We start from the raw sequence: 56,006 nt of genomic DNA on the forward strand, positions 1-56,006 counted from the left end.
TCTATTTTGCCCAGAATCTGTTATCTAAACCATTTCATCAAAGTCACACACCATTTCTTTGAGCATAAACAACATTCCTCACTCACAGACAAGAACATGCTGATCAACTTCCTTGAATAGCTAGTTAAAGGAGAGATGATGAATTTGTTCCCCATTCTCTGTGGAGTGGCATTTTTTTACACACTGACATGCTGTGATGAGCACTTTATGATGCATAGCTGACTGGCTCTAATACCACTTGATCCTTTATAAATTAAGAGGCAAGAGACTGCAGCCTATCATGTAACTCCATTACTGGGATTTGGATTAAGAGTGTCTTCCACATGTTATTGTCTTTCTTTTAGCTGCTACATGTTCGGTGCTTTGAGAATAGCTCTTGGAAACCTTTTTTTCAAGTCATCCTTTTACTGCCCATCTGGGCTCTCTGAAAGGATCTATTTGCAAGTGAGCTGCATGGGCCCAAGTCTGGTGGAAAATCCAGCAATCAACAGAGAAAAAGAGTAAATTTAGAAAGAAATGTTTCCATTTGATTTCCATCTGCACTGCAATACCAGAGCCTGGCTACTAGAGTAAATGCTTTTATTTGCGTAATTATTTCTAGGTTCATCCTAATAAGATTTTACCTGTTATACTATGGCAGTGACTGTTTTCCCAAGAGATCTGTTATAGTAGGTATAACAGGGGGTACAATAGCAGTTAGGCCTTTTCCTTTCATCTTTGAGAGTTGGTGGGTTTTTAAAGTTTAAAGACAGCGTGCTTGCTCCTGAATTCTCCTGGGCTATGGAGCTTCCTACTGCAGCGCACCCCTCCTGCCCCGAGTCACACAGCCTCCGTACACCCAGCATATGGGCCACTTGGAATTTTATGGGAAGGAGTAAAATTAACAGGGAGGAGGGAAATGAGAGTTTAGACCCCCTCCTCCCCTCTGCCACAACAGAGCAGCCAGACTGATGCCATTATTCCAGCTATGGCCCAAGGGAAACAAGGCAGAGGGCCAGTGGGACTAGGCAGGGCTGTGCAGGGCCAGGACAAATCCTGTAGCATGATGGAGAGAAGATACATGTCAATCTTATTGTCATGAACAGGACCTTCTTCTTCCTAAAAGGCAGAACGTTTAAATCCAGCTGGGTTTCTTTGCACTTGTGGGCAGCCAGGCTTTGGTTTGTGCATCAAATAGCTCGGAGCTAAGAGGTGCAATTAGTAACTTTGTTAGTTGGACATTGTCTTTTGACGTCTCTTCCATGGTGATTGATGTCGTAACTGCTGCCAAGACAGCTTTTCTGTTTCATTAAGATTTTTTCCCCATCACTAGCTATGTGATGCTACTAGAATGTGTAACATTCACAAAATCAGACACATATTCTCATAGTCAAACTGTTACCACAGCCAGACAGAGGTTGGCTAAGCGTACCTATGCTCTGATCCACTTTGTACACTCATGATCCCTGGCCTTCTTAAATATCAAAGTTGCATCTTGAGATAAATCAGGGGAGTATCATAAGAAGTTTGCCCTGTCCTTATGCTTTTCTTAAACATCTGCTTTTGGCCACTGAATGGGACAGATACTGGGCTAGAGGGATCTTGGATATGACCTAGTACAACCATTCTTATAGTCTCTAATAAAAGAAGATTGCAGAGCAGCCAGGGATTCCAGGAGGCACTGCTGTTCGAAGGGAAGGCACTCACATGCTCCAGTGACGGGCAGCCATCCAAAACGCTAAGGTAGATGGATTGCAATAAACTCCAGAGATAAGCAGATGGCTCCCAAGCTACAGAACGAGTTCACAACAACAAACACTAATGGTCTTAAGACATTTTATGAACTTCTTGCAAAATGCCAGAGCCAGCTATTACATGTCTGAGCTTCTTAAACATCAAAGCTGTTTTCTTAAAGTTGATTTATACAAGCCAAAAGAAGTTATGTAATTTTCAGTTAAAACTTGCAGACCACAGAAATAGCATCTGAATTTTTTTCCTAATAATCCTTTCTGGTTAATGGATTTTTGGGCCAAGTTTCTGCCCTTCGTACTTTTATATAGTCCAGTTATAGTTCTGCAACTCTTTCAGTGCAGTTTGAGAATGGCAGCTGAAGTTAAATTGAATCTGGGCTGCTGTGGAGCCATGCACTGCCAGCCATGCTGTTCCATCCCTCTCTGTTGTCTTGCTGCTGGCATTTCTGCCAGCAGAAGATGAGTCTCTCCAGGAAACTAATTTGGCTGAAGACAAACCACTTCTTTCTTTTCCTGGGCTGGTTTTCAGTCAGATCAGCTCCTTCAAATTCTCCAGGTAGTGTGGAGATGAGGAGGTGGACACGCATGGTCAGGGACAGGAGAGAAGGGCACAATTTCCAGCCTCGCTTTAGCTGAGTATTAGCTGCTAAGGAGCCCTGCTGCTAGCAAAAGTATGAGACACCCTGGTTCTGCAGGTCATTGGGTGATGCAGTTTGCAGGTTTAGTTGACACCTTTAATTTGATCCATAAGCTCTCAGAAAAGGCCACCCTGGTACAAATGGATCAACCAGAAAACTGGGATGGTTTACATTCTTTCAGTGATTTGCCTGCTGTGAGAGGACATTAAAGAACTGACTGGCCCATATATTGGGGCACAGTGTTTCTCCTCCTTTTAAGTCCCAGTGATTTTCTTTCTATGGTTCCTGTACAAGACTCCGCTTTCATTCCTTGCCAGTTTTTAATAGAAGTGCACATTTATATCAAGTACGATTTCTCTCCCACACCTGCCTCTCCCCATGCTGATCATCAGCAATGATGCCTCTGAAGCAAAACACTCTTGACTCACAATTCACTGGCAATCATTGCCTCCTAATATTCTCAGCACAGGTAGAGACATCATGAATACAAGGTTGCTCCTGACATGAGAGAAGGGATGTTTTAACATTTCTTTCTCACCACCATATCAGTAAAAGGAGTTGTTATAGCCTCAGTCTAATGAGGGAGGGGAAAGGAAGGCTGTACAAAGCCACTGAACACAGGAGCTCCTACAGAGCAAATGGGACTTTAACATCTCCCTCTACACCAGTAAATCTACTCTTGTTTACAGATATCAGAAGTGGAAACAGAATAAAATATCTTCTAGCAAAAATTATTTATTTCTGTGATCTACTTCACTACATGTAGCATGGCTTAGATTATGCATAAAACAGGCATTCCTGTTTTTCGCTTGATAAATCAGTTGCTAAAACTCACAACTACTGGATGAAGAGTTTTAGTAAAAACATTTAAACCTAACAGGACCATCTAATTGTCAATCTTATGATTAAAAATTTATATCACAGGTAATTCAAAACTGGATTTTTAAAAATGTGGTAGAACAATTAAGAAATAAAATCCCCCTTGGAGATCCAACAGTGTCTTAAATGTAGCTGCTTTCCAGAGTAAAATGTTTTACTGTCACAACCAGCTGCAAAGGAAAAAAACTGAAGACCATTTTCCCCTTCAGAAGAGTCTACACGTAAAAGCTGCTATAACATTTACTGCTGCTGCCATAGGGGCTTAATCCTTCCTCTTTTAACACCAGTGGGTACTGGGTTGGTCCTTGAAAAGAAATGTTTCCACTGCCTTGTAAAGCACACTATTTCATTAAGAACTTCATTTAATAAGAGTTGCCATGGTTACCATCATAGGGGTGCTTTTGTGAATATGATGATCATTCACTGAGTATATGTGAAGGGCTCAGGATGCTCACCAGAAGCCAGAACTGTCTCACTGACCTCATAAAAGTGACACCAAGTCCATTGTCTGCTTTCCTGGTAAACTTTCACGCATGGGGCACCACATGACACTTGCTAGCACTCCTAAAGTGACAACTGAAACATTTCCACTGTGCTTTAATGGATGTGTGCCAATACACTATTAACACTTCCATCAAGGGAGAAATCAAGCAAACACTTGAGCATCACCTAATACCCACTGTCCTGGTTTCAGCTGGGATAGAGTTAATTTTCTTCTTGGTAGCCGGTATGGTGCTGTGTTTTGGGTTTAGGATGAGAAAAATGTCGATAACACACTGATGCTCTGGTTCTTGATAAGTAGTGCTAAGTTGTTGCTAAGTAGTGCTCACACTGGTCAAGGACTTTTCAGCTTCCCATGCTCTGCCACGTGCACAAGAAGCTGGGAGGGGGTACAGCCAGGACAGCTGACCCAAACTGGCCACAGGGACTATTCCATACCACATGATATCATGCTCAGTATATAAGCTGGGGGAGTTGGCTGGGGGGGAGCGATCTCTGCTTGGGGACGTGTTGGGCATTGATCAGCGGGTGGTGAGCAATTGTACCATTATCACTTGCTTTGTATTACTACTGTATTATTATTATCTGTTATTATTATTATTGTTATTATTACTATTACTACTGTTCTATTTTTATTTTACTTCAGTTATTAAACTGTTCTTATCTCAACCCATGAGTTTTCCCCTTTTACCCTTCCAATTCTCTCCCCCATCCCACCAAGGGGGGAGTGAGCGAGCGGCTGTGTGGTGCTTAGTTGCTGGCTGGGGTTAAACCACAACACGCACTCTGGCTCAAGCGTTGCCTCCCCAACTCAACAAGTCCACAGAAGACAACTACATTCTCCATCCATCAGCCAGCACAGATCAGAGTAGCCTCCAGCCAAGTGGGCTAAGAGTACCTGGAAATATGTGCAAAATTGCAGGTCTACATCCAGCCATTGAGTTCTTGAAAGCACCTCTCCAGTCCCAATGGAGTCCCAGGTGGCCTTGTTTGGATTGTGCTGGTGCACTCTCTCTTGCAGGGCACCAAAGGAGAGGTGTAACACCAGCAGCTGGTGACCAGCAAAAAGGGGAATTCACCTGCATGACGTCCACACCCCTTCACATACCTGTGGCACATAGCCCTTGTACACCAGGCTTCCCACATTCAGGGCTGTACAAACTGGTGCTAAGCTCTTCTAGGTTTCCTCACACCAGTGATGGCTGGGTCAAGATTTGGAGCAAAGGCTCACCTCTTATACTTTATCTGGGATGTCAGTACTGATGAGTCCACTCACAGAGCCTGGAGACTGATTCATTATTGCTTGGGACAGAGCCACTGCCCTAAAGTCCAAGCCTCGGTGCTGATCCTGGCACCTACGTGCAGCAAACCCACTGATTACATCCACTGAAAAGATCTGGCTGAATGGGATCATTTGCAATGTGAGGGCAACAGGAATTCCTTCAAGTCCCTGACACAGAGTCACCTTGACTTTATGTCCCCTGAGAAGGACTTTCCATCACCCAGCTTAGTCAAGCCTCCAACTAGATGGTTGTACAGAGATGGGGTGCAGCTCTGCTCCCCCTTGTACTCCCATTGAGGTCTGCGCTTCAGGATGATACAGAAAGGGACTCCAAATACTCAAGTTTTTATAGCAGCAGTTACTGAGTGCTAGAAGTTTTCAATAAAAAATTTAATATACTAGAATTCAAGTAAAAAAGAGCAATTTGCTTATAAAATACATATTTGCTGCACTGTACCATGAACTTTGGTAGGAGTGTGCATGCTAGGGTTTTCAAATGAAACTTAAAAGAGTGGGACCTGGGAACCAAACTCCCTAAAACTTCACTGAAAACCCTTGCCTCAGTGCTTTGAAGAAACAGCTCTTTATTGCATAGTTGTATTTTACTTCAAAATTGTAGAATTTTAGGAGGTTGGGTGTCTGGCTTGAGACCCACCACAAATGAAACTGACCTCATCATAACCCTTAAAAAACCCCAACAACCCAACAGTCTATGTGAGAAACTGCCACAAATATTTTGGCAACATTTACTAGTCTGAAAGTCAGCCTTTTAGGGCTGACCTAGCATGAAGACTGAACCACATGCCAAGCCGTAACTCCCCTCCTCCTTCCAAAACTGAAATTGTCTCAATTTTTTTTTTAATCCACAACCCAGTGTCTTAAGTCCAGTAGTGAATTTTAACAAAGTCTTGACCTTCAGAGTGCTAATTTCCTCCGGGACCACTAAAGGCGAAAACCTTTTCTATAAACACTAGATCCTGTAAACCAAGAAGTTCATCACTGAAACACCTAGAGTGGGATGAAAAGTGCCAGGAATGGAATCCAGAACCCCTTATTAGGGGTGAGATTCTGCCTCCAGAGTCAGGTAGCAGAGGATAGAGACAGCGTGATTATAGTCCATTTTGAAGAGTTTTAGTTGGGAACGAAAATTCCGATCCTTTAGCATCTTTGTCCTTCCTTCACCTACAGTCCTGAATCCTCTGCTAAGCTAGGTCCGTGTTCTGTCTCTCGAAAACTAGAAGGACTGTTTAATTCATAATATAGTGCCAGAAGGAACTGCAGTGGCATCTGTCCCCTTTTCTTTTGGAATTGCACAGAAAAAGGGAGAGATCCAAAATGCTGCATGAAAAGAACTGAATTGAGTACTTTTTTTCCCAGCAGCACAACTTTACCACCAGAATTTCAGTTACATGAAAAGGGACACATTTTTCTCCTCTCTCCCTACCCCACAGTGACGCTCTGCCACAGCATAGAAAGAAATATAGGGGAGAGGCTAGAAATATCCCGTAAGTGATACCAGAATCGGTAGGACCTTCACATGGGGCAATGATCAAAACAGCCACTTCTTTTCGCTCACACCTCTTTGGGCTGGAGAGCCAGACTCACACTCTTCTGCGTATACTCCATCCTCATGGCTGGTGCAGGAAAGATGATAGCCCAGCAGGCAGAACTCAGGGAGCAGAAAAGAGATTGACACTTGAATCCAGGTGTGGATTCATCAGTGAAATCGATGCTTTTGCTTCCTCTTCTGTTTTAGCACACATACGATCTGATGCGGTTCATCTTTCAGCTTTCCACTCTGCCTTTCTTCAGCTCGAGGCTGCAGCTATCACTCTCCTGCACCACGTTCTCGGTTACCAAGACCATTATGTGAGGGATGAGGAGGAGGTTCTGCTGCCTGCGTTTCCTTCTGCGAGGACAGAGGTTATAGAAGCTGGAGGCTGCAGTTAGGTGGTGCTTAACCTTGCTGATATGAGCTAAGACGGTTAACCTTGCACAATCTGGACACACAGCACCAGGCACATTTAAAGTTTCCTTTGGAAGGCAGACACCTCCTAATTAGCCGCTGTGTAGGACTTATCAGGCTAACAGGTTCGAACATAGTCATAAAAATTCATTTTATATCCTCTTTTCAGTACTTTAAGCCCTATTTTAGATCTGGCCCTAGGCAACTAGAAGCAAGAGAACTTTCTGCAGAAGTAGCATTAATTTCATGTCCTCAGTGTTAGTTTGGTTTTGACAACAGAGCAGTTTACTTGTTTGGCTTCTTTGAAGATGTCTCCTGATATTTTTGTGTCCGACAGTCTTTGTGACTGCTGCTATTAAATGCTATTTAATGAAAGGCTTGAAATTTGGGGAAGTTAAACCTAGGAATATTTTCACTCTATCCTTACCTTTAAACCAGTATCACAGACTCGTAAGTGTAAGAAAGTAATTAAAATTTAACTTCTCTTTTCAACAAATCCTACAGAGGAGCTAATGTGAAGCACAGGTAACAGAGAAAATCTAAGTAAAGGCTAGGACTTAACACTTCATTCATTAAAATCTCTGAAATGCTTGGAATTTAATGCAGAGAAGTCTCCTTTTCACCATAATTATGTGAAAGACCAGAATAAAATGGAGTTAAATGAGGCAAATATATAAATAAGAGAGCCTAGAGTTTGTGGTAGCTTTACTTACTATCTTAATTATATATTTCCTTCAAATGTTTCTTTTTTCCCTCCCTGGGACAGATGGAATAAATTAATCTTAAATGCAGCATAAAATCTATTCCAGATCCTCTCATATGCCAATGCTTAAACATAACTAACTAGAATAATAAAAGTCAGAGATGGAAAAGATCTATTAGCTGACCACCTAAAATTTTACATACAGAAATGTATCAATTTAACTAAACCTATTTCTAAATATTTAAGGAGGTTTGGTTACATCTTAAATCAGTTCAACAGTGGCTAGAGTCAATTTATTTCACTTTGAAATCACATTTAGAAGCAAATGACCTGCTTTTAAGCACAGTTGCACTAACGAAATAAATGCATGCGTGTAGACTAAGAATCAGAGAGGCAGCAAGGTCTGTCCAGTTCTGGGAACGCAGACTAGCGATACCTCCTTTGGGGGGCTCAGGGTCCTCCACTGCCAGTGCAGTTGATGGAGAATAAAGATTTACCCGCTCCCAAAACAGAGGCCCAAGCTGGGAATCAAGATATACTGAATTGATGTCTTGGTTTTGCCTCTCTCTGGCCTTGGACGAATCTCTGAACATCACATTATCTCTGAAAACACGTTAATGCCTCTTACCTGAATATGATGATGGAAATATGAGCAAGCTGAGAAACAGCTCATGCCACAGTTACTTTCATAGCCAGGCACAGCATTTTGGTCCCAGTCCTAAAAGAAATTGCATGCATTTAATTTTGTGAGTAAATTGGTTTAGATGGCAGTTTACCAGTCACAAAGGATAGAATGGTTTGTTTATGTATATTCTGAACTCCTACGTAGGTGCCTGTACAGGACTGTTCTGCACGAGCACTTTTTATAGCATTTTGTCCAAACTAGCTTTTAGCAACTCACTGGAGGAAAGACAGAAGAGGGGTTGTAATTAAAGGGGCTTATTCCATACCTAAAGCCTTATATGTATGGTAACGTTTATGTGAAATCCTCCACACAAACTGAAAAATCATTTATACTGCTTTCAAAATGTCATATATGCAAACCTAGCCAGATATTCGAAACAGATTAAATACCAGCTTTCCTATACAATGATTTTTCTCTTATTCTTGATGAATAGTAGAGGCTGAAAGTTTCTTCTAAAGGTCACTGGAGAACCATGATGGACTGACCTCCTGTGATGCCGAGAGGCCACAGGACTGCCCGTGAGCCCGACGTCTCTCCACAGCAGAGCAGTGGGAATTCACCAGTTTCGTAATAAGCATTTCTGGTTTTGGTGCCCAGTTGTTGTTCCTACACTATGCTAACGACACCTTGACAGCTCTTCCCAAGGTGTTCTCCTTTCCTTTGATTTTACAAGCATCCTACCCACATCCAGATTATTTTAGATAACCAGGGCCACACACTATTAGAGACAACAGTGGCATGAACTACACCCAGCATGAGCCTGTTAAACAATGTTAGATGTTACTATTAATTTGTGCTACTGTATGCCTATATACGGCTTAATGCACCACTGACAAGCATGAATGTATCTTGAAATGAAGGACGTCAATGTCATACCATGTAGACATAGCTAAAAAAGTACTGGTGGCAAACTAAACCAGTTTAGCACTGTTATGCCAATGTAAGATTGTCTTGTGCAGTATATTTTTACATTCTGGTCCATTTTGTGTCTCACATATAGAGATTTTCACTGTTTTTCTTCTTTCATGTAAGGCACAAATAATAAAGAGTAGAATAAAATAATTATTTTTAAAAAAACTTTTTTTTACTTGTGATCACTTTCTGCAAGTGGCCATCTCCTACAGTTGACAGTAATTTGCTAGTTGGAGAATTTTGAAGAGAAAATTTCAATTCATCAAACCTGATATTTTCCACAAAACATTAATGGAAAGGGTTCCCCAGTTCTGGGGTAGATTTATTTTTTTAATTGCCCCACAATATGTAGACTGTGGGGAACACAGAACACCACCCCCAAGTTCTGTGCTTGAACCTGAGCCAGAAGAGACACAAGTGCTGGTCTCCCAGCTTGGAGACACAAGCTAACAAATCAGTTGTGTCCCCTCCTCTTGTCATCTGTGACAGCCTGAATGGCCAAGTGGATTAAAGACTTAATTTTTTGTCTGAGTGAGAGATTGGTTCACACCTATGTGGGTGAATATTTGTGTTTACGTTAAGTGATGGAGAAACAGAGAGGTGTTCACCTCCAAATACAAAACAGACGGGCACGTGTGACATGCACAGAATACAGGAGCTCACCCACAACTGTTCACTGCACGCTCACATTATTGAATACGACTGCCCCGCTACCGGTAGGCTTTCTACATCAGCATTTCTTCACAGGCAGCATTCAAAATGCTCCTTTTGCATCACGTCATTTTTTGTCATCATTACAGAAATTCTCATGGGGTTGGAAAACCATCCCCTGTCCACTTCCATGCATAATTTCAAAATGATTATGTTCGATGGAATGAGCAAGCGCCAGGCAGCACTAAGGGAGACTGGAGAAAGCTCAGCACAGTGAAAGACTTCAAATAAAAGGCTGTAACAGCAGATACTCCAAAAACATATAGGTAGTGAGGATGTCCATCCAACAGGCTCTCTTAACTTTCACTGGATATGGAGTGCAGCACCTCTCAGCCCTTCTTCCAACCGGAAAAACAAAAGTGATGTAATGAAGGTGCTGAAGTAGTTTTATAAAATGCGGCCACCTAAACAGGGTGGCCTGTCGACAAGTGCGGATGAAAGGCTTTCTCTGCGGGACGGGGGTACTTTGAGGGAACCGGGCGAGGCGCGCCCCCTCCTTCCCCTCTGACCGGGCTCCCCCCGGCAGGCGGGCGGCGGGAGAGGGGAAGGGGGGCTCGGTGCCCGCCACGGGCGGGGAGGGGGAGGCCGGGCCGGAGGAGCGGCTCCGAGCCCCGGGCAGGCGGGCCGGGGCGGGCCGGGCGGCGGCAGCCGCGGCCTCTCCCAGTCGGCGCAGCGGCGGCGGCAGAGGCAGGTCGCGGCAGCCGCCGCTCCCCCGCGGGAGGGCGGGCGCGGAGCCCCGCCGCCGCTGCCGCCGCCGCCACCGCCACCGCCACCATGGAGGAGCAGCCCGGCGGCGAGGACGACTGCGTAGACTCGGGAGCCGAGACGGGCGGGTGAGTGGCGGGGGGCTCTTACCTTCCCCGCCGGGACGGGGCGGGCGGTGGCGGCGAAGCGCTGGGGAGCTCCCTCCCGGGCCGGAGCGCCCGCCCGGCGGCTGCACTTGTTGCCGGCGGGCGCCGCCGAGCCCGTCCCGGCAGCGGCGGGGCTGGGGTCGCGGGTGCGGCGGTGTCCCCCGGGCTAAGCCTCCCTTCGACAGCCGGGACTGCACCCCGGGCAGCACCCCGCTGGGCCCGATGGTTCCCCCGGGGGCTGGGGGTCCTGTGTGATTCCCTGGGGAGATGGGGAGAGCTCCTGCGCGGGGCATCACCCTGCTTGGAAAGCCCCGGGGAATTTACCTTCTGCTTCGGTTGAGTAGGGGAAAGCTCCCCATCGTGCTCCTTCTACACATGGGGAGGAAGATACTGAGAGATCGTGGCCATGGGCTTGAAGTTTGAGCTCCAGACCACGTTGTGCTGCCTCAGCGGCGGGGCCCAGCGCTGTGCTTTATGGGCTGTAGACGCATTGGTCAGGGCTTGGTGCCGCGCCATCCCTGTATCCCAGGATAACTTGTGTTGAGGTTAGTCTGGAAGCGTGCCCAGCTACCTTGTGGCAGTGACACCCGGACAACATCAGGCAGACAGAGCTGACTCCTTAGAAGGACCATCAGAGAGCCGCAAAAGCAGGTTAGGTTTGTAGGCACCCTGAAATTGGGTTGCTGTTGTCATGATGCTCATCGTACTGACCTATCAAGTGCTGTAAACTTGGCTGGTCGTTGTCCAACCTGTAAGTGTCATATAATGAGTCAAGGAGAATGACTTTTTTTCTGATTTCGTGACCCCACTGCCAGAGGTTGTGCTGCGCTTGTTAGTTGGATTACTTCTTTTAAGACCATGGAGCTGCAAGGATGATCCATGGGATTCCCCGTTCAGCTCCCACCTTCAGCCCATCTCTGTGGGAGAGAGAGGGAAGTGCTTTCCAGCCTGTCCTACATGCTGCTGCCGTGCCATCTGGTCGGGAGCGACAGTGAGCCTTTGCTCCTTCTCTGGCTCTAGAAGGACAAAAGGAGGTTGCCCTCTCCTGTTAACACTGTTCTCTCCTAGATGTTCATTCTCCTCCCTCCTTGCTTTCCCAACTGTATTTCTCCCCGCTCCTTGCCTAGTCTATCTCCTTTGGTCTCTACTCTATTGGATGGGCACAAGGGTGTATGCATAGACAAATACTTCCGTTTGCAACAAGGTCAGACAGCGTTCCTGTTCTTTCTTTGACTCTTTTCCTTCTTCCTATTGTTAACAGCACATGCTGAGATTCAGGGAAAAAGATGATACCCTAATCTCAGACCGATACTGGTGAATAATAGCACCTACTGTTGCATCAGGGCACCGCTCTGATGTACGAGACTGAGAGCATAACAAAACTGTAAAGACAATTCTTTTTTGTGAAGTGGTGTCAGGTGCACAGCACCAAAACTGAAGTAGCGATATTACAAATTTAAAAAAGAAGGTGGAAATGGAATATGGCAATCTTTTTCAGACATCCAGCTATTAATTCAAATATTTTTTTTTTTTTTTATCTCTTCTGTGGTCTGGGAAGTTAAGGACTTTTTCCATCACCTTAAATAGTTGCAGTATTGTGGACACACCTGATGGGGAGAGTTTTAAAATGTTTTACGTGACATGAGCTTAAAGGAAAAAATGCAAGCCTCTTTCCAGATGGTGGGATAACAGGGCTTTAGTTCATCTTCAGGGAATATAGGCAAAAGGAAGACAAAATAACCAGTGAATTCATGGCTGATTCAAAGCTCAAAAAATCCTTGATGGGTCAAGTCACTCTTATTTTGCTGTGTTTATCCAGAATAGAAAAACCTGGGTTTCCTTGGGAGGGGCGCTTGGAAGGATTTGAGCCAGCTGGTGATATTAGCCTTCAGACCTCAGTGGCCAGCATGACAGCTGCTTGTGTCTGGTGTTGATGAGGTGCTAAAGCTGATGATTTTATGAAGCATCCCTGTCCCAGGCTTGACACTGGAAGGTGCAGGTTAGCAGAAGAGTCTGTCTGAGGAATTTGAACAATGACATATGGCAATTAATAACTGCAGTGCTTTGCGCTGAAGTTTATTTTGAAAAGCAATGGGTCTCTGCGTTTCAATTATTATTTTTAGTTCTGTTTAGCAGCTATTTTAGTCTGATAAACATGTTGCGTATGTCTCTTTCACAATGTTTATATTTCAGCTTTCTCACCAAACCAACTGTTCGCAGCACTTGCTTTTCCCTCTTACCAGAAGATCTGCTTTTTGCTTTGTCTCAGTTCCATCATAGCTATTGATAAATCGAGCTGTTTTCCCTTTCCTCCAATTATTCAATAGTAAAAAAAAAAAAAAAAAAAAAAATTAACTATTTTGAAGTTCAGCTGCCATCCTCTGAAAGTACAGGGAGAGACAACTGTCAAAGTAATTCAGTAACAGTTTTACATCAAGTGGTCCCTTTCTGTCACTCGGGGAACAATAGTGGATAGTGACTGTAGTAAATCCAGGCGCTGCAAGCCCTTGTCATCTTGATGATCGTATGTAATGATGTGTGAGCTCTTACACGGAGCCTGTACCGCTGAAGCTGCTTATAGCAGCTAACCAATCTAATACATCAAGTACTATATGGGGCATATGTTCCTTAAGGTTTTGCTGTGGCTTCCAGCTACAAGAGTAGGCAAAACGCTGTGCTACAGGCAAGATTGGTTACAGTTTGAAGCCTTCATTTCCCTAATCCATTGGAAAATACCTTCCTCTTACTGCGTTCGCCTCGGTAAATGGGGTTGGCAAAGAGGCTGCTGAACAAAAATAGTGTATTTTGAGTTCCTGAATCCAATAAGAATGGATTGAGCTGGTGTTGTGAAGTGCCTAAATAAAGGGAGTAGAACATATAAGCCAATTAATTTATATTGGCTGTTTATTGATGAGATTTGAAAGAGTTTGACCATCCTTGGTCTTGGAGATCTTGCCTGTACAAATTGTGTCTTCTTGGGAAATGTATTTTTGGGCTTTTTAGTATAAAAACCTTATTTTATCTGCTACTGAAATCTTTTAGCCCAGAAGTATTTGAGACAGAGAACTTTCTGTGGTAATAATTTTAGTAGTGGATTTGTACTATAAACCCTGACATTTTAGGAAGAAGAAAGTGGTCTGTCTTTGAGTTTTGATTAGAAAGCAAACAGAGGGGAAAACAAGTGGAATAAAGAAATTGAAGGGAGGAGCAATATGTATGTTTAAAGAACTGTAGGTAAATTGTAAAGCAAAACAAAAAAAGCTAGAAAATTTAATACTAAGCTATGTAAAATGAGTCATAGAAATGTTCAGTTTCAAGTTGTCTTGGTTTTACAAGCCATGCAAATACCGTTATTTCACTGTCCTTACTCTGAAGAGCAGAGCAGAGTTTTTTGGGGCTGAAACTCTGAAGATGACAAACTAAAACAATTTTAGAAGTTGTTAGGCATGTAATTTTGAAGCAATGAAACAGATTCTTGCTACCACTGATGTCAAGGGAAAAGCATCAGCTGAATTCATTGTATGCAGGACTGATATCCCAAGTGACGCATAGTGCATGTGGAAAACAGGTAGCTTCTCAGACCTAAAGTCTTAAATTTTTGATTCTAAACTTTTATTTGGTCCTGTTAACTGTGTTGAAGGACTACTTTTGTAGGAATGCTCCCTCCAGTTTGTCAAGTGTATATGCCTTAATGGAGCGTAACACTTCAGTGAGACAGCTGGCATTAATGAAGATTTCAATATATGTGACAATTCCCAGCAGAACTTCACTTGTTCCCACAGACAGCTCTGAGACCCCATGTCTTAAAGGGATCACACTTTAATCATTAGCTTATTAATGGTATCAATGTTTGCCTAAACCTTTAGTTTTCTTCTCCTCACTTAGAAGTCATTTAAAGTTTTGACAAGTTGTAACTTTTAAATTATTTGAATTTACAACTTTTCCACTTATATTTCAAATAATTTATTTATCTTTTTAGAGAAAGTGGGGAGACATTATTGAAGTACAAGGGTTTTTTTTTTCTATATAATAAGTTAAAAACCTAAACATTGATGATGCAGACTGAATTCATTAGTAGTTAATTGCTGAGTATTTGATGAATTTTAGGAAGAAGGAAAATTGTACTGTCTCTTTGATAGCAGACAAATGCCAAGGAACAGTTCAATGATATATAGAGAAACCTATAGCAAAACAGATGAACAAAAGATGTTTGAAGCTTAGGGCACTGTACCATGCAGCAGCTATTTTTAACATTTGTTTAGCAAAATCCATTACTGTTTGGTTACAGTTATATTCAGGGGGGGTGTTCCCTCCTTTTCATTTTTTCCGGTGGTTCTATGCCTCAAATTAATTTTGCAGAGATTATGTTAAGTTTTTGACTGCGCTATACTTGTTTGTTGTTTTTCCTTGTGGTTCTCACTAGCTGCATGTGTAACCCTGGCCAAATCACAAATTATTTGAGCCTCTGTTAACTTAGCTGTTAAGTAGATACAAAAATTCTTTCTTTAATGCAGTTCTGTAAAATGTGTGAGACTCTAAAGGAGAATACACAGTTGCTATTAGGAGACAAGGCAGCCTATAAAAAAGAGGGTGTACCCCACTTAAGGGAAAAAGTATTAAGAAAATCGTAATTCATGTGTGTCCTCAGTCAGAATGGGTTGCTTAAATTATCAAATGAATAGTTGAATGGTTTATTGGGGTGAGAGGTTGTTTTTGTGTCACGTGTTTCTAGCTTAAAGGGATTCAACATTTATGACTGTCATCTCTATGGTAGTCCTTCAATATGACATGTCAGTCTCTTGTCACATATTTCATCCATCTATGAGAAACTCTCACGAACAGAAATCACTGCTGCTGAAACCTATTTTAAGGCCTGTTTTTAGCTTGTGGTTTTTTTTTTTGGGTTTTTTTTTTTTTTTGCTGAGACTTTCACTTCCTATATATCCATCATTCCAGATGTGCCAAGGTAGACAACTTGTCTCTGGTTTAACATTCAAATAATGTAAAGTTGAGCTGTTTGTCACAAATTGGGGTTGAGGGACCATTTCTAACCAGATTTAATTGGTGGAATTAAGCTGTTTGGTTGAATCTCAGGGCAGGCAGACCTGCTAGCGTGTGGCACTGAGGCTAGGCACTGAAAGTGAGGTTGAAACAGATTTTAAATCATGTTCTGGTGGCCAGGAGGTCTGTGCTGACTACCTGTGATGGCTAGGTCCCAGCAAGCAGTGAGGTTCACCTCAACTAACTGTAGCTGTGTGGAGGTTAGGTGTTTGGTGTAAGTTAGGCTGCTTGTGTTATTAGTTAAGAGCGACAGGACCCTGGGACGGTGACACACCCGCTGGCTTTGGAGGGGCAGGTATGTGCCGCCTGAGTCCTGATGCGTCCCTCTGGGGAGCGCTCTGTGAACAAGTGGCGAGCAGGGTGCGCAGGCAGGTGTGCTCACTAATGCACAGTCCTGCCCCATCAGATGCTTTTTGAAAGATTACAAACAACCCTTCATCCTTATACAATGATGATGATGTCTCTCACGTGGGGCCTCAAGCACTGTTGTTGGTAATAAGCTCCTGAGTGTGGTAGTTACAGCTGCGGGATGGGAATCCATCATCCGACTTCATCACTTGACTAGAAATCCAGAGCAAGGTGCTTTAAGACAAGATGCTCTGCATTATTCCATTGCAGTTGTCTTGATTACAGAAGTAGAAGTACAGTGAAGGTAATGGATTTGCATTGGACTGATACTAGTGAAGCAGATTGTAATCTGACCCACAGGAATTTGGTGAGAAGAAAGCCCAAGACAGAGCTACAAAGCTAAATCTTCTGACTCGCACATTGTGCTTTAACTGCTATAAAATCCTCCTGTGTGCCCTGTGGAGCACTTTCTGGGGGAGGGAAGGCAAAGAAGCTGTTAAATACAGCTCTTAATATGAAACGGTGAAATCTGAAACAACACTAGGTAGAAAAGGCAGGGGAAACGTGAATCCAGCAGGAGCCATTCCGTCAGTCCTAGGCAAGCGAAAGATGCAGACAGCAGAAGAGCTGTATTTCCACGATTTCATTTTGGGAGGCAATTAAGGAGTCCTGGCAATGGAGACCTTGGGCATATTGTGGTGTAGTATCATGTTAGAATAACTTGAGAGACGTGTGTTCGTTTTACACAGCAGACTGTCTTGTGGAGACGCTGCCTGGCTCAGAAACCCTAGTTACAGCCATGCAAGTGCATTAAACAGCATGTGAGGGTGTCCCTGAGCACCAGGACAGAGTTGTCCGTATTGCTGAATACTTAAAATGGTTGATGGCATCAGTTTGGATGGGGCCATCTAGCTCTCTCCCATGTGATTCTTGGGTGTGTTTTACCATGGGCCAGGGACTTGTTTTACCACATTACCATGGCCCAGGGACCGTTCCCAGCAGACCACTTGACAGTCTGTTTTGGAAGGCAGGAGGTTTTAATGGTACAGGTGCAGACTGTTTCATGACAGCTGGCCTCAGTCCCAGACGGTTCTCTTGAGTGCATTTGTTTATTAGCATAGATGTCACCGCTGTAGCTGTGTTAACGTGATGCTGTGCCATGGCTGATCAGCACACTGAAGTAACCTAAGCACAGTGAGACGCTGGTGTAGCTACATTGCTTGTGTGATTCAGAGATGTAACGTAGTTGTGCTTCTTACCCAAAGAAACAGGTTTCGAGCGTTTTTATATACCATACTCAATAACTGAAAGTTGTGCTAGCAGCTACTTACTGGTATTCAGTGGGCTGTTTCCCTTTCTTGGGTATTTTCAGGCTCTGTATTACTGCTAATCAGTAATGAGTAGTGCAGGCTGATCTCAGAGGATTGCTCAGGATCGTTTGTGCTTCTGATGGTCTTACGCTCTCCAATAACGCACAGTCCTGATCCTTCAACAGCGGTAATGGGAATCGAGGTCCCACGTTTATCTCAAGCTTCTACATTCCTATTTTAATGTCTCTTGACATGTTCAGAGCTCCTCTTTGCTGGCGGGCTGACCGTTGAGCACAAATTCTTTGCAGACTGATGTGTCTTTTGACTGAGCGATGAGCCCTCCTTTTCAGTACCTCCTACTGCTTCAATACCCTTTTTGATCATTTTTTTCCTCATTATGTGCCTGTAAAGGGAACAGTCCTCCATTTGTTCAGTTTCTGTCCTGAATGTCTCTTTCCTTTTATCTATAATGTGATATCTATCAGAGGAAATAGCTTGCTGCAAGACCATGTAATTGGCCTGGAACCTCTGAGCCCCAGTATGGCCCCAGTCTGTCACCATTAAAGCCCATGAGTGCTTTATGCTTGAGTTAACCTAATGGGGAAATCATCTTCCAAGGGAACTGATAGAAGCCAATACTCAGGATGTTTAAAACAGGGATGGAAAGAATGGGAAGGAACAAAGTTGCTTAATGTCCAGAGAGTCTGCATGACCCAGGAGATGTTTATTTTGGTACTTAATTTTTCTAATGCATGATCTTGTCAAAGGGAACATTCGTTGTGTACAGTAGTCTAAAAAGCTTAAAAGACTAGAAACTTCAGAATTTAGTATCCTAAGTAGCTGACTATAAGGAAAAAAAATGTATTTTGTAATACAAAACAAGTCACTTACCAGTACATGTCATGAATCGGAATGGTTTGTGCTAATGTTTTGAAAATATTAAGGATTTTAATAACACTGATATTTTTGGTCTTAAGAGCTAGATTCAAGAAAAAGAAATTCTAAGAAAGGCAGGCGTCAGAGGGAGGACAAAAGGTGATTCAGCTTGGCCCTGAGAACACAGAGAGAGACTCATATTCATCCCTTTTTTTTAGGCATGTAGCCGAGGGTCCTACATTAGGAATGTGGTTTCTGTAGGCTTCATGTCTAATCAACAGCTAGGGAGAGACACACTAGACCTCTCGTTTTATTGACTATAGAGGGAGCTTAGGGAGGGTACAGTCCTCATTTTGGCATCTGAGGTTGACATAAGCCTTTGAGCTTAATTATCCTTTTTTTTTAATTCTGTGTATGTCAGTTATGCAACAAACATGAATTAAATATTAGCTTGAACCATATTAGAATTACAAAAAATCCCCAATACAATTCTAAAGCCTATTAAAATGTGTCTGTGCAATTAGTCTCCAAGCACACTGTTGTCTCCTCCTTTCTCACTCCCCATCTTTTTATTTTTCCTCTTGTCTCATTTTTCATGTCCTGCCCGTACATAGACCGCCACTTCCTCGGTTCAGGACTCATTAATTCTCCATGTCCTATAATCTGCCTGCAGCACTTTGGGATAATAAAATAACAGTGTGAAGTAATAGAAAGCTGCTTCTACTTGCAGTAAGCAAAAGGCAAAATGTTGTTTCACTTCTGTCTGAAATACAAGCAGTGCAGATCTATATCGAATTAGCCGCCAACTGCTGAACACAGATACATTGAAGGACAGCCCCGGGCTGTTTTCAAACAGAAGTGCAGACTAAATGAAGCCTTGCTTGGGATGCTTGGAGGCAGCTGGATGTATATTGCTTGCCTCTGGGCTTGTGAAGAGTGACACGTTACATGGTTTTAACACCCTTCCAGATATACATGGTGCCAAAGGATACTAACGTGACTTGCTGCTGAAAATACCATGCAGCTTTATGGCCCGCACAGCACTACTCAGCCAGCCCCTGGGATCGCTCCCCCTTGGTCCCTGCTCAGAGCCGGACTGGTGGTGTGTCCACGACCCAGCAGTAGGAAGAAGGAGGTCTCCTTCTCTGCTCATGTTGTTGCTGCCTCTGCCTTTCCCAGTTACACAAGGGTCCTGGGCGAGGTTCGTTGAGCGATAAGATTGTATTCATAGAGGAGGTGCTATGTAACAGATATATGGGGCAACTGAGAGGGGCTGCTAATGACCTAATTGTGTGGTCTCTGCCATGTGCGACATAAATATGTTTCCTTGCTCCCTGGCGTTATCAAAGTGGCTGGGGATGCAGGAGTTAGTAAAGGGGAGAGAATAAGAGAGAGCTGCAAGCCCCCATCAGCAGCTTTCCTCCCCAGCATTGCACAGACCTCTTTCAAAAGCTTCAATAACCTCATGGTACTTGATGCTATTGGTGGATTTTTTTTCATCAATATTGTGAAAAATTCAGATTGTGTCATCTTTCACCAGTCCAGCAGGATTGGCAAGAAGAGTTGGGGGTATTTCCTTATGGTCTTTCTCACCTAAACCAGCAGTCTTAGCATCTGATCTGCAGGACACTGAGTGCTAAGCATGGGGCCATGAAATACGGGAATGACTGTAATTGTTTTGTGTCTTCTGCAGAGATATGTCCATATTAAAATCGCAAGCGACCACTATAGTTATGTGGGGTTGATGGCCTTTATTCCCTTGGATGCTTGAGAGCATAGAGTATGAAGGTATCCTGAGAATATACTTAGATGGTATCTATTTCCAGCCAAATATCTTAGGAGTCAAGTCTCACATGTTTTTTTAATTTAAAGCAATATTGCAAACTTGTTGCAATTATTTATATAAACCAAGCATTTAGGTTTGGATCCAAGAACTCTGTTATGACTCCCCGAACAGTTTGCCTGTTATGTTCAGGGCACTGCAGGGCATACACAAGAGCCATTAATTGTGGCAGAGAGCTCTGGCGAGTGGGGTCTGTTTTGGGGACCCAGGGAATAGGGGAATGGAGGCCGTGTGACTATGAACTCTAAAACCAAACACTCAGAAGTCATAGGTAGGGCCTCAGAAGTGGGAATGGATTTTCTTTAAAAAAAATACATGTATTCAGTGTTGGCATATTTGTTTTACCTTAGTATTTCTGAATCTTTAGGACATAAATGGGGCATGATTATGAGTTTTAATCAGCCCTGAATGGGGTTTTCGGGAGTTTGGGGTTATATGCAGCTGCAAAATTAATTGCACTGTGGCTCAAAATGCTTAACTGCTCTGACTTTCTTGTGGGTAATCCAGTATGCACTGAAGTAGAACCAGTGGGCCTATAGTTTTACAAAGAGATGTCTGCAAGAGGAAAAGGGTTTCCTAAAGCAAAAAGCTTTGTCATCTAAATGTTTATATTTTGGTACTAATTTTGTGTCTTCCCTGGTAGTTTTGACCAAAGAACAATAAAAATTCTGCTCTTTGAACAGAGGTCTCTTAAAAAAAGAAAAAAAATCTGCAAAGCAGCATTTAGAGGACATAAGGTGAGGAAGATGAGGAGCAGAGTCAAAATCTAGTAGACTTCTGCTCCTAACCTGTGTCTGAAGCAGCCCAGTTTTTCCTTATAGAGAGCTTTCTGAGCTTTAATTTTTACACCTAAAGTTAGGTGGCATGAATAGCCCCTAGATAAAACCCTAGTTGCTTTACTCACTCTACGTAAGTGTTTTCAAAATTCATTCGAGATGCCAGTTTTTCAGAGGCCATGTTCAAAACCTGTTCCAGTTATTATCTTAGCACAACAATAATGCTAAATGGGTGTTAAACTATTTTAATATGCAATATGAGTTAGATTTGGTACATTTTTCTTTACCTCTTTTAGATTTAATATTGTCTAACTAAAATCTTTGTCTTGCAGGTCTGAGTACAGCCGTATGTCCTCTACCAGCAGTGAGTATAACTTTGAGAATTTTTTTTAAATGGATTCTCATATTTTCTTTTTTCTGGTTGCTAATATTTATTAACATCAACCTAGTGTTATGATGGAGTTCACATTGACACAGTAAAGCCCCCGTTCCTTCTCTTCTTGGATCTATGTCTAGAAACAGTATAGAAAATTAAACTGATTGGATGTTTATGACCAAAATATGAGCCATGTGTAAAGTCATAAATATTGGAGCTCACAAGAATGCAAGGCAAAATGAGAACAAAATCTGTAGACATGTTCTGGCCAGTGTGAATAGGTCCTCCAGCCAAATGAGTTTGCAGTGGTGAACGTCATTAGAGCTGGGGGATGCAGGAATAATTGAATGCTTGTTGTAAGCTGATGCCAAGGAAGCACTTGAGAGCAAATTATGTGAAGCATTTCTTTGATTTCAAAGATGATAGATGCTCTAGTAAGTGTCACAGTCTTTCTAGGTGTTTACGATAGCCAGTTGAATTTCACGTTATCCAACTGATAAAAGATGAATCCTGGTGTCTGGATTTTTTTTTTTCTTTCTTCTTCATCAACGCAAAATGGCTTTTTTTGGTTTTTTAGGAACAAAGAGCACTTTTTCAGTCCTCTGTCTACCCACTCCAACCATTTTCTTAGTTGTAGGACATACTGTATCCACAGCACTTTGAAATGCATTAATGCCTGTTCGTGCACAGTTACTAGTATCTCTGTCTTGTCAAAGTGCAAGGTGATGCCTGTCTCCCTGATTCACACATAGACATGAGCTTTATTTATGCCAAGCAAGCAGATCAAAAATTCACAGATGACTAATTGTGTTTCATAATCTGGATCTTTAAGTGCCATGAAAATCAGAGGGGAAGACAGCTGTCAGTTTTTTCTCATTCACACATTCCGGCTGAAGCGTGGAGAGGGTTATTTTCCATCTCCCATGGTCTTCAGCGAAGGGCTTTTATTGATTTCGGCAAGAGCTGGATCAGACAGTGTTCGTAATGTCTGGCTCCTGAGCTGATGTGACTAGCAGGGAGCTCACTGTCTTTCCTCCATCTGCTCAATGTGTGCGTGTATCTTAGAAAGAGAGAATTCAGTGCAGCTTTTTCCTAAATTCTGTTGTTTAAATAGATTTCTGGTTTCCTGCTGTCGGACGTGATTCTTGAAATGATTGGCAGGCAAAATCCAGGCAATCAGCTTTTCGACTATAGTAAAAGCATATTGGATTTGACCGGTTACACCAGGTGTGTGCCCCACCACCCCCTCAGCTCACAATTTCGGGTGATGGCTTGGGGAATGTGCTGCCAGCTTCCTCTACTTTTTGGGTGGTGACTCATAATTATTTGCCTAGTAGAAGTGCTTATTTGGCAGATAGGTTCAGAAGACAAGGTGTAAGTAAAGTATTGCTCATCTAAAAATTTGGTTTTGATCCCTTACCAACTTTGCATGACTGCTGCAGGTTTTACAAATAAAGGTAACAAACTACATTTGTAAGACTTTGTTTTTATTAAATGAGCTGTTTGTAAGGGTAGTTTTTGGTTGTGTGGCAGCTACAGTGTGTCACGTTAACTGTGGTCACCTTAGTGTCTTGCTGGCCATGGCTATCCAGAATATGTGAGGATTACGCTGTATTTCAACACCAGTAATTTGTCACTACAAGGAGGTATTATCATTCCAGCAAAGACACAAAAGTTCAGGAGACAGGACGGTCTCCTTCTTTCTCTTTTCTGCTTCCAAGGCAAATTATATTGATACAGCTTCACAAGTAGCAGTATTTAACTTTGAATTTTGTGGGGTTTGTGTGGTCGGTTTGGTCAGACAGTGCAAGAGTAACAGAAACAGCTACATAAAAGAATTTCAGTAAAATAGAAATGCTTTCATGTTGGAGGCTGGCAGTCGGGGGGGTGCATAATGCATTTGAAGAAAAGATTATTGGGGAAGAGATATTGGGAAAAAAAAGGTGATTTGGCCATTTTAATTTCTTTGGGGAAAAGATTCAGCAAGTGGTATCATTCATAGTACAGAAGGCAGTCTAATCAATGATGCTGTTAGGCCCTAACATAATACAAAGTAAGCTGTTGTAAATTAAAAAGCAAAGAATCTCCATTACCTACAGCTGCTTCATCTGAAGCTCCTGTTCTAATGAAGTGAAGTTTGTCTAAACCAGAAGGATTACGGGCTAATTTGGTTTTACAGGGTTCTTATTCAGTGGTACCAATGAGGCTCTGATTTCAGTGTTTAATAAATGAATAATCTTCTAAATTTCTGGATGAACTCCCCGGGAGAACAGTTTTCCACAGACATGGCAAGAAAAGGATAAGAAAGATTTAGCAGGTGAATTAACTACAGCTGCCTGTATCACTTGCTGCGATGACAGCAGCTGAACAAACTGCAGGACTTTGCACTGATGCAAAAGTATACAGGAACCCTAGACTGCCCAAATCAGTGGTAAAATCTCATCAGCTGCTATATGGCAATGGAAGGATCATTCTGTACCTGCGTTATTTCTAGTACTTTTTTTTCCCTAAGCGTATGGCAGCAGTTATCATGGGTGACATACTACTTCAGCAGTTCAAAGCCCTGCCTGTGTTGGTTGGACCTTGGGTCTTATGCAGTATCTCAATTCTTTTCTTCTTTGCCCTTGTGTCCCAGCTTTGGGTAACCCAAAAATGCTTTTTACTGGCAGCATTCATCTAACATTTGTGGTTTTGTACAGCAAGTACTTTGGGAAAGAGTACCAAAGTTTGCAGAGTGTGTTTATTTCTGGAAGAAAATGCAGCAGTTATCAGCTGTGTGGGCTCTGGCTGTTGTCAGGGTGACTGTGTGCCACTTTGCCTTTTCTTATTGAGCAGAGTAAATAGGCCATGCAAACCTGTCTGCTGGATGCTGGGTTTTGAGGTATTACAGCTTTGAAAGGTTCAGCAGTGTGATTTCAAGGAAGAGAAGTGCTAAATTAATTTTGACTTTTTTTTTTTTTTTCCCCTGAATTCTGGTGTATATAGCTACTTTTCCCTTTGTTCTTTAGTAGGAGGTGTGCTTTGTCTTATTAGGATGTTTTGCCCATTGGTGTGCTCTTCATTAATCTAGAAAATGTATTAAGCTTCTTTTTGCTCATATTTTCAATTACCTTTTCAATTACAGTTTTCAATTACCATTGGGAATCCCTAATCATACACAAGAGGGAATTATGCTAGGCACTTTACACACACAGAAGAGACCTTTACCCAAAGTACATAATACCAAAATATGAAGACCATAGGTGGCATATGGTTACAGACAGTTGGAATCACAAAGAAATAATTAATTAGTGTTGGTCAGCACAATAAGCAACAGTCTCTGCACATCAACATTTCAATTATCTTCAAATTGCTTTGAGCTATGTGTTTCAGGGATGATTTTTGACCAGGGAGGAGGAGTTTTGACAGGCGCTGCTTATTTTCCTCCTCTGCATAATCTTTGCATTTATGATAATGGCTCTTCAGAAAGACTCAAACCAGAAGTGGGCATTTTGAAGCAAGACTTTTGTGATTTGTAACATTTGAAATATTCCATACCTAGTCAGCTCTGGAGCCAATTTAACCAGCTTGTCTTAGTTATTGTGGAAGTGAGTGATTCCTTCCCCCCCCCCCCCCGACATTTTTCAGCTAGGCAATCAGTAGGGAGCTGCCTGGGTACTTGTTTGTACTGCTCCAGCTAAGTTGGTAAATGAAACATGAAACTGGCCCTATGGGATAAGATGCACGTTTGTGGCAGATTTTAGAGCATTTGAGATAGTAAAACCCTGTAGCACGCAGTGGTTCATGTTGTGCTTCTCAATGAGGTAAAGGGCTTGTCAGTCACCTGCTTTGCAGTTGGAAAGCTGGTAATTTGCCATCCTCTGCTCCCCTGCCTTTCATTTAGCAGCTGGGAAATGATTGAGTCCTTCTGGGGTGTTTTTAGGTTGTTTGTATTCTTCCATGGTAAACCTGAGAGCTGGGATATTAAAATTTTATTTCCATGTTGCGCATACTTCCTCACCCATGGAATTTCACCCACTTTCTGGTTCTAAAAATTAAGGGCAAGACAGTTTCTTTTGGCAGATTTACAAATATATGGGTTACTGAGCATGTTTCTTTTTAATATATTTTTTTCTGTTTGGTATTCTGTTCCTATGCTAGTGTATATTCAGATCTTTGTTTTGGGATTTGGTCAACGTTTTCTCAGTGTCATCTGCATCAGCTCCTTGGGCTGGTTTTGGATTCTACAAGCAGCAGGAGTCCTCATGTGCAAAACTTGCAGTCTTTATGGAGGGCTAGTAAGGGCAAGGTTTCTCTTATTCTTGATTCCAAAGGCAGGGTGAGGTGCTAAGGCTGTATCTTACCTTCATGCACCAGCTGTGTGTTGAAATAAGCTGCCCTAACGGCACTTTGGATGGTAGATTTTATTTCTTAAATGGTGTTTGCTCTTTGTGCTGCATCTGGCCATGGGGAATGGGAAATCATCAGCACTACAGTACTCACTGGTTATGAAAAGCCCCTTGAAACCTCGTGTTTGTGTATGCACCCTGAACTAGTCCAAGACGACATACCCTAATCGACGTCCTTTTTCTGACAGACTTATTCCCAGTCTTTTTTAGACACCTAGCAATTCTTATTAAAGACAATTAGGGTAAGTTAATGGCATGTAGTCAAGTGACAATATTCAAATAAGAAGAAAATAGTTGCCCAAAAGATAGTGCTGTCCTGAATTTGAGGTAAACCTTTGTTTTCCTAAACCTGCATTACCTTTCTTTGCTGGTTCAGTGCTGTATTTATCTGTTCTCATTTTGAGTAACTGTGTTTACTTTGAAGCTAGCTGTGAGGTTAGGGCCTCATTAGAAGTTACGTATTTGTGTGTACTGTGTATTCTGGGAACCCACCAAAAGCTACTCGGGTGCCGATGTAGTCCCTCAGGTAGGTTGTGAGGGGTCAGTGTTAGGCCACCTGTCCCACCCATGCTTGGAGCTTGCCGAGGCACAGTTATGTGACAGTTTTCACATCACTTCCATACCATGCGCCCGTAGCAATATACTGCCTCTCTCTTTTGCTCTTTCTGTTTTGTCTCTTTTTCTCTTTTTTTTTTTTTTCCCCCACCATGGCATCTGCTTCTTGATGTTACCTGCCAAGAGCCTTCCTCTTCCCTCTCTATTTGAGTTATTAGATTGTAAACATTATTGGAAGGAAATGCAAAGAGGAAAATGTATCCTTGAATAAAAGAGTCAGATCCAGACTGAGCACTAGGTCCTTTATAGAGGAGAACAAAGTCAGTGACTCCAGAAGTTCTCACATTTCTAGTTCTTAAGAATTTTTATTACTAAACACTCCAGAGACCGAGGGATCACATCTGTCAAAATGGGCACTAATGGAGCCTTTGATGAAAAGCAAAAGAGGTAGCCTTCCTGGTTTCAGAGATAACAGAAGCTACAGGAGCATAAGGATCTATAGTATTATGCAGATGTATAGGTGCCTTGTAACAATAGCATATGAAGGAATGGCTTCCCATTACTTGTGTATCATTTCAAAATCGGGCTGCCTTCACTTAACTGTTAAAGGTGATGAAAACTAACCAGGAGCAGGAAGGGGGCTGGGTTTGATTTGGGCTTTTAAAAATCTGTCACAAAGCTAAAATTTCATAATATAGTTGCCTACTTTAAGTCAGGTTAGTTCAAACTGGTTCTGACCCAGCCATTGCTGGTCTGGGTATCTTCTAAGTATATTTCTCCAAACAATGTAATTTAATAAGTGTAAGGATATAATTATATTCTTTTACTGCAATATGAAGATATACTGTAGTATATTGTTTCTTATTTCCATAGAGAATTGAGATGCTTTTACAATGGCTGGCAACGAGCTGTATTAAATACAATTGTAAAAACAATTTACAGTGGCCTTGCCAGCATCATGCTGCATTTCCAGAAGGTGTTATTGTAAAAGGAAGACTAATTAAACTATAAGGAAAAATGGAAGAGGAAATTGGACCCAAATCATGTAGAGCTCTCAGCCTGCAGCATCTGTCAGTGCTGCAAATTCAGGTGTTTTATATAGTAGTGAAATCTGAAGTGTCAGGTCCTGTGGAAAATATAGTGAGCATCTTCTGTATATCTTGCCTGGCCTGTGTTATGCTGCTAGAGGTAAAGAGCAATGCTGTTTCCCACTGTGGCTGTGTGAAGAAGGAAAATGTCATTGCTACCTGCCACCTAGCAGTCTTTGGCTGTGCAAAACATGTTTATGTAGCTGGTTGTCATCAAATTCCACCACAACGAAGGAGCAAATGCAGGATAGAAAAAGTATAGTACCGAACCACAGAAAGTTGAGGTTGGAAGACACCTCTGGAGATCGTCTAGTCCAAGCCCTCTGCTGAAAGCATCCCCCCTCCCAGCCCCACCAGCATCCCAGTCTCATCCACAAGCATCCACAGATGATGCATCCAGATTTTCAGGAGCTGTAAATGGACCCTTGCGTATGTCAGGAACGGCACAGAGTTATCACTGCTGCCAAGCACCATTGCCTGGAAACAATGCTGGAGATGTTGTTATTGAGTTAACATTGTTATTTGTGCTTCTGCCTTTTGAAAAGTTGAAGTTAGGATGCTGTTCTAGTAGGGAGATAGCATGTTGAGGTTGGTTGTGCTGCACATGGTTACTTAGAAGCATAAGGAGCAGAGAGGAAACATCCCTTTAAAGACATGGCTAAAGATGGCCAGTAGCCAGAAAGAGAAGATAAAAAAGAAATGAGGCACAGTCGTGTGTAAGGACATGCACAAACGAATGTGTAACTGTGCTTGAAATCAAATCTAGATTTGATTTTTGCATGCCAAGTGTGTGGCACTAACAACAAGCATGCCCTTCCCCTTGTAAAGACTGACGTTCCTGTTTAAATGTATTTAGCTTGGAGTAACCCATGTATCTCCGCTCTTTGTTAAAATCAGAGTTTCACTCTTTGGGATCATTTGACATGCATCAAACTGTGTTCCCCATGGTTAAATTACTTCCTACTGGCTTAGTGCTAGCTTGGGATTTCTGTATCGAGGGGATGTAAGTATACCCTAAACAGTTACTGGACCAGAGTTACCAAAACCCTGTTTTTGTTGTTCTGTATATTGTTTTCTGACCACATCCAGTCAGGTTGTTTTCCTGGCATATAGATACAGCAGATAAAAACTGGACTAGTTATTAAAAAAAAAAAATCATGTGTGAATGACAATCTGGATGTTTTTCTAGCCCATTTTTTAAGCACACATTGTCGGAATCAAAACCACATAAGCAAATATTTTTTCTTTCTCATTAGCAAGCATGTTTCAGAAGCATAGGAAATCTTCGATAGACACTGAGCTATTAAGTGCCACACAATTCTAGTAAAAATTTACAGGAAAGATTTCAGAGAAAGTTAAATTGGATTATTAGGTGATGTGGGTTGAATTTCCCTCTGTGGAAGTGTTACTGCTGCTTTCCCAGAAAACCACAAGGATCCAGGCAGCTATTTAGTGGGTCTTTTATCCTGAGCAATGGGTTGCAGGAAAGATCTTGGCATTCCAAGTTCAGCTGGTACAGTGATGAGAATGATCTGGAAATTGTTGAGACATCTGTCTGAATTGTTAAAGCTCAAAGAGGGAAGCTAAAAAAATAAATCTGTCCCATGGCAACTCCTGACTCAGAGTTGTGGTAGAACGGGAAAAGCCATCTGACTCACTGAGTCAAATGACAAAACACTTGTGAAGGCTGAAGCTATTAAGGCAGTTTCTACTAAATGCATGCTGTTTTGACAATGCCAACAATTAGTTTCCTCATTTTATTGCTGCAGTACATTATCGTGGTGTATTTTCTTTAATTTGAACTTTAAAAATAATTAAATAAAGTTTATTTTTGCAAGCTCGGTGGGGAACTGGGACATTTGGTAATTGATGCGTGCCACATTCTAGAGCAGTAGATGTCCACTGCCTGCTTCCTTTTTGTTGGTACCACATATCTGTTGATTAATAGTTTTGGAAAAAAATCTTGTATCCATAATTTCTAAAAGGTTCATGAAATGTTTACCAGGTGACTCCTGGCTGCCACCATATGGGATCAGGATGAAGCACCGACAACAAAGCATGCTTTCTATTACTGCTTCCCTTTTCCATCAGCTGGTATGGGGTGGGTCTTTTGAACCACACACTGCTGCCAGCTGAAAGGATTATGAGATTCAAAATAGTTTTCCACTACTGTCAAGTCCAAATGGCTCCTTTGCTCTGATGCTAATATTGTTAATTGTCTGCAGAGACACAAACATGGCAATGTTTGACCATGCCTCAGGGTTTGGTCCCATATTTTCTTTAGATATGTCTTGAGTGTAGGTGCTTTGCTGTGGCTTCTGCCTTCTCTCTGGCTGGGTTTCCCTGCCACCTCTTCGTGATACCAGCAAGGTTTGTGCAAAAGCACAAACTGATTAAAAGAAGAGGTCTGCCTGAAAATTAACATTTTTAGCCAGATGAGTTCTCTGACTCCCACCAGAAGGCACAATCCTGATGACTCCTTGTCTGAGGGCTTCTTTTCAGTCTGTTCAGCAAGCTGTTTTAGCTTGCACCTAGACCTGACACATGGGAAGCACTGGAAACACTTAGCTGGGAATAGTAGGGGGAAGACTGCCAGCAGTGAAGTCTTAAATTGCCTTAAGCCCATCATAAAATCACACTCTCAGTTAACTAGAGTACATTGTGTGAGGTATGGAGCTCATTGTTGGACCAAATTTGTCAGCTGCTCAAGTGTACAGCATTTCTTGGCTTTTTTAAGGCAATGTTCTTTCTGCCCTTTTATAAAAAACCTATTTTTGAGAATCTCTGCTTTACACAGGAGTCAGATTTTAAGAAAATACAGTGCTCCCAATCAAAGGACTTTGAACAGTATAGTGTTGGACACAGATTGAATGCTGACATGCGTTGTACAGCTTTTGATTTACTGGTGATTGCTGATGGGAATTTTACTGAATTACCACACATTGCAACTCTGTACAGAATCTGATATTAATCTGAAAGATTGGTGTCTGGATTCTTGCCAAGTACAACGATCCATGTCTTTCTTTAGGAAAATTTTATACTTGGGAAGGACGTGCATCTTTGCAAAGCTTAACTCTTCTAAAGTGGAAATCTGCAGCCATTTGGAATACTGCTCTCTCTCTGTTTCAATTTCAGGCCCTCTTCCCTTCCCTACCCCCCGCTAAAAAGTGAGGCGACTTTTTTTTTAATTCTACATACAATACAAAATAGCAAGAAAACAAATTAATGTACTAGTTGAGCAGTAATTATTAATACACCTTCCCTGTATTTCTCCACTGGACTGAATTTAGCAGCAATGTAGGCTGTTACAGAAAATCACTCGTTTTACCCTGATGGCCCAGGCTCATTCATGCCAGTAGCATCACCAAATTCACTGGGGCAAATCCTGCAAGGAGCAGCTCACCATTGTGCTTCAGTTCCCCACTGAGGGGTTTCTGATTACTGTGTCTTCTTGTGTGTTTCTGAAAGACACAGAATGACAATTGCCAGCTGTTTTCCACAAATCAGGAATACTTTTCAGGGTATACAAAAAAATTTGACTTACTGTTTCTCTTATGGGCATTGGGTCTCCTGTGAGAATTAATCTTTGTGTGATGAAGCCATTTGAGCCCCTAGATGGGCAAATAGAGGCAGGCTGTGGCTTTTGAGTGAAGACAGCTAAGACAGTGAAGAGAGTTTGAAGATGCCAAATCATGTGAATCTGTTTTGTGGCATGGACACGTCCAGACTGAGACACCAAGACAGCACTCCAATTGTGGTGAACTGTGTGGGAGGGAAGAGGGGAAATTACAACAGTTGACATCCAGGATAGTATCCCTGAAGGTATATGAGTACACCAACATTTTGGGGTTCTTGTTTCTCAGCAAGTTAGTAGCTAAGTCTGTGGTTGAGAGGAGTACTGAAGTAAGACTTCAGTGCTCTGCAGAGGATAAGTAGATGATAAGGATTTTTTTTTTAATTTTGATTATTTATAACACTGCTGTTGCCAATGTAACATATGGTGTCAGCAGCTGAGGGAGGAGAACACCAGGTTGCAAGAGCACCATGCAGCAAGAGTAAAGAGCTCATGGAGAAGACCACAGCATTGGCGGAAAAATCCTTATCTTGAGGGGTGTTTGTGAGGAATTGCCAAGCAGTTTTCTTGCTTGTAACCATGGTGTGAAAGCACCCACTGTGGGTTCCTGCAGTTTGTCTGGATGAAGATCCCATACACCTTCTTCTCCTAGTGGGGGGTCTTTTTTTGCTGGGTGCTTAATATAGAGTAAAGCACAGCCTCTGCTTTGGCGTGCCTACAGGCTCCATAAAGCCTAGGTAGAACACACAGACACAGCAAGGAGAAGGCTGTAGTGTCAGGGCCATGGGATTACACAGCCAGAAACACAATGTGGCACTCCCGTCCCTTTCTTTTTATCCTGTTTTTGAAGGGAAACATGATGTGAATGTGTGCCATCTTTCTTCACACTAACTTCCCACATGTTTCATTGGAACTGGATGAAAGGCAGTGGCACAAACTTTTGTCTCCATGGAGAAAAAAGGCTGTAATGTGAGTTCAAGTTCTTCTCCTAACCTACAGTTGGACAGTCAGCCCACAGGCAAAACACACGTACCTTTATACCAAGTGTGAACTGCTTCTTGTCTGCCAGATAGTTAGGGGATAAAAGTGAGAAAGTTGCAGTACTGTGAATGAGGAGATGAGGGAAATAGGGACTGAGAGTATATCTGTGACCTAAGGAGTCCCTGACTCTTCGCCTTGCTATGAGCAGTGAATAGTTGGACTACAGGAGTCAAAGAAGTTGGTTTTGGAGGATGTAATGGAAGACGTGACAATCACATAGTTCAAGATCATTTCATCCATAACACTCATCACAAAAACATGTCTCATTTGTTGACAAAGTGGTACAGCAAGATAAGATACTAGAACAAGAGTGATTTTCAAGGTAAGCATGTAGGCCGGCAAACTTTCCCTCCAATTTTTGTTGCATAGCTGAGGTGCCCAAGATGGAAATGGAGTTACTTGGTTCCCACTACACTTGTGGACAGTGGTGAGTGATGGGCCTTATCTGAGGTTTGATTCTGTCTCTCACCATGGACTACAAAAGGAGCCCAGGACAGCCAGCCTCCTGCTGGAGGGAGATCTGTCAGGTACCTAACCTTCCATGGGATGACTCTGGACCACAATGATTGTGTTTGCTGTGAAGAAGGTGAGGTTTATATGGTTCTGAAGGCAAGCCGAGATGGCATCCTTGGCACCATAGACCATATGACTGCAAACAGGAGAGCAAGTGTCAGGGTGCAGTTGCATGATCAGCTTAAGATGCGTAGCTACACAAGTACCTAGGCCAACATAAGGGAGGGGGCAGGAGTGCACAGAGAGGTGAAGGATGTGAGATGGAGTGAGATGGCCCCTTTCAACAGCAGCTTGAGTTGATCATGAAAGGTTACCCTTAGGCAGGGCAGGGGAATGTAACTGGTGGGGGAGGGATGAGAATTCACTTGGAGCTGTAGCACAGTGGGGAGTTTCAGCAATTCCTGCACCATCTAACAGCAAAGGTACCACATGGTGAGATCTGCCATTGCCTTTGCTTGATCATTCAGGACCTCTGTGTGCCTTAAGTATCACTTTTTAATAAGATTCATTCCTGCAGGGTTGGCTGCATGCTGTACACCAAGGGCAATGACACCTCATAAGACTCTTCATACTAATGTACCAGAGAAAGCTTTTTATCTCCATCAGGCAGGTAATGGGCTTAATTTTCCAGCTTTATTTTTGCTCAATACCTTTTTTTTTATTCGTTCTACAGCAACTGGATAACAGCACAGAGAGCCTATATCGTGTGCCTATCTGGAGGAGCAGATTGACCATTTTGCCATGCTTGTCAGTATGCTGGTCTGCTGTGCATTGTCTATACTACCTTAGTAGGGATGGAGGAGTGAACATCCTGGCACTATTATCTCCATTAGAGAACATTCAGCTGCAGCTCTGCAGGAAAATGCTGCTCTGATGAGAGCATGAAAGAGGTTTCTCCTCTTGTCGCTGTGCTGTGCAGAATATGCCCTTTCTTATTGCTTCTGAACATCCTTCATGAGTTTGAGGTGGTGTGCAAAAGCAGGGCATGCTGAGAAGCACATTATCCTGCAGCCCTGCGTTTGTCAGATGCTATTAAACAGCGGGGATAGAGAATGGAGGAGCTGGTGAATCTGCCACATCCTGCTTGTTCAGAAGATTATTGATGCTGCATAATTCATCAAAGCATGACCTAGCAGTAGGTTCTGCTGCCAGAGGTGTCCAGTAACCGCTTCTGTTGCAGCTGCCCATAAAGTGATGCTCCTTGTTTATGAAAATAGCCTCTGTCTTTGTGTCTGCCCATGAGCCTTTCAATTAATACACCTAAAACGGTCAGTCTTGCCTTGGACTCAGATAATCCATTAAAGTCTTGTTCCATGAGAAATGCTACCATTTTGGCATTTCTTTGTGTTTTGGAACGGGATTGAAATAGGGAAATATTGACATTTTCTGTGCACCAGAAATCCCAGGAAGTTTCAATTAGGAAATACTCTAGTGGTTTTTTTCTGTTATTATTTATACAGTGATTTTTTTTTTTTTTACATTCCAACAGTTGAAATATTTTCATTTATTAACAATGAACAAAATATGGTGATCTGTAATGTTCAGTTCAGAATTATTTTATTGCTTCCTGATAGCAATTATTTCCTGATAATGATGTACTGCTCGACGGAGTTGCAGTTCAGAAGCCTGGCTCATTTACTCTGACCTTCTCCCATTGCTTGATTTACATCTCCTGTAGTGCGTCATGCAATTTGGTCAGAATGAAATGTGAAATCTTACTGCCTGATGTAGTGATAAAGGAATCTAGTCTGTATGGTGTAAGAGAGGTTCAGGCATTTGTTCCCATGAAGTGGGAAAATTTAAGTTCGTGTTCCAGTGTTCAGATTCTCAATGAAATATTGAGGGCCAGCTAAAAAAATATTTACGTCAAGTATTTATAGGTTGAATACTTCCTCTGAGTTTTCTGGATAGAAGATTGAAAATATAGGTGGCTAGAAAATTGAAAATATCTGCCACAGTTAGGAAATGCACTTCCCCATGCACAAACTGGGGCCAGGATCCAGTCTGCCTAAAATCTCTTTGCCATCGACTCCATCCTAGCTCACATACTTACCAGGTCTGCCTAACCCTGTAGGTAACTCTTCATTAAATAACTCCTGGTGAGTCTGAGAGGTCATTAAGTCCATATCTTGATTCACCAACACAGGGTTAGCAGAGACATTTCAGGGAGACAGATACTTATCTCCTTCCTAAGCTCTGCTATGGGCTGATTTTAAGCAGTCAGTGGATTTCCAGCCAAGTCCACTGGAAGAGCCTGGAAAATCAGATGTCATCAAGACTGCTGAAGGTGGTGACTTCTCCTGAAATAAAAAAGTTTGTTGGAGCACTGCCCCGAGAAGGGACAGGTCTTCGTGCAGGGCAGCTCCAGGGGGAATGCAGCCTGGGCCTCTCATAGTGTAAAAGAGGGACCAGACCACCAGGTCATGGCCAGATAACCCAATAACCATGCTGGAGCCAGGTGTGCAGGAGTCCTGGGGCCAAAAAGCAGATGCAACTTCTGCAACCTAGGGTTATTCAGGTGGCATGGGAGAAAGCTCTGCTCATTTCTTCTACAGACATTTTCCCTCTTGTGTGGTTTAATGTAAAATACATACCCCAGGGAGAAGGAGTTGTAGCTCCAGTTCCCCATACCTCCAGATGAGCCTAGCTGCTTCCCAGCTGCTACGGTTGCTGACCTGAAGTTACACCCGCTTGTGCCTGCTTTGGGCCAGGAGCCCTGCCTTCCGGCCAGCTGCAGCAAGGATGGTGTTACCCCGTACCCCAGTCTTTATAGCACCTCTCAGGGGTGGTGGCTGCCCCCCACCCTCCACCCCAAGGAAGCAGAGCACTTAACCCATTGCCTCCCGCTTCACCCATGGGTGTTTTTGCCACTAGGGTGCCACTGTTGTCATGGCCATCCTGCTAGGCACCTCTGGCCAGGGGAGGGCTGGGCAGCTCTGGATGCCAAGAGGGTTGTCCTCTGCAGGCACCATTGTTCCCTACAGAGTGAGGGGCAAGGAAAGGAATTAGGAAGGCAAGATCATCCTCCACAGGTTTTTCAGAGGCAGCAGCCTCTCTCCATGCACTCAGCAGGGGATGTAGGCAACTGGGCTAGACAGACAGGTACCTGTCCTGTCTGTCCCCAAAACAAGGCAGCTTGAATTTCAGTGAAGTCATGCCGAAATGAGGCAGCTGGCACAGACAGACTGACAGCACCCACTGCTTTCTGTCAGATTGTCTTTGTGATGAAAAAGTCCTGGTTTCTGGGCAGGGAAAGGAGAGGAAGAAGAACCACAGGGCAAGACTGCCATTCTGCTTTGCAGGACTTTCTTTTTTCTCCACTCAACAATACTGCATCAGCAGCAAAATAAAAATAATATGTCGAGAAGGACCCATCCGAAGCTCAATCATAATATATCAGGCCACCTTCAGCTCACAGCTTTAGGACATCAAGTGTGACAGCCCCGCAGCATTTGGGCTGACTGTTGCTTTAACATCTCATGGGTGGTTAATGCTACCTAACAGGAGTAAAAAGTTTAGAATTGTAAAATACTCTTTCAATCCTGGTAGTAATTACCTCTTAGCAATGTTAGTGCTTTGCCAACTCAAAGAGAACTAATCCCCTTCTGTCATAGGAAAGAAAAAAATGTAATAGCTGAGAGAGCTGTGGAGCTTATTTTCAAATAGATGCCTCAGCATTTTGATATTTTCTGTGGGATTAACTAGTAACAGAGGAAGGCTAATACATATGCAGAGCTTTCATTTGCTTCTGTGACAATTTGCCGGGGGCAAATTCAACTGTGTCATGAGAAATGGTGTCATTTTCCCCCCTTCCTTGTCAGTTGAAGCAAAAAGCCTTGATAGTAACATAGAAACTGGTTGCAACTTATCGTCATTTCAGGGGAAGTTTCTCTTAGCTCCTTGCCTCATATTTCTGCTTTTCTTATGTTTCTCTTTTTCTTACCAAAACAGAAAGGGCTGCCATTTTGTAAGCACAGAAGCCCCATAATGAAAGGTGTAAAAGTGTTGCAGTAAAAGCATCTTTGCTAACATAAAATAGATACTGAAGCTCTTTCTGTACTGATTCGTTACACTTTTCCCCCTTCAGCATAGTTGCTTCTAGCTCAAAAAAAGATTATTTGCTCTGCTGTACGTATAACCCTAGCTCCTAACGATGGCTTTGTGCCGTGCTTTGGTGGTCTTCTGAGGCTGGCTCTGTGGGCATCTGGTGCTGATGGGCACAGGCAGCGATGGCTGCAGAATACTAATGCTGGGACTGGCTCCCACAAGGCTCCACTTTTGAAAAATGCTTTAGCCATTCAGTGTTCATGCGCCATGCTGAGCAACAGGAGGGCAGAAAAGCCATGCTCAGGGATTTTTTTTTTTTCAATGCAGAGCAAGAAGCTGACAGGAATGATGGCTCTTTGCTTCACACTGTTGTGTCCAGGCTTCTTTCAGAGCAGCGGTCATTTATATGCATAAATATCAAGCCTGTCACTTGTTGCAGGCTTTGATAGCATTTGTGTAACAAAGGAAACAGAGGGAGAAAAGAGCTGAACATCTTCTATTCCAGTCTTAGAAAATGAATGACTGCGTAGCTATGGTGATTACTTTCTCTCTGGTTTTGTTAGATCACTGTCCTCTGAAATTTGTTTTCCTTCCTGTCCTGCTGTCCCATCTAAAGGACCATGAGAGGACCTCTCCCCACGCCCCCTTTGTCTTTCCCCCACACTGCGACTACCCACAGGGGATATCTCAAAGAGTTGCCTACCAGTAACAATTGCCACAGCAAAGCCTCTTGCCATATACTGACACAGATATTATTTTTTTTCGCTTCCATTTTTTTCTTCCGTTAGCCATCTGACAAAGTCACTCCGCATCACCCATTTCATGCAGAGATACGAGAACTCCACTGTAATTGTATTTTTGATTATTTACTTGATTTTTCTATATCTCCCCTAGGCAAAATGCATGCTTGCTATTTGCTCTGCATACCATGTCTTTCTGCAGCTTCTAAATTGAGGCTGATCGTATGTTTACCGGTCATCTCTGGAAAGCTATGCAGTTGCATCTAGCTTTTCTCTGGGTCTTGTGGCTATTCTGTATTGAAAGACAACTAAAATACACTACTTGTATAATACTGCTTTTCCATTAAAGCAATTGCTGAAGTATCACAGGAATGTTATTCTGATGCCAGGAGGGAGGAGGGAGAGGTTCGTGCTGATTGCCAATAGGAGGGGAAACAGCCTGTGAGACAATCCCCCTTTTAAATGTGATCTGAGCAATGAAAAGCTTGGGAAGCCTTTCTAAGGCTTCTCACATTTAGGCTTTGTGCCCAGGCTCAGGGTCTCGGACATGGAGGTGGTTTCAGAACACCGCATAGGGGGAACCATTTCAGCAAAAATATCCAGATTACCTGGATAATTTATTAAACTGTCTTGGATCTTCATTCACATGCATCTTTATTGGCATGCAACTCCGGCAGAACAGAAGTGACGATTTCTCCCCTGCCCTCCAACCAGCCGTTGCTCTGCTTCTGAGCTATCAAAGAGGTTTCAGGGACAACAACAGATAGAGCCCCTGTGAACATTCCCAAGGCTACCTAGAGGTTTCTTTTTTCCCCTGAGTAAGTGTAATTTTTTGTGCTTCCCACTTTTACCAGTCTTCCCTAATCTTATAAAAACCTTGAAGCAGTAGTATTATAGTCTTGATGGTCTGAAGATATAAACAGTGCAGGATTTGTAGGGACAAGTAATATCTTTTCCTGAAGAAGGACTTGTGTGCCTGAAGGCTTGTCTGGTTTTTTTCCCAACTGTATCAGTTGGTCTAATAAAAGATATTACCTCTCCCTACAAACTTTGCCTTACTTACTAAAACAGTTGCCTCTAGGACACAGAACACTCTTAACTGGATGGAAAACTCCAACGTCAAGGTGATAGAGTGGAGTTCAGTGGTGTGATTTCCATGCCCTGAGCCAATTGGCACAAATTAAAACAAGGTGGGATGAACAGTGTCCACACTGATCATTCTGCACATCATTAGTGTCCCTTTCACCCCCACTCTACGTCAGTATTTTTTTCTGTCCTACCTCTCAGCTGTATGGGGTAGCTCCTTTCTAACACAGAAATGCACATTGGGTAACATCCTTTGAATGCTACCTCAGCAGAAACAGCAACTCTTACGGTATGCTTGATGAAACTTCTCTGTCTTCTGATTATTTTCTTGGTTGCTGTATCTATGTACATTATTTTTTGTTTACTGCAGGTGAGCTTGAGAGAGATGGAAAAAAAGCCCAGTGTGACTGAGTAGACTGTTTCTTGTTTAAGGATCACCTAAATGTTGACAACTTGGTTACAAATCTTAAAGGATATTTTTCTTTTTATACTCTCAGGTGAACTTTCTGTGGAAGGCATACAAGACCCATTCCTTGTTAGTGTACATATTATCACAGATCCAGGTGAATCCAAGGCTCTTCAGCAAGCCATCGATAAGCTTCTAGCCTGGATCCATCCAGACCTCCAGCTGTTTCGAGTCTCAGAAAGACGAGTGCCCAAGAAGCGCAGGAAACCAGGGAAAGCTGGTGTTTCTCAGCCAGCCCTTGCCATCATTCTGTTTCTGCAGGAAGAATATGGAGAAGAACCTATCTTGCAGCTCCACGAAACCTTTCAGCGGCCACCTTGGCATTACCACCACACAGAGCGAGTGCATGGGAAGTTCCTCCCTTACATGCCATGCAGCCAGGACTTTTACACTTTGGCTCCAGAGACTCCTCTGTGGGCCATTCGCCCAGTGCACTACGGGAAAGAAATTATCCGCTTCACTATATACTGCAGGAGTGAAAACTTTGTCGACATTTTGAAATTGTATGAGTTAATACTGAAAAGACCAGTATGTCAGAAAAAAGCAGACTTTTGTGTTTTTCCTGTCTATTCAAACATGGAAATAGACATTCAGTTTTCTTTAAAAAAACTTCCGAAGGGCCAGGTGCCAATGCCGACAGAGTCAGCAGTGCTGGAGTTCAGAGTAAAAGATGTGGGGCAGCTTGTGCCTCTCTTGCCCAACCCTTGCAGCCCCATCAGTGAAGGCAGGTGGCAGACCGAAGACCATGATGGAAATAGGATCCTTTTGCAGGTAAGTTCAGTACACAGGGAAACACAAGCACATTTATTGGTTTTGTGCAGGAAAGCTTAACCTGCAATGGTAGCCAGAAAAGGAGGCTTTTTTTTTCTTGCTCTATCCTGGGAGAAAGAGCCAGGACAGTACCGCTAAAGAAAGAACTTGAAACCCCTTGCTGTGTGTGTAACTAATCAAGAAAGCAGTGGATGATACTATCCAGATATCAGTCAACCTCAGTTTATGCAAAGAGTGATGTGAGATGAGGTAGCTGTTTAAAAGAATGAGGAGAGAAGGAATTACGAGCCCAAGTGGAGAAATGATGGCTGATGGGTGTAGTTTTATAAGAAATATGGGCACAGAACTGACAGGGGTTTATAAAATAGCTCTCAGTTATGAGATTTTTGTGGAAGACAAGCAGAATTCCTGATGGTACTCATTATTTTCTAGCATCACAGTGTGACAAACTGCATCTCTCTTTTGCACAGTGATTATGAGGATGGGGAGAGAGGTGGTGAAGGAAAAGAAATGCACCCTGAAGAGCAGCCTAAGAGAGACATTCCCACAGACTGTCTTTTTGAACTAATCTCAAGTGCTCGTAACCAAGTCCTGAAAGAGAGTTTATTTGTTAGGACATCTGTAGGCACCGTATCTGGGCAGCGTATCAGCATGCTCTGCTTCACTACACCACATCCGAGGGAGATAAAGGGGATAACAAGCAGTGAGCTTTTAATAGCTGCCTGCCCTGCAGAGGGGGTATCTGTGGCAATCCAGAGCCAGGTTAACATGAATTCCTGCACTGCAGAGGTATTTATTGCTGCTTAGCATTCAAATCAAGGAGCACAGACCCTCACCTTTGGAATACTGTTGTTCAGATTTCAAAGAAGGGTATTTTTTTAGAGTGAATTGCATTCATGAAACTTGTCAAATTGTCCAACCTTGTTTCTGTGGAAGAGGCGTTATGGGTGCCATCCTTTCACTGTACGGACCTCCCAGCATGCAGAGAGGTGTGTATACCCCCCTGCAGCACAGTGCCTCTGGGTTTGTAGCTCCTGGGACTGAAAATCCAGGTACATGGGGCATCTGTGCTCTGGTGAGTCACATCCAGGTGGTGGTGAAACCTTTCAATGTGGCTTTGCAGATGCCGCCCACAGAGACACCCCATGCCAGAGCTGAACAGCACACATGTAGGGCTCAGAAGGCAATTCAGTTTCCCTGCCTGTCTGCCAAGATGGTCACCAATTTGTCAGGGTTACTGCTTGCACTGTAGGGATATCTGTGTTAGCCTGAGATAACTTGTAAACTCAGGCTTAAAAGAGCCATCATGAAAGTTTTGCACAGCAACCACACTCACTTATGTCCCCTTTTCCCTGTTGTTGTTCAGGAGGTTTCTGCTATGTGATATAACTTTGATTTATGAGATCTTGCACTGGTTTCAAGTAAATTGAAGGGAAGGGTAAAAAAAAACAATCGGGTTTCTAAATAAGGTTTTCAATTTCAAAACAGCAAATTTTCAGAAATAACAGGTGCCAGGCAGTACAGAGGTAAAGCAAGACTTGCTGAACCGTAGGCTGAGGTAAACCCTGCAAAGAAAATCAGAATAAGATTCTAGCCATATGCACCAAAAGAGAAGAGTGAAAGCCTGCTGAGTGTGGCCTCCAAGTGCAATTAATTTTTATTTCTGTTTTCAGTGAGGATGATGATGCTGAACAGGAGGGCAAAACGGGAAATGGGAATGAAGTTACAGAAATGGAAATTATCACATTGGGAGTGTAGTGAAGCAAAAGAAATTTAATATATGTGAAATGGGGAGAAAACAGACTTTGGATATAACTTACGCGATTGTAGTCACGAAGACTAGGTCCTAGTATACACATTTTAAACAAGTCTGTACAATCAGAAGTGGAGCTCTATAACTAAATCAAAGGGAAAATGTCCTGTTTGTACTCAGATGACTACAAGCCACCAGTGCAACACAGCCATGAAAAGAAAAGTGCAGTCTCTGGTGTGTACCAGAGTTATTATCCCTTAAGGAGTGTGGGAAGTGCTGGCGCCATTGCCCAAGGTCCCACGGGCCTCACCTGTCTTCAGCCCTGGGCTCCAGAAAGGTTACTTCAGAGAGGTGCGGGTACGGGGAAGGGGTCTCACCCCATGCAGAGGAATGGAGAGACTGTCTTACAAATGGAAACTGGAAAAGTAGGGTCATTTCAGCCTAGCTACAGTAAGTCTGAAGGGAGCTCTGACTGTGCTCGGAAAATATACCAGAAGGTAAACGGCAGGAATGGGAAAAGGCTGTTTCACTAAATGACTCTTCTGGCACAGGAACAAAAAAGTGTCGATAAATAGATTAAAGTTGGCAGTTGTACATATTGATGGCCAACTACATAACAGCCACCCAGCAGGTGCAAACAGGTTAATACCCTAATTCAAGCCAGGATGGTCAGTTAAGGACAAGAGATTATATGATGGAGCATGGGCTATAGGAAACACTGGATTTGGTGATCTATGGACTCCTTATGTTCTTTTAACTCATTCTGAGTTCAAAACAATTATAGTATCTAACTTTTAAAGGAACAGGACTACCTTTTGACTTCTCACAGAGTGCTGCTATTAACAATATTATCAATGCCACAGCACTGGTAATAACTTTCACTTCTTCCCAGTTCTGTGAACCCAAACAATGACCTCCTAGTATTTTTCAGCCTGCACATCAGTTGGTACTTAGTAATCATCAGAATATTTGTATTTACTTCATATGGATACTGCACCTTTTTACAGATTAAAATTACCAATTATATGCAAAATGGTAGATTAACATCCCTGTTAAATTACAGGCAGTGTTTAATGTTTGAAGTTTGAATGTACCTCCATGATTAGATTAACAAGATGTGACCTCTTTGTTTTTCTTGGTGTGCTTACAGGGACTTGGATACTTGCCAGCCAGATTGATCCATGTTCTTAACCCATTTTGCAAATGCAATTACCAAGGGACTTAGATAGAGTCAGTGCAAGAGAAAATAAAGTTATTCATGGGCAGGATAAGTCTGTCTAATACCACAGAAACTATTCGTTCATTTGCAAAGAAGCCCTTCAAAATTATTTTGTCACAGTAGCTTTTCCACATTGGCAAGGTAGCTCCAAGGGTGCAGCTATATACCAGCTGAGGCAAAGGGTAAGCTTCAGTTGGCTTTAGCAGCAGCAAGGCTTAAGAGCATGTTTGCATCCTGTGGGAAGACACCCACACTGCTTCACCAGTGCGAAGCCCAGAAGCAGGAGCTCTGAGGAGCTCTTGTCAGAGCAGTGGAAAGAATATGTAAATAATGTAGCTAAGAATATACTATATACCGAATATACTGCCAGTTTTATAGGTCTTGTCCAAGTTCCTGGCTGCCTCTGGGCATAATCTGCACAGACAGCTGAAGTGCTAATGAACTTGCACTCCTGGCAGCGCAACGTGAGAAGCAGGAAAGGTTAATAACTGATGGGACTGGCTTGGCCATGCATGTTTGGGAAGCAGGGATAGTGAGCAGAGAGAAGAAAGTGCACAGATGGCTTCTTTAAATTATGAGAATGTCTTTGAATAGGGTAGGAAAGGTAAAATAACATTTTGGCAGAATTTCCTAGCTACTCTGCATGAGGGGGGACATGCAGACATGCTTGGGAGGAAGGTGGGCAACAGAAAATGAATATCTCACCTAGGTAGTGACTCGGCACTTAAGCATAAGACCTGCTGCCATTTTACATGCCAAAGGGTACCTGAGCCACGCACAAGAGATGTCCTGGCAAATTAGACTCAGGACCTACAGGAGGGCTGTGCCCTCCTGGAATGCCAGACAGGCACCCTAGGAGATACCAGAATGGACCAAACGCCTATGTTCAGGCACCTGATTCACCCTGTAATAACCAATTTCTTGCTGAAATCCCTCCACCTCCACCATCTTAAGCACCAAGAAGCAAACAACATTGCCAGAAAGCCAAGACAAATAAAAATCCCAGGAAATGTATGGTTTGTTACCAGTCTATGCTAATCCTGCCTGAAACAAGGTAGTCAGATCTGGCATTGTAAGGCTATTATGCCAGTTATTGTGCTAATGAACCTATACTGTTTATGGCGTGGCTGTTTTCTGCCTAGTGTTGCTTTATAGACCATCCTTGAAATAACAGTGCAAATGTTAACTCGTCGCAGCTTTTAGTTAGAGGGATTTTTTTAGCTGATTTGCTGAGTTAATCAGCCAATGTTCTTCTTACCTATACCGGGCAACTGTAATCTTGAGTTCAGAAGTGGTATAATCATATTTAGGAAACATAGTTTATTACCTGAAGCTTCAGTTCTGAGAAAAGATTGCTTGTGGACCCAACCATTAAGAATACTGTTCTGCTGCCTAAGAACAGCACCTGCTGCTGTGCTACCTGCAAGCTGAGGTGTCTGCTACCTTAGAGATTTCTCCATCACTTGGTGTATAAAATGAGTACTCTAGATCTATGGTCAGGCAGTAGTCATCCCCTAATGGTTTCATGAGGTCAGCTGCAGTCATTTATGTACAAGATTAGTATGTTACTGTTGAATACATCCTTGGAGTTGCCAGAAGTCAATATGGGGGTGCAGATGGCTGCCAGCTGCATGCTTAAAGGCATTCTGTGCTAGGCATTTGCAGTGCAAAATGCCTGAAGATGGGAAGCAGCATGAAGGTTACATGCCTACACAGACATCGGCAAATATGTTATACAGAAAGAAGAATGAAAAGCTTATAGCTGAAAACCTCTTTGTTTATTCAGTGTATTATATACAGGTGTCTGTGAGACTCATGAACTCATCTCTTCATCCCCTTTTATCTGGGGCCATGAGGAGAACGAAAGTGCCTTTATTTCCCACAGGTTATTTAAAACATGTACATATCTGCATGAAAAGTATGCTTGTAGTCAAACCCCACACTCAAGACAGCTGAACACAGAAATCAGGGAGAGAGGTTTTTCCATGATGCACAGCTAACCCAATGTGTTTTAGGGAGCAGAAACAGTGCCTTCTTACAGAGTGCTGGAGACTGACCGTAACTGAAGCAAGGAGCTGGAACAAGAGGACTCGGACAATGCAGAAAATACCCTGTCTTAGATATATGGGCGGCAAGGGTGGGTATTACTGAGCTGCTGAGGTCAAAATAATTATGAGATCTGAGATTAGGACAAGCTTTTCCTCTTTCTCTCCCAGCCCCAACTGAGACTAAAAGAAACATTTTACTCTCCTCTGCAGCACAAGGAATCGTTTGCCTCTCAAGCTTATCTTAGCCAAGGAGAGGCAAATCTTGGAGGCTCATGGTCCACTTTTGTTTCTGTTGAGAGGTTTAGAACACAAATCAGTGTGGTCACGGTTGCATTTACTTCAGTTGACCCACCAAACCGTTCCAGACCTCACCTGGCTCTGCATTTCCACAAAGCAGTGTTCCTTCTTCTTCCCTTAATTTCCAGTTTGGGTGCCTTGATGGTCATCCAGCATTCATATGATCTTAATAAAACATGTAAATAGTCTAGGAGCATTAGTCAATCTGCTGCCATTTTAGGGGTCCTGGGCTTTGTGGCACCTCTGGCTTATGCCCCGGCCTGAAGCATACAGCAATTTAGTCTCCTGAAAATTGAAATGCATTCATCTGCCTAAAGTGTCAGCAAGCTCAGTAAAGAAATGGCTTAATGATTTGTAAAATGATGAACACAAGGTCAGACTGGATGATGTAATGTACCCCTGTAGTCTTAAATGCAGTTAAATCATCTCATCCTTGTTACTCAAAGCATTACCAACTACAAACTCTGGGAAATAAAGGAAAGAAAGCACAGTCCCACTACTACAGTCTTGAGTCACTACAGTTAAGTACAAGTAGAAGAGAGAAAGATAAGTAAGTAGACTGGGAAGCAGAGAAGGTAAAAAGGAAAGACAAAAACAGGCAAAGAGAGGGCACTTTTGCAGAGAATAGTTTGGTCTGCAAGAAGGAAAATGGAGATGAGAAAAGAGCTTCAAGCTTGCTTGAATTAATAGTGCAGATAGAGCAGCTCTGAACACAAAGAGGAAGAAAGGCAAGAAAAGCATCAAAGACAAGCAAGGATGTATACAGGGCACCTTTACAAAAATTACTTTTGGTTTCTCTTGAAACTGGTGAAAAGGACAGACTTTTGGAGTAAAAATTGACTCAGTCAAGGGAGGTGCCTTAAACTGATTTAATTAAACTGTAAGTCTAATACTAGCCTCCTGTTTTTAAAAATCCTCTACTCTATTTTTCCTTTCCTTCTAGTGCCATAGGTGTTTGGTTCTTCTTAGTGCTAATGATTGGTTTTGGGGGTGACACAGCAAATCAGTCACTAACTCAAATAGGAGGAGATTTCTTAGTTGTTTTTCTTCATCCTAAGGTACTTTCTCTGTCTTTTCCGTTAGTGCTGTGAAGTTTCACGGCATAGTAAGATCTCTGACGACTCTATACACCCGGCAAAAACTGAATATATTTAATGTTACAAGACACCCACCTGTTCTATTTTTCTCAACACAGTGCATGCCACTTTTCAAATATTTTCAATTCAATTTTAAATCAAATGTGTGCATTTTTCCTTTTGATATGCTGCCCTTTTGAATACATTTTGCCTTTCAAGAAAGACTTACTATGGTGATACTGAGAACTAACGTCTGCCACTTTTTCTTGTGTTGTTTTTTTTTCCTGGATCAATCCCACTGGTTTTAATACAATTAAACAAACACTGTCGTACTCCTGTTGAGCAAGGCAGGTAAAATCTGGGCTCAAGATGGTGATGTCATTGCCGTGCTGGCTGTTTGGCTGGGTTCTGACCTCAGCGGGGCCTTGCTGGCAGTGCTTAATACAGATAATGCATAATGAGATCATGATCTGCTTTCTTAAAAAGCAGATAGCTTAAAATAGACTGCAGGAGCACTCATGGATTTTTTGTGTCAGGTATAGGCAGTCCAAGTGAAGTCGAAAGTGCGTTTCTGCGAGGTTCGCCCCAAGTCATTTATGGCATTCCCGGATATTCGTCATGAAATTCTTCTGCAGCCCATTGTAATACACAAAGACCCTAAATCCCTCCAGGCTTCACAAAGATTTGTGCAGAGATTATAAATGAGCAGCAGATAGCGCCAGATGAAAAAATCTGTTCTGTTAGAGAGCTAATCTCAGTCAGTTCAGTCAATGGCTGGTTTGTTGTGTGTCTTTATGGCAAGGTCTGACAGATCTCTCTCCCTGTATTTGGAATTTCAGTCAAAATCAACGTGTCGGTTTGGATAGAGCCTTTGTCCTCTCATATGGCTGACCCTCTCTCCAGCATCTCGGCCACACTTGTGCCTGACGCAGGCAGCATGGCTGTACCAGGCAGGGCTCTGCCGGGCTGCAGCCAGGTAACAGGCAATGCAGAAAGCAAGCTTTGAGAAGGCCGAAGAAAAGGACTTAAAAAAGAAAAGAATTCAGAAAAATTAAAGCAGATGCAACAGCTTCCAAAACCAAGGGAAGAACTGGGGAGGAGGGAGAAGGCTGTTCTGCTGAAAAGAGTAGCTGCATGTGCATGACGCTGTCTTCAAGGCACAAAAATAGGTCTTGCTGTTTACAGCATCCCATGGCTGAAAGGGCAGTGGAAGATCAGCATCTCCTGCTTGCTTGTCATGGTTTCTCCCGAGAGCAGTCACATGTGGAAATCCAGTTTGAACTTTGTGGGACTGCCAGGCACTGCAAGGGTAAAACAAAGAGGAGCGACCACGTGAACGCACAAGCTGCACGCAGCTCTCCTATGCTGTGCCAGGGTGGTACGAGGGAGCACAGTCAATGGCCTTGGCACAGGACTAGGAGCTAGTGTCGCCTGAGTTTTAATCCTTGCTAAATCATTGAATCCTCTCTGTGATCTCTGATAAGCTACAGAATGTAGATATAGAAAAGTCTTATTAGTCCACATAATCCAGCTCTCTACAATATAGGATTAGCCTGTAGTCTTTGTTCACTACTATTTCATGAGATGCAGCTTCTGACACTCCACCTGTAGTACAGTTGTGCAGTCCGGTATTCTCACAGTCAGGAAGGTTTTCAGTTATGTTGCTTTAGGATGAAAGTATTAAAAAAATCTCCCTCTATTATTTCCCCTTTCTGCTTGTATCATGAAGACCAGCACTGGAAAACAGGCCTTCTGAATCATAACACATCTAAACAAAAAAGGATCAAGGTAAACAATTCTTCCTATAAACAGAGCTGTTCGGAAATAAGCTGCATTAGTGATGTCTCTTGGCCTGCCCTGCAGGCAGCCGTCCTAAGGGCAGGCTGTACTTGTCCCCTTCTGCTCGCTGATCCACCATTACCTCCTGCCAGGCCAACTGGGCTTGACCAGGAGCTGTGACCCAGTAGCAGATATAACAGCAAATACCTTGTATAAAATGAAATGCTCTTATCTGTCCACAGGAATGTTAAAAGAGCTAGGAAAAAAGTTAAAAATAACAAAACCTTAAAACTAATATCTTACCTAAAGTAGATTTTTGTTGTTAGTCTAAGTACGTTGCAGTTAGGCCAGGTACTTAAAGCTGTTCAGCTGCACGGGGCAGGTTGCCCCTTCCAAGTGCGCCCACTTAGAAGTGCATTTCCCCTTTCCTTTGAGTCTCTGTTTTTTATCTGCATTTTGGTTAGAAAGCTCCTACATGAGAGTCCCCAGGGTTTCTAGCAGGGGTGTTTCATCTCACCTCATCCATTTATCCTGGCATTGCCCTCCACTCCACACTCTCATAGGCGATGCCTCGGGTAAGCATCCTTTTGAGTACTGGTAATTTGGTTGCACCTGTAGTCATTGTATTGCATATCTACAATCCAAAACTAACACAAGCTATTTTAAACTAGAGGGTTTGTAAATATTAGAAAGGGTTCAAAACAGCTATTTTTGTGGCTGTGCTTTATTCCCCAAATGCTTAAGACTTTACCTGTATTAGTAAATTAAACCTGCCCAGGAGCATTCCCTGATATGGAGTGGCCCATGTGTGTGCTTGCAGGCCAGGCAGGATACAGCAGGTACCTACAATTGCACAACTGAATCAGACCCAATATCTCTCACCAGTGGTGATCTGAGAGACCAAATTAAATTACTTTTTCTTTGGAACACGCCAAAAGTTCTGTCAACACATAAGAATAACAAATTATTACCATCATCTAAATGGATGAGACTTTTACTAGTGTGCAAAATATCTCCTCTGTATACCAAAGCAAAATGAACACCTCGGAGTTACCTCTGCAGGATTTGGTTCGGCTCCAGATTGTAGACACCCAAAACTGCTGTCTAACTGCTGGTATTTTTGTGTGAGCTACAGTCTGTGTTCTCGCTGTAGTCGATGGATATGCACTCAGTACAGCCCAAGGACATAGAGAGCAATTCAGATAACCAGATACAGGAATTTCCTTTAGGGAAAACTGAATTGCTCTCCAGGCTCCATTGGCTGTATTAACTGAACAACTAAATCCTACCTGTGATGTCTGTGGGTTCTGCTTTATATATATAGACAGATGGTATGGTCTGCGCAAGGTAAAGGCAAGGCTTTTGTACTGCTCACAGAACTCTCCCCAGTGCAAGTGTCAGATCTGTCCCCAAAAGCCTTACGTTTTCAGGTACGGTTTTGTCCAAGTTGTTACCGGTGCTTGTGGTCCCAAGGGCCTCCTTACCCTTTCACAGACAAGAAGACTGCACTTGCTTGGATCCTTGGTTTCTTTGGATGCTTGATCTGCCAGATTATCAACTAAGTCTATGAAAACACAAGAATATAGCATAAAAAGTAGCCATGGGCAGGCAATCCGCCATCTTCTCTCTGCGAGGTAGGAGAAGTGTTCTGGAAGCACTTCTGTTGATTCAGCAAGCATGGAGGTTGAGTCCATGTAGTGTATCTGATATCAGAGCTACTGAACAGAAAAAAAATAGTACCTTTGGTTAATGCAAACACAATACGATGACGAGTGTTTTCTTGAAAAAACTCATCAAAAGAGTGCAGTGGTTTGGTTGTGTACTTTCAGCATGTCGTATTGTTATTGCTGGGTTATCCAGAAATGTCTTCAGTTAAGAAACAGCTGGTATTTTCTTCATGGACACAAGCCTTTTATCTTGCTGAGTAATTTTTTAAACAAATTAGATCACCTATTGCATAAATAAAATAATGTTGCATGTAGAGGCCTAAAGTGATTTCTGGATAATGTTCCATTGACGATTTGACTTATTTGACTCTTTCGTACTCAATTTTTTATCAGTTGATGAAACTGCTACACTACTGTGGTTAATTTACCCATTAAGTCATTTAATTCTTTATGACATTAAGGAAAACAGCTTATTATATTATACACAAATAGATTATGAATTAACATACCTCATTACATATACATTGGTGTATATATAGATACTCATCTGCAATGCCTAAGTGAACTCCTATGGTTTGGCTGTCCTATAAATCACCTCTAGCTGGACGATCACAAATGAGCAAAACATTTTTTGCAGATGTGAAAATCCTTTTTTGCCTCTAAAATCACTGCAATAAAAAACAGAAGATGGTTATGACAGATCTGGGTCACTAAGGCAACGTGATGTGCCCTAGCAAGATGTTAGAAGCAGCAATGTATGGCGTTCTTTTAGAGACAGCGGATACAAAGGACCTCCTTGGTTGCCAGGTCTCATCCCTTTCTGTCATGTCATATAATCTCTTTAGTAAAATGATCAAGCTCCATCTTTATCCATTACTCACCCCAGCAGACTCTTCTACTTCTGCGGTGATTAGAAACCTTTTATTAGTTTGTGGTTCAGGCTTTTTAATTGATAGTTCATCCTTTTTTTTTTCGTGTGGCTGCATCTTTTTTGGTTTGAATTTATTCTTTTTCACATAGGCATGATTTGAGTCATGTGCAGCATCCTGGATGAGGCCATGGCAGTGTTGTACACAGTGCATTAATACTTTTTTAACTCATTTGAAACTGCCCAGAATCATGTTTGTCACAGCCTTGTCACTTTAATAGCACATAGTGACCAAGATACCTAGTATTTCTCCTCTGTTGTTTCCAACTGACAAGTCCCATAGCTGAGATCAATGTTTATATTCAAGTGTATGGTCTTGCAGTTTCTCCCACTGTCCCTTTTGGGACAGAAATCTAGCATTTTGTATTATGTGAGAAATTCCAGTAAGACGAATTAAAATTAAACTTTTAAAAATTCAAACTTCTAAAACCCTTACTGAGATAAGCGGGGTGATGAAAAACCTTATGATTGCTCAGACACTAGGGACTCAGTTCAGTCACCCATCCATCAGTGTCTAATCCCATAGGAAGGCCACTTGGCCTCCAGCAGCCTCTTGAGAAGGACATGGGCTCCTCACTGCTATCCTTGTGCAAATGCTCAAGTATCTGGCAGGTAGACAAATGAATCCTGCCCTAGGGATGAGATTCAGGTCCAGATTCAGATCATAACCGTCAGGTTAGGTCTTCAGTCTAGGTGTCTACAAGCAATTAGGTGTCCAAAGCTGCCCTTAAAGTCATTAGGAGCTAGATAATAGACCAAGTTGGGTTCTAGGACGCACTGTTCAACTAGCCAGATGTGAAAAAGAAAATGTGAAAGAGTTGAAAGAAGTAGTAAATTCCCATTGAGACAACAGAGAATGAGGTTGCTTGCTAAAGGCTTTTTGATGTTTCAGAGGAAAAAATAAAAACATTTGCACCCCAGTAAGGAAGAAATGAGAAATAATAATGATGGTAACATACATGTCCCATTTCTTCATTTTTGTTCTTTAGCTGTCCACTAAGGCAGTAATGTTGGAAGACAGAATACGAATGAATCTGAACAAGTCAATAGTAAGTGAGAATTTCAAACTAGCGTAATTCAGCCCACAAGGCAGGGCTCCTCTACCATTTATTCTTGTTGTCTTCAAGGCTTCTTATGTAAATATTTGGGATTTTGGCAGGGTGCTTTCTCTTTGTTATTGAAGTGAAACATTTGCTGCAAGCATACTGAATGAAGTCTGCTTCGTAATTATTTGCAGTAACAACTCAGCAACGGAGACTTACGGTTGTAAGACTGCCAATTCTGTATTAATGTGATCTTCTTTTCTCCCTCTCCCGGCTGCAGCAAGCACGCAGTTGGTGTAGGAAGTCTGCAAAGCAGAACAAGCAATCATATCCATCTGTGTCAACAGATTCCCGCTTCACCACTCTGCCAGGCTTTCTTCCTCAGAGCCACCAAGCTGTCCCTGAACAACCAAAAGAAATGGGTCAAAACAAGGTACATCACACAAAGGGCCTTGGTCACCATCTTGGTTTCTCCCAGCAGGACTTGAGACACAGTGATCAAGGCGACTTCACACGCAGATCCAGCAGTGCCTCCAGCGTTGCATGGTCATTTCAACGAAGCAAGTCTCTGTTCTGCTTGCCGACAGTGAGCTCCTCCTCAGCCTCAGAGACTTTTCATTTCAGTGAACCATTTCAGTTTTTAAATACTGGGTCACCTGCAACCAGGTTAAAAACATGGAGATGCAGCCCCAGGCTTAACATTGATGACTTAGAGGGTGCCCAGGAGACTGATGTAGACACAGGGATGAAGCTGTCCTTCTCAGACCTGTCTGTGGTCTCTGCATACTCTGCCCTTAATGGATTTTGCAATGACTTGGAAGCCTCTCTTCCCCCACAGAAGCAAACTGTCGGTAAGACTAAACAGGCAGCCACTAGTGGAAGGCCTGTATCAGCCACGTGCAATACCTTTGAGTCGGTTGACAGTTCATTGCCTTCTCTCTCTGAATGGTCTTCCAGTTTATTCACATCAGCATCTGTCTCCAAGCAGCCCAAACAGTCCTCAAGAACAGCTTCTTGTTCTCTGGATGATCATGGTAGTGTTTGCCCAGCTTCACCAGCTAACGAAGAAGAATTTTACATCTGAGGTTTCTCTATCTTACACCTTCCAGGGCAAAAGTGTTCTACTTGTGAATGACAACAGTGGGCCCACCTTGAACTTGCAGAAGGTTCCTCACTAAGGAGAAAGTGATGCAGCAGAGCATGCTAAATATTTGAAGGAAGCATTTGGATCCCTCAGAGATGGGTGTCCCCAAAGCATGTACAGTAAAGCAGTCTGAGCTTGCATCCTGTACATTTGTGCCGGAGGGGATGATCAGAGGCTTATCCACAGCAGTGCAAGGTGGATGATTTCTATGACTGACCCTTGGACTGGTGGTGAAGGAAATGCCAGAAGAGGCACATAATAATCCCGTTTCCTTTAGCAGAAACTGAAGAGTAATTTGTGACGCCAAACTGCTTTAACTTTTCTGAGAAATTTCCTTAACTCAGGAAAGATGGGAGGAGAAAAAGGGTCTTCTTTCAGCTGGAAGTGCTGAGGTGGGGAGAAGCTTCACTCCTTCCCCAGGGACGAGGAAGCTCCACTGTATCGGTTACTTTGGCAGTCCAGGATGTGGAAAGTGCCAAAAGGGAAACCTTACAGAACATTTTCAACCCATCCCCTCAAAAAACCCATCCTTTCCAGTTGGAAGGGAGCCATTTGGGCTGTTGTCTGACCCACTTGGGTAGACAGTGATAAACCCAAGAAAACCATGTTTGCTACTTCTAACTCAGGCAATACAGAGCTTACCTTTTTGGAATACAAAACAAGGAAGATAACTCAGCGTTTTTATATATTGCTACACCACTAGTTCCCAAATATATGGCAGCTCCCTATTTTTTAAGGGGTTGTTTTTTTCTGATAAAAATAATTAATACAGAAACTTATTCTTCATATTTCCAGTGCAAGCATACTTCTTTCTGAGTAAAACACATTTCTGCTCAAATACCTCTCTCCAAAGGGAGAACAAGTCAAATTTTACTGGCTTTTCAAGTGATGTTTTTAAAATACGCATGCTTGATAACCTGTTTTGCCTCAATTTGTTTGGTATTTAAAAAAAAAAAAAAGTAAAAAGCTGTTAATATGACAGCTAAGTACCTTCACCAGGATTTAACTTGTATATACAGATTGTATCATGCATGTTCTGAAAAGTTACATTTTTGGCAGAGAATTGGCACTGATTGCAGCTGTGGTATAGCCAGTGAGAAAATGACCATGTTAAAAGGTGTATGTATAATGCTGTATGTAACCTATATACAGGTACAGACGCTGAAGACCTACCATGGTGGCATTGTGGTGGATGGCATAAAAACACATTTGTGGAGAAAAATGTTTGCTATATTACCAGGTAGTTTTACTCAGAAGAATTGCTGCTTTGAAAAAAAAAACAAACAAACAAACAAAAAGCACACGCATACTCTAAATAATATTTACAAAAAGTGGAACAGCTCCCCTGGCCCATTTAAGTAAATGCACAGTTTGTACAAACAATTCTGGAAGAAAGCGTGGGAGAAATTGAGTACAGGTTTATGGGGGAGGAGGGGGGATTCCATTAAACCTGCACCCCCAATCCAGAAGAGGCTAGAGGGACAGTCAAGAGTCAGGATGCTATTCCTCAAGGCTTTTTCCTTTTGCTGCCATTTTCTCCACACAGGGAAAGAGGCATCAGGCTGAAGTCCAGGTCTCCTCTTTGTGAGATGCTATCATAGCATGTACCAGAGGTAGACCTTGTCTTTTGTGCTAAACACAGTGTATAAATAGGAAAATCTATTCAAGCTGTAAGAGCACAGGAGCTTATCAGCCTTCTCCTGCCCTCCAAACTGTTTAGGCTTACTGAGGTTTTGGGTAAACTGTTCTCTTAAGAAATGTCTGAAAATCCAGAAATAGCACCAGTGAAGGATTTGTCATGGTGTGCATGTGTTTACCTGCTCTGTACTCGTTCAGAGTCCACGCAGTCTTTCCTCAGACTTCCGTGGCCTTTAAATCAAACCCCCTCTGAACACAGCGGACCTGATTATCCAAAGTTGTGGTCTATGTTATTGTTTGTACCCTGTCAAAACACTTGTAAAACACTGTGAGGTCAGACCAGCAGTTTTTTCCATCAGCTCGCAATTCACCATACGAGCAGCAGTGCCTAGGACAGTCAGGCTCCACAGGTTTAAACTTATGATTCGTTATTTTCTGTCATGTTCGTGGTAGTACAAAAATAAATGATGAAATAGCATTGTATATTTATGGGACAGCCATTTTATCAACACTTGCCACTTCCAGATATGAGAACCAACAGGATAAATTTGGTTCAAATCTGTTAAAAATTTTAGTATTCATTATTTGGAATAGGAAAAAAAAAATCCTTTTTGCAATATTTTAATAATATAGACAACATTTGATCTGAACATGAAATCAAAAACTGGTTCGAGCTGATGTGTTTGTCTGATCCTGGAATCATGCCAACATCCACGACAAAAGCTGATTGGGGCTTTTAATGAAGAGGAGGCTTTGAAACGTCTCTCTGCCTAGGGTGTGCCTCTGCAAGAAGGAGTTCAGCACATCTGGGGACCGTCTCCAGACGCAGCAGGAAGCACTGGTTCTGGAGGCCTACAAACAAGCACAGGATAGCTCAAGTGTCAATCGTGAGGCTCATGTGCGGCATTAAGCAACAGCTCCGCAAACATCTCAGCTCCAGATTTTACCACGTTAATCCTAATGGGAAGAAAGCCAAATGAGCTTCCATGGACTCTGACTTTACGCTGTCTCCACTGGTTCTGTCTCCAAGTATTTCTGTTCTGTTTATGGATACTTAACTAGAAATGGAAGTTTTAATTGTTTACATTCATGGTGCTTGTAACCAAATTTTGGAATAACTGAGTGTCCTACTGTCAGGAAAAACAGAGATGATAGTGTACAGAAAACATTTTCTCTATAATAAAGAAAGACAAGATTTTGAAGAGTGTTTCACTGAAGGCAGGCTTCATTAATTCTCTTCCCGTTATTTAAGAGTTGAATATGCACAAGTTTCATGGCATTTACTTATTGTTTTGGTTAAATTATGAACAATGTCTTTCGATAACTGCAGGTTTTCCCTGAACTTTCTTTCCTTCTCACCTCAGAATGCGTAGCTTCTGTGAAATAAAATAGAGATGAAAAGTCAGTTGTGCTTAACCTTCTGCGTGTTCATTTATGAAGTATTGCAGACTCACTGACTGTTTTAACTAGGCTTCAAAATGATTGCGGTGACACAAGCTCTCCAGCTCTTGGCAGTGCATGTCAGTGTGATAATTATAAAATAAACATAGCAAAAATATTTTTATATTGGGCTCAGTTTTGCCTCTGCAGACCGGATCTTTTGATTCTCACTGTGGTGTTGTAAATCATTTGCTCCAGTAAAGCTGAATGATAAAATAGGAGCTGTGACACATACTGGTAATCTTGCATGCTTAAAT

The 56,006-nt window shown here is 42.5% G+C and overlaps 1 protein-coding gene across 1 annotated transcript; it reads left to right on the forward strand.

The window, feature by feature from the left end:
* Positions 1 to 10,708: 10,708 nt before the first annotated feature.
* On the forward strand, positions 10,709 to 55,650 carry FAM124A (family with sequence similarity 124 member A). Its single transcript, XM_087757683.1, has 4 exons — positions 10,709 to 10,840; positions 21,405 to 21,436; positions 38,978 to 39,717; positions 51,808 to 55,650. The coding sequence occupies exons 1-4, from the start codon at positions 10,782 to 10,784 to the stop codon at positions 52,609 to 52,611; spliced, it is 1,635 nt and encodes a 544-aa protein (XP_087613809.1). The 5' UTR covers positions 10,709 to 10,781; the 3' UTR covers positions 52,612 to 55,650.
* Positions 55,651 to 56,006: the final 356 nt, after the last annotated feature.

The sequence above is a fragment of the Nipponia nippon genome, unplaced genomic scaffold (assembly GCF_047370975.1).
Source record: "Nipponia nippon isolate SJK-2023a ecotype South Korea unplaced genomic scaffold, ASM4737097v1 scaffold_2, whole genome shotgun sequence".
In the NCBI taxonomy this organism is placed as follows: domain Eukaryota; kingdom Metazoa; phylum Chordata; class Aves; order Pelecaniformes; family Threskiornithidae; genus Nipponia; species Nipponia nippon.

Excerpts from the sequence above, each read along its gene's own strand:
- FAM124A (XM_087757683.1), top strand. The coding sequence starts at position 10,782 with ATGGAGGAGCAGCCCGGCGGCGAGGACGACTGCGTAGACTCGGGAGCC. Across the intron at positions 10,841-21,404 it reads TCGGGAGCCGAGACGGGCGG|GTCTGAGTACAGCCGTATGT; the intron begins GTGAGTGGCGGG and ends TTTGTCTTGCAG. Across the intron at positions 21,437-38,977 it reads CCGTATGTCCTCTACCAGCA|GTGAACTTTCTGTGGAAGGC; the intron begins GTGAGTATAACT and ends TTATACTCTCAG.